The sequence below is a fragment of the Copidosoma floridanum genome, unplaced genomic scaffold (genome assembly GCF_036245765.1).
Source record: "Copidosoma floridanum isolate Cflo_tuat_1 unplaced genomic scaffold, Cflo_Japanese_pri ptg000001l, whole genome shotgun sequence".
NCBI lineage: Eukaryota > Metazoa > Arthropoda > Insecta > Hymenoptera > Encyrtidae > Copidosoma > Copidosoma floridanum.
This window is the reverse complement of record NW_028321878.1, coordinates 22,715,529-22,787,617: the sequence shown is the minus strand read 5'-3', so window position 1 is coordinate 22,787,617 and position 72,089 is coordinate 22,715,529. Positions and strand designations below refer to the sequence as shown.

Below are 72,089 nucleotides of genomic sequence, written 5' to 3'. Positions count from 1 at the left end.
TGCACCTCAAAAAGATATTTGTCCTCATGGTAATACGTAACCTAAAAAAGCTGTTATTATAGTAATTGAGAAAATAAAAATTCCTGAATTTCAAGTTTTGTATAAAGATAATGAATTATAATAAATTCCACGTCTAATATCAATAATCAAACAAATTAGAAATATTGAAGCCCCATTCATATGGCATGATCGGAAAAATCACCCATAATTTACATCTTGCGTAATATAAATAATTCTATTAAATGCTAATTAAATATCAGGGCAATAATGTAAAGATAGTAATAATCCTGTAATTAATTAAATAATTGAACAAATTTTAATAATGAACCAAAATTTTATATCATAGTAATATTTAAAGGAGTAGGTAAAATTACAATTATTGAATTCATTATTCTCAATAATTCATTTTATTATAAATTTGATTTTTTCATTTAATATATTTTACGTAAAGTAAATTTATTTAAAATAATTTATTTTACAATTAATTTTAAAACAATTAAAATATGAATAATAGAAATTAATGAATTTAAATTGATATTGTTTGTATATGTATTGAATTTATATCAATTAAATTGAATTTATTTAATATAAAAACTCTAAAAATTTCGTTAAAATTATTGTATTAAATTAAAAATTATTAACATTTAAAATCATAATGATGAAAAATAATAATATAATCATTAATTTAATAATAAAATTTTTAGAAAAATTTTTTTTTATTAAAGTATTTATATTATTAATAAATCTAGTAGAATATAAAAAAAAATTATTTTCTTCCTACAATAGTCAAAAATCTAATGTATGATCATCAATTATTTCTATTAAAAACTGATAAATGTGATAAACATATTATATTGTATAATAGAAAAATTGACCCTAAAATGACAGCATAAAATATTTTATAATAAGAAGGTAAGAAATCAATAATTAATAAAATCAAAGTTGATAAAAATAAATTTATCATAAATATATTGATTAGAAATTTTTTTGTTCAATTGTATAAAATTTAATTTTATTAATTCAATTTACAAAATTAATATTTTACTTAAATTAATAATTATTCAAAAATAGTTTAATCTTAAAATATCAATTTTGAAGATTAATGATAAATTTTGTTATTTTAAATATTTTTTTAAATTATCATTTAAATATTTTTGTATTTATTATTCTATTGTTACTATTTTCTTGCTTATATAAAAATTCAATTTTAAATTTAATGAGATTAGAATTTTTAATATTAAGATTAATAATATTTTTAATATTAATAGTAAACACAATAAATCTTTCAAAATTAATGTTATTTTATTAAATTTTTGTTGTTTGTTAAAGAGTTTAAGGTCTAACTTTAATATTATTATAAATTTAAAATAAAGGAAGAGACAGATTTAAATTCTTATTAATAAATTTATAATAGCGTTTCTAATTTATTCAATTATATTAATTTTAACTTATAATTTTTTTTATATTGGCATATATTTATTTTCAAAAATTTAAATTTTTACGCTTTAATTTCTTATAATTTTATTATTTAATTATAATAATTATTTTATGAAAATTTTTTTCTAATTTTATAATTAATAAAATTAAATTGATGATAAATATATTGACATTACTATTAATAAAATTAGTAATTATAGTAAGAAAAAATAATTTTAATATATTAATTTATTCATTTTTGATAATTATTTTAATGTTAGTTTTATTAATAAGATTTACATTAATTGATTTATTTATATTCGTTTTATATCTAAATTCAGTCTTATTCCTACTTTTTTATTAATTATAGGATAAGGATACCAACCTGAACGACTTAAAGCATCTTTATATATATTATTTTATACATAATTTTTTTCTCTTGCTTTATTAATTTTGTTATTAATTTTTTAAAAAATATTTAATTCAATAAGATTTTTTATATTTTTAGAAATTATTTTATTAAATAAATTTTGAATAATAATTTTTTTTTCAATATTTAGAGCATTTTTAGTAAAATTACCTATATTTTTATTCTATAATTAATTACCTAAGGCTCATGTAGAAGCTCCTGTTATTGGTTCTATAATTTTAGCAGGAATTATATCAAAATAAGGAGGATACGGATTGTATCGAATAATTGTAATAATGATTATTGATTTTTTAATTTTTAATGATTGAATTAAAATTTTAAAATTTTTTGGAATGAAATTTTCAAGATTTTTATGTCTTTAACATTATGTTATAAAAATTATTGTTGCTTATTTATCTGTCGTCCATATAAAAATAATATTAATTGGATTATTTTTAATAAAAATTTAAGGGTCTTACGGTGGATTAATAATAGTCGCTCATTGGTTATGTTCATCAAAAATATTTGTTTTAGTAAATTATTTTTATTAATGATCTAAAAGTCGAAATATAATAATAAATTAGGGAATAGTGTATTATATACCATCAATAATAGTATTTCGATTTTCATTATGTATAAATAATATAGCTTTACCAATTTTTTTGAATTTATTAAGAGAAATCATAATCGTTATAATTATTTTGAGATGAAAAAAAATAATGATAATAATTTTAATTTAAAGAATATTTTTTAGAGCATGTTATAACATTTATTCATTTTGATACTGTTTTCATAAAATATGAAATAGTAAATCAATAAAATTTAATTCTAACAATATAGTTATTCTAACAGTATAAATTATTTTAATTGTAATGATACTGAAATTATAAATTTTTTTATGATAATTTTAATAATTTGTTCAATTGTATTTAAAAAATATTTTTTTATTATAATTTTTATAAATATTGAATAAAATTTATTTATTAAAATTTAAGAAAATTAAACTTTTGTCTTTATGTCTTATTAAAATTATTCTAAGATTCGATTTATTTAAATTTAAACATGTCAAAAATAATTTTACAATATTTTTTTTTTTAAAAATATATTTTTAAATTTTTTTATTTTTTATTTAAATTTTTTTTTATTTAAAATAATAGAAAAATATTATTTCTAAATTGATAAAGAAAAGATTAATTTTATCTTTTAAAATTTAATAATTAAAATTTTAAAATTTATTAATTTTTAAATTTATTCTAATAGTTAAATAACAAATTAAATAATGATAATTAGATTATTCATTTTATTAATAATAATAATTTAAATTCGAATAGTTCATTTTAAAATTCAATAATTGTAATATTGAGAAAATATTTTTATTTTTAAATATTTATAAAAATTAATTTTATTTTCATTTTAAAAATATAATGTTTTCAAAATTTTAACTATATAAATAAATTAAAACATGAATATTTTCTACTAATCATAAAATTATTGGAATATTTTATTTTATCTTTGAAATATAATCTGGAATTGAAGGTTTAAGACTAAGAATTTTAGTTCAATTAGAATTGGACAATCCTGGATCTTTAATTGAAAATGATAAAATTTTTAATTCTTTAGTTACAGCTCATGCATTTATTATAATTTTTTTTTTTGTTATACCTGTTATAATAGGAGGATTTGGAAATTATTTAATTCCTATGATTATAGGAATTCCTGATATAGTTCTTTCTCGAATAAATAATATAAGATTTTGATTACTTTCTTCAAGAATTATACTATAAATTTCTAGAGTATTTGTTGGATCTGGAACAGGAACAGGTTGAACTGTTTATCCTTCTTCATCTCCTAATTTATTACATATAGGTCCATCAGTAAATTTATCAATCTTTTCTTTACATATTGCAGGAGCTTCATCTATTATAGGATCTATTAATTTTATTTTAACAATTTTGAATATAAAAATTTTTAAATTAAAAATATCACCTTTATTTGCTTGAGCAGTATTATTAACAGCAATTTTATTATTGTTATTTCTTCCTGTTTTAGCAGGAGCAATTACTATATTATTATTTGATTGTAATCCTAATACTCATATTTTTGATCCAGTTGGAGGGGGTAATCCAGTATTATATCAACATTTATTTTGATTTTTTGGTCATCCAGAAGTTCATATTTTAATTTTACCAGGATTTGGTTTAATTTCTCATATAGTTTGTAACGCAAGAAAAAAAAAAGAAGTATTTGGTACTATAGGAATAATTTATGCTATAATCTCTATGGGACTATTAGGTTTTATTGTTTGAGCTCATCATATATTTAATATTGGGCTAGATTTAGATACACAAGCATATTTTACGTCTGCAACAATAATTATTGCTATTCCTGCTGGAATTAAAATTTTTAGATGATTGGCATCATTAAATAAAATAAAACTTAAATTAAATATTGCAAATGTATGATTAATAGGATTTATTTTTTTATTCACTTTAGGAGGATTAACAGGAATTATACTTTCTCATTCTTCTATTAATATTGTTCTACATGATGCTTATTATGAAGTAGCTCATTTTCATTATGTTCTATCTATAGGAGCAGTATTTGCAATTTTTGAAAGATTTTCTTATTGATATCCATTGATTTTTGGAGTTTTAATGAATAAAATAATATTCAAAATTCAATTTTTTTTAATATTCTTAGAAGTAAGTATAACTTTTTTTCCCCAACATTTTTTAGGCTTAAGTGGAATACCACGACGAAATAGAGACTATCCTAATTCAAATGTATGTTGAAATATAATTTCCTCAATTGGATCTTTAATTTCATTGATTAGAACATTGATATTTTTTTACATTATCTTATAAAGATTTATAAGAATACTTTTAATTTTATTTATAAAAATTTCTAATAATTCAATTGATTGAATATTTTCTTATTCTCCTAGATCTCATTCTATTTATGAAATCCCAAAAATTTCCGTTTAATTAAATTAAATTCCTAATATGGCAGATAAGTGCAATAAATTCAAGATTTATTCTCATGAATAATTTTATTTTTAGAAGTTATAGAATTTTTTATAAATTTTTAATTGATTTTTTCATGAGCAAACATTATATTTCAAGATTCCAATTTTTTTATTATAGAAAATTTAATTATATTCTATGATCATGCAATGATTATTATTGTAATAATTATAATTTTAATTATGTATATATTAATTTTAATATAATTGAATAAATTTTTAAATAAATTTATATTCGAAGGTCATTAAATTGAAATTATTTGAACTATCGTTCCAATTTTTTTTTTTTTTTTTCTTAGCTATTCCATCTTCAAAAATTTTATATTCAAGAGACGAAATTTTCAATTCATACTTATCAATTAAAATTTTAGGTCATCAATAATATTGATCATATGAGTACTCAGATTTCAAAGATTAAATATTTGATTCTTTTATAATTTCTGATTGAGAAAATTTTAATTTTTGATTATCAGATGTTGATAATTTATTAATTGTTTTAATAAACTTAAATTTACGATTTAAAATTAGATCGATAAATGTAATTCATTCATTTACTGTTCCGAGATAAGAGAAAAAAGTAGATGCAATCCCAGGACGATTAAATCAAATTAGAATAAATTTAAATCGTCCTGGATTATTTTACGGTCAATGTTCAGAAATTTGTAGAGTTAATCATAGATTTATCAATTGAACTAGAATTAAATACATTTAAAAATTTTATAAATTAAATCAATAATAATTTGTATTCTATTTAAAGTAATATTTACTATCTGTAATTTAAAAAATCAGTTCTTTAAAATGAAGATACCAAAAAAAATAAAAATTTAGTTAATCTCATAACATAAATTTGTCAAATTTAAATAATTATTTAATTAAATAATTTTCAATTCCTTAAATAAGACCAATAATATAATTATTATTAAATTTATACTTTTCAATTTTATTTGCTATAATAATAATTATTATTTTTTATATTATTAATTTTAATACTATTAATAATAACAATAGGAAAAAACATTCTAAAATTATTTTTTTGAATAAATAATAAATAATTTATTCCTAATTTTTGATCGTTCTTCATCTTTAAATTACTCATTAAATTGAATAAGAAGAATTAATATTTTTCTATTTATCCCTATGATTTATTGATTCAACCCTTCTCGAATAAATTGAGCACTGAATAATGTAATTAATATTTTCAATATTTAATTTAAAATCTTATTAAATAAGAAATTGAATTTTATCAATTTATTAATTTTAATGAGATTATTTATTATAATTTTATTAAATAACTTTATAGGAATATTTTCTTATATTTTGACTAGATCAAGACACTTAGTAATAAGAATATCATTATCATTAGGATTATGATTATCTTTTATATTCATTGGATGAGTTAAAAATACTAATTATATATTTATTTATTTAGTTCCTTAAGAAACTCCAAATATTTTAATACCTTTTATAGTAATTGTAGAATCCTTAAGAAATATTATTCGATTCAGAACATTAAGAGTACGGCTATCAGCTAATATAATTGCTGGACATTTATTAATAACCTTAATTTTTTCAACTGAATCTTCATTAAGAATAATTTTATTAATCATTATATTAATAAGATGAAGATTATTAATTATTCTAGAATAAAGTGTTTTAATAATCCAAGCTTATGTATTTTTAGTATTAAGAGTTTAATACAGAAGATAATCAAATTATAAAAAAAATATTATTCCAACCTTTCCACTCAGTCACTTTAAGGCCTTAACCTATTTTAATATCATTTTTAATTTTTAATTTAATAATTAAAAATGTATATAAATTTAATTTTATTAAATATAAATTAATTTTTTTAAGTTTAATTTTATCTATTATTATTTCATACCAGTGATGACGAGATGTAGTTCAAGAAAGAATATATTAAGGTCATCATACATTCAAAGTATTAAAAGTATTAAAATTACGAATAATTTTATTCATTATTTCTGAGATTTTTTTCTTTATTAGAATTTTTTGATGTTATTTTCATTTATTTTCATCTCTAAGAATTGAGATTAGAGAAAATTGACCTCCTCGAAATATTATAATATTTAATCCTTACAGAATCCCTTTGTTAAATACAATTATTCTTTTATCTTCAGGGATTTCTATTACATGATGCCATCATTTATTAATAAATATAAATTTTAAGCAAAGAAAATTAAGATTATTTGTGACTATTTTTCTAGGAGTGATTTTTTCTTTATATCAATTAAAAGAGTACTTATCTGCTTATTTTACTTCTAGAGATGTAGTATACGGATCAATTTCTTACATATCTACAGGATTTAATGGATTTCATGTAATAATTGAAACAATTTTTTTATTAGTTAATTTTTTTCGATTAAATATAAAAATTTTTTCAAGAATCTATCATTTTGGATTTGAGGCTGCTGCATGATTCGGACATTTTGTTGATGTAGTTTGATTATTTAGATATATTTTAGCTCATTTTTTATCTTATTGATTTAATTTAGATACTATAAATAAGTATATTTAATTTCTAATTCAAAAGTTTAAAATTAAATGTAAATAATAATAAAAATAATTTTATTTTCATTTTTTAATATTCTAACTATCATAATGATATTAAGATTAAATTTTATTTTATCAAAAAAAATATTCAAAGAGCGTGAAAAAATATTAAAATTTCAATGTGGCTTTGATTGATTTAATTTTAAATAATCGACTTCCCTTTTCTTTACAATTTTATTTAATTTTAATTATTTTCTTAATTTTTGATATTGAAATTGCAATTGTACTCCCATTTTTATTTATAAATTATTCAAATTATTATCATTTAATTTTTTGAGTTAATTTTGATTTTTTTTATTTTAATTTTAGGATTATACATAGAATGATTTAAAGGGGCTCCACTTTAACTCAAATAAATAAATAAATTTAAAGAATTGGATTTTAATTTTGACTTAAAATTTTGATAAATATTATCCATTTATTTTAAAATATTTAATAATTTATTTAAAATATTAAATTGTAAATTTAAAATAATTATTTTTATAATAATTATAATTTAAAGATATAAATAATTTTATATTTATATAATAAATAAGAAATTTAAATATCTTATTATCTTAATTGATATATAAAATAAAATAAATTATTTTCTTAAATTTCAAAAATTTTAATGTATAAAATAAATTTTAGGTAAAATTATAATGAAATAAACTTAATCAATACATTTACAATTTATATGCTTTAATTAGCTACATTATTAATTGGGAATAAAATTTTAATAATATTATTCACAATAATTTACCTCCATTTGGGTTTTAATTATAGATAAAATTAATTAAATAATGATTAAATATGTTATTTTATCAAAATAATCTTTTATTCAGGCTTTCCATTAAATTTTTAGATGGTTTTATTTTTCTCTTTCTATATTTTTTGTTTTCTAATTTTTTAATTTTTTTTGCTAAATCATCTTTTTTTATATAAATAGTAATAAAATTAAATTTATATTGTTTTATTCTTTCTATTTATATGTTTAATCAAATAAATATGGAAATTTTAATAATTTATTTTTTTAATTAAACATTCAATTCTTATTTATTTTTATTTTTATCATTGTTTATAATCAATTTAAATTTTTTTTATAAAGAAATATTATTACTCTTAATAAAGAAAATAATAATTAAAATAGGTCTCCCTCCTTTTCATATGTAATATATTAAAAAAAAAAAATATTTAAATTAAATTTTTATTTTTTTTATTCTTTAGAACAAGAATTTATTCCTCTGATGATTTTATTTATTTATATAAGAAAAATTTACTTTTCAATAATTATAAATATCATTTAATTTAAATTTCTTTAATAAGAATTAATGAATATTCTTTAAAAATTATTATTTTTTTTTTTTTCAGTAATTCAAGTATTTTAAATTTTAATATTAATATTTTTATATGAAAAAATTTGAATAATTTTCTTTTTATTTTATATTTTTATTTCATACCAGTGATGACAAGATGTAGTTCCAAAAAGAATATATCAAGGTTATCATACATTCAAAGTATTAAGAGGATTCAAATTAGGAATAATTTTATTTATTATTTCTGAAATTTTTTACTTTATTAGAACTATTGGATGTTATTTCCATATATTCATATCTCCAAGAATTGAGATTAGAGAAAATTGACCTCCTCAAAATATTATAATATCCAATCCTTATAGAATCCCTTTGTTAAATACAATTATTCTTTTATCTTCAGGGATTTCTATTACATGATGCTATCATTCATTAATTAATATAAAATTTAAGTAAAGAAAATTAAAATTAATTATTACTATTTTTCTAGGGGTGATTTTTTTTTATTCCAATTAAAAGAGTACTTCTCTGCTTATTTTACTTTTAGAGATTCAGTATACGGATCAATTTTTTTCATATCTACAGGATTTCATGAAGTTTATGTATTAATTGGAACAATTTTTTTATTAAATAATTTTTTTCGATTAAATATAAAAAATTTTTTTAATATCCATCATTTTGGATTTGAGGCTGCTGCTTAATACTGACATTTTGTTGATGTAGTTTGATTAATTTGATGTATTTTAGTTTATTTTTTATTTTATTAATTTAATTTAGAAGATAGAAATAAAAATATTTGATTTCCAATTAAAAAGTGTGAACTTTAATGTAAACAATAATAAGAATAATTTTATTTTTATTTTTAATTATTCTAATTATCATAATAATATTAAGATTAAGTTTTATTTCATCAAAAAAAATATTTAAAGAACGTGAAAAAATATTGAAATTTAAATGTGGCTTTGATTTAATTTTAAGTAATCGACTTCCCTTTTCTTTACAATTTTATTTAATTTCAATTATTTTTTTAATTTTTGATATTGAAATTGCAATTGTACTCCTATTTTTATTTATAAATTTTTTAAATTTTAATTATTTAATTTCAATAGTAAGTTTTGTTTTTTTTATTCAATTTTAGGATTATATATAAATTGACTTAAAGGGGCTCTACTTTGATTTAAATAAAAAAATGAATCTAAAGAATTGGTATTAATTTTGACTTTAAATTTTAATTAATATTATCCATTTATTTAAAAATATCTAATAATTTATTTAAAATATTAATTTGCAAATTTAAATAAATTATTTTTATAATAATTCAATTTTTAAGATATGAATAATTTGATATTTATATAATAAATGAGAAATTCAAATATCTTAATACCTTAATTAATATATAAAATAAAATAAATTATTTTTTCAAATTTAAAAAATTTAAATGTATAGAACAAATTTTATATAAAATTATAATAAAATAAAATTTATTAATAAATTGACAATTTATTTACTTGAATGAGCTACATTATTAATTAGAAATAAAATTTTAATAATATTATTAACAATAATTTACCTCTATTTTGGTTTCAATTATAGATAAAATTAATTAATTAATGATTAAATATGTTATTCTATCAAAATAATCTTTTATTCAGGCTTTTCATTTTATTTTTAGATAGTATTATTTTTTTCTTTCTATATTTTTTTTTTCTAATTTTTTAATTTTTTTTTGCTAAATCATCTTTTTTAATATAAATAGTAATAGAATTAAATTTATAATGTTTTATTCTTTTTATTTATATGTTTATTTAAATTAATATGGTAATTTTAATAAATAATTTTTTTAATTAAACATTTAATTCTTATTTATCTTTATTTTTATCGTTGTTTACAATCAATTTAAATTTTTTTTTAAGATAAATATTATTACTTTTAGTAAAGAAAATAAAAATCGAAATAGGCCTCCCTCCTTTTCATATGTAATATATTAAAAAAAATAAATATTTTATTGAAACTTTTTTTTTTGAATTCTACAGAACAAGAATTTATTTCTTTGATGATTTTATTTATTTATATAAGAAAAATTTACTTTTCAATAATTATATGTATCATTTAATTCAAATTCCTTTAATAAGAATTGACAAATATTCTTTAAAAATTATTATATTTTTTATTTTCAGTAATTAAAGTATTTTAAATTTTAATATAAATATTTTTATAAAAAAAAGTTTGAATAATTTTCTTTTTATTTAATATTTTTATTACTTTAAATATATATATATATTTTAATATTTTTAATTTAAATTTTACTTTTAAAATAAAAAATGTGAAATTTTCTAATTCCATATTTTATTTATCATTATTAAAAATTTTATTATTAGCAATAATTCCTTATTCAACTGGATTCATTAATTAATAGTTATTTACAAATCATAACTTTAATATAAGATCAATTTATTTACTAATATTTATAATAATAATTTCTTAATTTATTTTTTCACAGACGAATCATTTATTATTTTTTTATGATATATTCTTATTTAATAAATTTAAATTTTTAATTTATTAATTTTTAAATATTTAATATCAATAATCTAAATATAATATTTTTATTAATATCATTATTTATTTTAATTTATAAGATTGTATAAAAATTTTAAGTTAAATTAAACTTCAAATCTTTAGAGTTTTAAATATACTCATTAAATATTAATTTTATATATTAATAGATAAATTTAATTAAATAAATAATAAAATTTATTTTTTCTATATTATTTGAAATTAATAAAATTTCATTACATTATTGACATACCTTGGAAGAGGAATGATCAATATTTTGCAGTATACACTTTAAAATTTCTTCGTTTAATGATATTTTTTAGATAGAATCCTGCCTCAACGGTACCTACCTTAGAATATTATATACAGGTACATTGATGACATACCTTGTTAAGAAGATTTCTGATTTATTATTAATTTATTTAATAAATAAGTTCTATTTCTGAATTAAAAAATATTTATGTAACATAATAATAAATATCTACTTTTAAAAAAAAATTATAAAAAATAAATTTAATTTAAATGATATAATTATTTCAATATATTCATTAAATATCATTAAATCAACTTCGAAAATCAAATTTGACTCATTTTAACTATTTTAGTTAAATTACTATTAATTTTTTTTTCTTTAAATCTAAATTTATGTTCTTACCTTGAATAGTATATATATATATATATAAATTCATTTATTATAAAATATTCATTCATTAAGAACACATATATAATTAAAAATGAATAATTGAAAAATTTATTATAATAATGATTAAATATCCATTTGTTTAAAAAAAAAATATTAGTATAAAAAATTTATGATATATAAAAATCTTAAATTTTATATATGATTATTTTTTATATTTTAATTATTTCATTAATATAAATAAATTTGTTATTATTTTTATAATCATTATTAATATTATTACTATTATTATTATTATTATCATTATTATTAATTATTATTATTATAATTTATTTATATATATATAAAATACTTATCATTCCTCTTACAAGGTATGTCATCAATGTACCCGTATAAAATATTCTAGGGTAGGTACCGTTGGTGCAGAGATTCTATTTAAAAAATATCATTAAACGAAGACATTTTAAAGTGTATACTGCAAAATATTGATCATCCCTCTTACAAGGTATGTCATCAATGTACCCGTATGAAATATTTTAAGGTAGGTACCGTTGGGGCAGAATTCTATCTAAAAAATATCATTAAACGAAGACATTTTGAAGTGTATACTGCAAAATATTGATCATCCCTCTTACAACGTATGTCATTAATGTACCTGTATGAAATATTCTAAGGTAGGTACCGTTGGGGCAGGATTCTATCTAAAAAATATTATTAAACGCAGAAATTTAGGAGTGTATACTGCAAAATATTGATCATTCCTCTTACAAGGTATGTCATCAATGTATCCGTATAATATATTCTAAGGTAGGTACCGTTGAGGCAGGATTCTATCTAAAAAATATTATTAAACGAAAAAATATTAAAGTGTATACTGCAAAATATTGATTATTCCTCTTACAAGGTATGTCATCAATGTACCCGTATAAAATATTCTAAGGTAGGTACCGTTAAGGCAGGATTCTATTTAAAAAATTTTAATGTTATTGAATTTTTAATTAGTTAAATAATAAAATTTTAAGAAATAGACTTATTTTTCAGTCTTTATATGTATAATTAAAAAATAAAAATATATTTCTTCCTTAAATATAAATTTTAGTTCTTAAAAAATTTTATTTTTACTTAAGAAAGAAAATTATTAAAATTGAATTTAATAGATTTTGATTCAGTTGAAAATTTATTGTTTACAATTTGTATGTAAGAAATTTAATGATATAAGTAAATTTAAATAATTTATATTGTACTTTATATATAGAATTATTGATTATTAATAAATTAATGAATACATATAAAATTAATATGGAATTACTTTGTGCCAGCATTTGCGGTTACACACAGTATATAAATAAATAAATTTATAACAATATAATTTATGAATATTAATAATTATAAATAATTTGAATAAAAATTTTAAGATAAAATTTTTAATTTTTATAAAAAATTATTTTAATTCAATTAAATAAAGATAATTATTAAAATATAACAAAAACTAAAATTATATACCCTTCTATTTTATTTGAAAACAATTATATAAATTATTAATTTAAAAAAATTGAAAATTAAAAATTATGACGGTATTTTAAGTTATTAGGGAATTTTGTTATTTAATTTAATATTTGACAATGAAATAAACTCATATTATAAAATTTATGTATGTTTGTAATAAAATTATTTTTTTTGAATTTAATAATTAAAATATTTATTAAATAAAATAATCAATTAATATGTCATCATATATAAGAATATAAATGAAATACAATAAAATAAATTTATTTAAAATATTTAAATTATTATTTCAAAATTAGATTAAAAAGTAAGAAAAAAAAATTATTTTTCTTGAATTTAATTTAAAATATGTACAAAATAGCCTGTCACTTTAAAAAACAATTTAGAATAAGTCAAATTAGAGTAAATATACTGAAAAATGTTTTTAGTAATAGAAATATACTTAAATTTATAACATTTATTTTGCTAATCAAAATTATTTTATTACATTATTTTAAAGTAACACAGTTAATAAATTTAAAAGATTCTTAATTTTAATTTTTTTTAAATTAATAATAAATATGTAGGTAATTTGTTTTTTTAAAATTGAATAATTTAATATTTTAAGAATTGAGACAGAAAATAAATTAAATTAAACAAATTATAAATTTATTATTTTATCTTTTGTATCAGGGTTAATTAAAATTAAATAATTAAATTTATTCTTTCGAAAATAATTAAATAAGTAAATGTAAAAATTACTGAGATAATTATTTAATTATTTTTATTAAAATCATATGTTATTTATAATCATTGATATCTTATTATTTTAAATTAGATTTTATTTCGTTTAAATTTATTATTTAAATTAATTAAAAATCTTAAATATATTTTTTTTTTCAAAATTTTTAGGGATAAGCTTAAAAATTATTTTAATATTAAAAAAAATAATTTAATTTTAAAAATATAATTAAAAATTCTTATTTTCTTATAATTTATAATAATAAATTTATTACATTAAAATTATTCAAATTATATTTTAATATTTATGAAATTATTTAATTTAATAAGAAAATCAAATTAATAATGATTAAATTAGTGAAAATTAAATTAAAAAATTTTAAAATTTAAAAATTAATTTAATAAATTCGGCAATAATTATGATTTATCTGTTTAATAAAACATAGTTTATTGTATTAATAATAATCAATAATTTCTGCTTCATGAAAATTTTTTTAAATAGCTGCATTTTTGTACTGAGATAGCATAATCACTTGGCTTTTTAAAAAGTCTAGAATGGAAAACTTAATGAAATAAAATCTTTATAAAATTGAATAATTAAATCTTATATTTAAGTAAAAAACCTTAAATATTTATGAGACGAGAAGACCCGATAGAATTTTATATTATTAATTTATAATCAATAAATAAAAATTTTTATAAATTAAAAATATTGTATTGGATGTATAAAAAAATTCAAATAAATTTTTTATTAATTTATTATAAATAAAATATATTTAAAAATTTAATAATAATAATTAAAATAAATTACCTTGGGGATAACAGCGTTATTTTTTATATAAGTTCATTTTCGTTAAAAAGATTGCGACCTCGATGTTGAATTAAGATAAAATATTAATAAAGAAATTAATTAATTAAGTCTGTTCGACTTTTAAAATCTTACATGATTTGAGTTTAAATCGGTGTGAGCCAGATTGGATTCTATCTTTATAATTTTAGAAAATATTCGTACGAAAGGACTTTATATTTTTAATAATTAATTTATTAAAAAATAAAAATAATTATTTTAACAGATAAGTGTGATAAATTAGGAATTTATTAATACAAATTTTATTTTTCATTATATTAATATATATATATATGTATATATATATATATATATATATATATATATATATATAAATTTTTTTATTGGAAGATTAAATATAATATGAATAGGTTTAATCGGAGTAGCTTTTATTACATTATTAAAATGTAAAATCTTAGGATATATTTAAATTCAAAAAGGTCCAAATAAAGTTGGTAAAATAGGGTTATTCCAACCTTTTAGTGATGCAATTAAATTATTAAATAAAGAATTTTCATTAATTTTTAAATCTAATAGTTAATTTTATTTAATTAGTCCTTTATTGAGAATATTTTTGAAATTAGTTTCATAAAATTTAATTCCTTACTTAAATATAATGATTTTAAGTGAAATAAATTTTATATTTATTTTATGTTTTATATGTTTAAGAGTCTATACTTAAATAATGGGAGAATGATCATCAAATAGAATTTATTCATTCTTAGAAGGGTTCCGAAGAATTGCTCAAACTATATCTTATATAGTAAGAATAATGTTAATAATTTTATCAATTTTATTATTAAGGAAAACAATTTATTTATTTAATTTGATAAATTAACAAAAATATTCCTGATTTTTTTTTAATTTTTCAATAATTATTAATTTTTTTTGTTAGACTATTAGCAGAAATGAATCGAACACTTTTTGATTTTTCTGAAGAAGAATCAGAATTAGTATCAGAATTTAACATTGAATATACAAGAGGAAGATTTGCATTAATTTTTATTGCAGAATACGGGATAGATATATTTATAATAGTATTATTTATATTTATATTTATAGAAGGAAATTGATTTAAATTAAAATTTTATTTAATTTGTTCAATAATTTCAATTTTAGTAATTTGAATTCAAGTAACATTTCCGATTCGAGTAACAATTTCGATATGAAAATTTAATATATTAAACTTGAATAAGTTATTTACCTGTAAAAATAAATTATTTAATATTAATTTCATTATTTAAAATTTTAAATTATTAGAAAAATTAATTTCTTGCATATGTATTCAAAACATATAGTTTAAAAAACTAAATAGATATTTATTTAAATATAAATCAGATTTTTAAGAAATATGAAAATATATAAAAAAATATAAAAAATAAAAAATTAATGAAATTTGTCCAATAAAAATATATAGATTTTCAACTGGACGAGCTCCAATTCAAGTGATGATAATAAATAATCCAACAAAATTTCGAAATAAAATTTGATTAAAAAAATAAAATTTAAATAATTTTATTTTATATTTAAAATTTAATGGTATAATTATTGAAATTAAAATTGATAATAATAAGGCAATAACTCCTCCTAATTTGTTAGGAATAAAACGGAGAATTTCATGAGCAAATAAAAAATATCATTCAGGTTGGATATGAATGGGAGTAATTTTAGGGTTAGCTTTATTGTAATTTTTAGGATCTGATAATCTATAAGGTATTGATAAACAAAGTAATAAAAGAATAATAAAAAATAAAATCAATGCTCCAATATCTTCAACTACAAAATAAGGATTAAAAGGAATTTTATAAAAATTTTTATTTAATCCTAAAGGATTAGAAGAACAAGTTTCATTAAAAAATATTAAATGGAGAATAACTAAAGCTAACACTACAAATGGTATGATAAAATAAAATGAATAAAATCGATTTAATGTAGCATTTTTAATTGAAAACCCTTCTCATAATCATAAAACTAAAGAATTTCCAATGTAAGAGATAGCTGGAAGTAAATTTGTAATTACTGTTGCTCCTTAAAAAGATATTTGTCCTTATTGTAAAACGGAACCTAAAAAAGCTGTTATTATAGTAATTAAAAAAATGAAAATTCCTGAATTTCAAGTTTTATATAAAGAAAATAAATTATAATAAATTTTACGTCCAATGTCAAAAAACAAACAAATAAAAAATATTAAAGCCCCATTTATATGGCATAATCGAAAAAATCACCCATAATTTACATCTTGCATAATATGAATAATTCTATTAAATGCTCATCTAATATTAGGGCAATAATGTAATAATAGTTATAATCCTGTGATTAATTGAATGATAAAACTAATTCCTAATAATGAACTAAAATTTCACATCATAGAAACATTTAAAGGAGTAGGTAAAATTACAATTATTAGATTAATAATTCTTGATAATTCATTTAATTCTAAATTTGATTTTTTCATCGAATTTATCTTACGTAAAGTAAATTCATTTAGAATAATTAATTTTACAATTAATCTTAAAACAATTAAAATAAAAATAATAGAAATTAATAGATTTTAATTAATTTTGTATATATATATATAATAGTATTGGATTTATATCAATTAAATTTAATTTATTTAATATGAATACTCTGAAAATTTCGTTAAAATTATTGTACCAATTTAAAAATTTATTAACGTTTAAAATTATAGTAATAAAAAACAATAATATAATTATTGATTTAAAAAAAGAATTTTTTAAAAATATTTCTTTTATTGTGGTATTTATATTATTGAACAAATTTAGTAAAATATAAATATAAAATTATTATTTCCTCTACAGTGATTAAAATTTTAATGTGTGATCATTAATTATTTGCATTAAAAATTGATAAATCAAATAAACATTTTATATCGTATTATAGAAGAATTGACCCTAAAATTACAGGATAAAATATTTTATAATGAATAGGTGAAGAATTAATAATTAATAGAATCAAAGTTGATAAGAATAAATTAATTATAAATATATTGATTAGAAATTTTGTTGTTATTTAATTATTTTAAATTAAAATTTATCAATTTAATTTACAAAATTATTTTACTTAACTTAATAATTATTTAAAAATAGTTTAATCTTAAAATATTAATTTTGGAGATTATTAATTAATTTGTTTTTTTTAAATTATTTTTTTGAATTATCATTTATATATTTTTATATTTATTATTTCATTGTTTCTATACTCTTGCTTATATAAAAATTTAATATTAAATTTAATAAGATTAAAATTTTTATTATTAAGATTATTAATATTTTTAATATTAATAGTAAACACAATAAATCTTTTAAATTAAACATTATTTTATTTAATTTTTGTTGTTTGTGAAAAAGTTTGAGGTTTAACTTCATTATTATTATTAATTTGAAATAAAGAAAGAGACATTCAAATTTTTATTAATAAATTCATGATGGAATTTTCAATGTATTTATCTATATTAATTTTAACTTATAATTTTTTTCATAATGATATATATTTATTTTTAAGAATTTTAATTTTTATATTTTAATTCAATAATATTTTATTATTTATTTATAACTATTTTATAATAATTTATTTTGATTTTATATATAATAAAATTAGATTTATAATAATTAACGTAACATTACTATTATTTAAATTAGTAATTATAAAGAGAAAAAAAAATTTTAATATATCAATTTATTTATTTCTGTTAATTATTTAAATGTTACTTTTATTAATAAGATTTACATTTATTAATTTATATATATTTTATTTTATATCTAAATTTAGTCTTATTCCTACTTTTTTATTAATTATAGAATGAGGATACAACCTGAACGACTTAAAGCATCCTTATATATATTATTATATACATAATTCATTTTTCTTCCTTTATTAATTTTATTATTAATTTTGTTCAAAATATTTGATTCAATAAGATTTTTTATATTTTTAGAAATTATTTTATTAAATAAATTTTAAATAGTTATTTTTTATTTCTCGAAATTTTAAGCATTTTTAGTAAAATTACCAATATTTTTATTCTATAATTGATCACCTAAAGATCATGTAAAAGCTCCTGTTATTGGTTCTATAATTTAAGCAGGAATTATATTAAAATTAAAAGGATACGGATTGTATCGATTAATTGTAATAATAAATATTAATTTTCTAATTTTTAATGATTAAATTATACTTTTAAGATTTCTTGGAATAATATTTTCAAGATTCTTATGTCTTCAACATTATGATATGAAAATTATTGTTGCTTATTTATCTGTTGTCTATATAAGAATAATATCAATTGGATTATTTTTAATTAAAATTTGAGGGTATTATGGTGGATTAATAATTATAATTGCTCATGGGTTATGTTCATCAAAAATATTTGTTTCAGTTAATTATTTTTATTTAAAATCTGAAAGTCGAAATATAATAATAAATAAAAGAATAGTGTATTTTATACCATCATTAATAATATTTTGATTATTATTATGTATAAATAATATAGCTTTACCAATATTTTTGAATTTATTAAGAGAAATCGTAATCGTTATAATTATTTTAAGATGAAGAAAAATAATAATAACAATTTTAATTATAAGAATATTTTTTAGAGCATGTTATAATATTTATTTATTTTTATACTGTTTTCATCAAATATGAAATAATAAATTGATAAAATTTAATTCTAACAATATATATAAATATTCAATAATAATTTTCCATTTTTTAACTTTAAATTTATCAATTTTAGAAACTAATTTTTTTTATTAATTTAAATAATTTAATTAGAAATATTGATTTGTGGAATCAAACTTTTTAAACTTGTTTTAAATACATTATTTCATACTATTTAAGAAGAATTTATTTTTTAATAATAAGATTATTAATATTAAATTTCGGTCACATATTTATATTTATAAAATAAAACTCATTTATTAAATGAAATTAAGGAATTATAAATTTTTTAACAATTAATATATTAATTTATATAAATTAAATTACTATATTTTTTTTATTTACTGTATTCTTAATTTCTTTAATAATTATTCTTTATTGTTGTGAATATATAAATCATGATTTATACAATATTTCCTTTTTTTATTTAGTATTTTTTTTTTATTTCTTTATTAATAATAATTATTGGACCAACTATAATTTTTTTAATTTCAGGATGAGACGGTTTAGGTTTAGTTTTTTATTGTCTAGTAATTTATTATCAAAATTTTTATTCTCATAATTCTAAAATATTACCAACTTTAATAAATTAAATTGGAGATATTATGATTATATTATCTATAAGATTGATAATTATTTGTGGTTCTTAAAATTTTATAAATTTAAATTTCAATAATAAAATATTATTAATTTTAGTTATAATTAGAGCTTTTACTAAAAGAGCACAATTTTCTATTTCTTCTTGACTTCCAGCAGCTGCAGCTGCCCCAACTCCAGTATCATCATTAGTTTGTTCATCTACTTTAGTAACGGCAGAAATTATTATTTTAATTGGATTTTATTATTTAATATATAAAAATAGAATATTATCATTTTATATCACTATTACTAGGATAATAACGATATAAATAGCTGGTTTATCAGCAAATTTTAAATATGATTTAAAAAAAATTATTGCATATTCTACTCTATCACAATTTGGATTAATACTAGTAATTTATGGAATAAAATTTCATCTTTTAGTTTATTATCACTTAATTATTTATGCTATATCTAAATCAATGATATTTATATGTTCAGGAATTATTATATATTCAATAAATAATTATCAAGATATTCCTATTATAGAAAATTTGATAAATTCAATGCCAATAACTTTAATTATAATAATGATTTCTAATTATTCTTTATGTGGTATGCTATTTTTTTTTTAATTTAATTCTAAAGATTTAATTTTAAAAAAAATTTTTATAAATTATTTTTTTTTAATTTTATATTTTATATTAATTATTAGAACAATATCAACAGTTATATATTTTGTTCGATTAATTTATTATTTAATAAATAAAAAAATCAATTTTATTAATTATTTTCATTGTAATGATACTAAAATTATAAATCATTCTATGATAATTTTAATAATTATATCAATTATATTTAAAAATAATTTTTTATAATAATTTTTATGAATATTAAAGAAATTTATTTATTAAAATTTAAAAAAATTAATAATTTATTTTTATGTCTGATTTTAATTATTTTATGATTCGATTCATTTAAATTTAAACATGTTAAAAATAATTTTATAATATTTTTTTTTTTGAAAAATTTATGTTTTATATTATTTTAATTTTTATTTAAACTTTTTTCTATTAAAAACAATAAAAAAAAATTATTTTCAAATTGATAAAGGAATAATTAATTTTATCTCTGAAAATTCAATTATTAAAATTTTAGAATTTATAAAATTTTAAAATTCATTCTTATAGTTAAATAATAAATTTAATAATGATAATTAGATTATTCATTTCATTAATAATAATAATTTAAAGTTAAATAGTTCATTTTAAAATTTGATAAAGAAATTATTAAGAAAATGTTTATATTTTTAAATATTTATAAGGATTAATTTTATTTTTAAATTAAAAATATAATTTTTGAAAAATTTGAACTATAAAATAAAATGAAAACATAAATATTTTCTACTTATTATAAGAACATTGGAATATTATATTTTATCTTCGAAATATGATCTAGAATGGTAGGTTTCAGACTAAGAATTTTAGTTCGATTAAGATTGGGGAATCCTGGATCTTTAATTGGAAATGATCAAATTTACAATTCTTTAGTTACAGCTTGTGCATTTATTATAATTTTTTTTTTTGTTATACCTGTTATAATAGGAGGATTTGGAAATTATTTAATTCCTATGATTATAGGAATTCCTGATATAGTTCTTTCTCGAATAAATAATATAAGATTTTGATTACTTTCTTCAAGAATTATACTATAAATTTCTAGAGTATTTGTTGGATCTGGAACAGGAACAGGTTGAACTGTTTATCCTTCTTCATCTCCTAATTTATTACATATAGGTCCATCAGTAAATTTATCAATCTTTTCTTTACATATTGCAGGAGCTTCATCTATTATAGGATCTATTAATTTTATTTTAACAATTTTGAATATAAAAATTTTTAAATTAAAAATATCACCTTTATTTGCTTGAGCAGTATTATTAACAGCAATTTTATTATTGTTATTTCTTCCTGTTTTAGCAGGAGCAATTACTATATTATTATTTGATCGTAATCCTAATACTTATATTTTTGATCCAGTTGGAGGGGGTAATCCAGTATAATATCAACATTTATTTTGATTTTTTGGTCATCCAGAAGTTCATATTTTAATTTTACCAGGATTTGGTTTAATTTCTCATATAATTTGTAACGCAAGAAAAAAAAAAGAAGTATTTGGTACTATAGGAATAATTTATGCTATAATCTCTATGGGACTATTAGGTTTTATTGTTTGAGCTCATCATATATTTAATATTGGGCTAGATGTAGATACACAAGCATATTTTACGTCTGCAACAATAATTATTGCTATTCCTGCTGGAATTAAAATTTTTAGATGATTGGCATCATTAAATGAAATAAAACTTAAATTAAATATTGCAAATGTATGATTAATAGGATTTATTTTTTTATTCACTTTAGGAGGATTAACAGGAATTATACTTTCTCATTCTTCTATTAATATTGTTCTACATGATGCTTATTATGAAGTAGCTCATTTTCATTATGTTCTATCTATAGGAGCAGTATTTGCAATTTTTGAAAGATTTTCTTATTGATATCCATTGATTTTTGGAGTTTTAATGAATAAAATAATATTCAAAATTCAATTTTTTTTAATATTCTTAGAAGTAAGTATAACTTTTTTTCCCCAACATTTTTTAGGCTTAAGTGGAATACCACGACGAAATAGAGACTATCCTAATTCAAATGTATGTTGAAATATAATTTCCTCAATTGGATCTTTAATTTCATTGATTAGAACATTGATATTTTTTTACATTATCTTATAAAGATTTATAAGAATACGTTTAATTTTATTTATAAAAATTTCTAATAATTCAATTGATTGAATATTTTCTTATTCTCCTAGATCTCATTCTTTTTATGAAATCCCAAAAATTTCCGTTTAATTAAATTAAATTCCTAATATGGCAGATAAGTGCAATAAATTCAAGATTTATTCTCATAAATAATTTTATTTTTAGAAGTTATAGAATTTTTTATAAATTTTTAATTGATTTTTTCATGAGCAAACATTATATTTCAAGATTCCAATTTTTTTATTATAGAAAATTTAATTATATTCTATGATCATGCAATGATTATTATTGTAATAATTATAATTTTAATTATGTATATATTAATTTTAATATAATTGAATAAATTTTTAAATAAATTTATATTCGAAGGTCATTAAATTGAAATTATTTGAACTATCGTTCCAATTTTTTTTTTTTTTTCTTAGCTATTCCATCTTCAAAAATTTTATATTCAAGAGACGAAATTTTCAATTCATACTTATCAATTAAAATTTTAGGTCATCAAGAATATTGATCATATGAGTACTCAGATTTCAAAGATTAAATATTTGATTCTTTTATAATTTCTGATTGAGAAAATTTTAATTTTTGATTATCAGATGTTGATAATTTATTAATTGTTTTAATAAACTTAAATTTACGATTTAAAATTAGATCGATAAATGTAATTCATTCATTTACTGTTTCGAGATAAGAGAAAAAAGTAGATGCAATCCCAGGACGATTAAATCAAATTAGAATAAATTTAAATCGTCCTGGATTATTTTACGGTCAATGTTCAGAAATTTGTAGAGTTAATCATAGATTTATCAATTGAACTAGAATTAAATACATTTAAAAATTTTATAAATTAAATCAATAATAATTTGTATTTTATTTAAAGTAATATTTACTATCTGTGATTTAAAAAATCAGTTCTTTAAAATGAAGATACCAAAAAAAATAAAAATTTAGTTAATCTCATAACATAAATTTGTCAAATTTAAATAATTATTTAATTAAATAATTTTCAATTCCTTAAATAAGACCAATAATATAATTATTATTAAATTTATACTTTTCAATTTTATTTGCTATAATAATAATTATTATTTTTTATATTATTAATTTTAATACTATTAATAATAACAATAGGAAAAAACATTCTAAAATTATTTTTTTGAATAAATAATAAATAATTTATTTCTAATTTTTGATCGTTCTTCATCTTTAAATTACTCATTAAATTGAATAAGAAGAATTAATATTTTTCTATTTATCCCTATGATTTATTGATTCAACCCTTCTCGAATAAATTGAGCACTGAATAATGTAATTAATATTTTCAATATTTAATTTAAAATCTTATTAAATAAGAAATTGAATTTTATCAATTTATTTATTTTAATGAGATTATTTATAATAATTTTATTAAATAACTTTATAGGAATATTTTCTTATATTTTGACTAGATCAAGACACTTAGTAATAAGAATATCATTATCATTAGGATTATGATTATCTTTTATATTCATTGGATGAGTTAAAAATACTAATTATATATTTATTTATTTAGTTCCTTAAGAAACTCCAAATATTTTAATACCTTTTATAGTAATTGTAGAATCCTTAAGAAATATTATTCGATTCAGAACATTAAGAGTACGGCTATCAGCTAATATAATTGCTGGACATTTATTAATAACCTTAATTTTTTCAACTGAATCTTCATTAAGAATAATTTTATTAATCATTATATTAATAAGATGAAGATTATTAATTATTCTAGAATAAAGTGTTTTAATAATCCAAGCTTATGTATTTTTAGTATTAAGAGTTTAATACAGAAGATAATCAAATTATAAAAAAAATATTATTCCAACCTTTCCACTCAGTCACTTTAAGGCCTTGACCTATTTTAATATCATTTTTAATTTTTAATTTAATAATTAAAAATGTATATAAATTTAATTTTATTAAATATAAATTAATTTTTTTAAGTTTAATTTTATCTATTATTATTTCATACCAGTAATGACGAGATGTAGTTCAAGAAAGAATATATTAAGGTCATCATACATTCAAAGTATTAAGAGTATTAAAATTACGAATAATTTTATTCATTATTTCTGAGATTTTTTTCTTTATTAGAATTTTTTGATGTTATTTTCATTTATTTTCATCTCTAAGAATTGAGATTAGAGAAAATTGACCTCCTCGAAATATTATAATATTTAATCCTTACAGAATCCCTTTGTTAAATACAATTATTCTTTTATCTTCAGGGATTTCTATTACATGATGCCATCATTTATTAATAAATATAAATTTTAAGCAAAGAAAATTAAGATTATTTGTGACTATTTTTCTAGGAGTGATTTTTTCTTTATATCAATTAAAAGAGTACTTATCTGCTTATTTTACTTCTAGAGATGTAGTATACGGATCAATTTCTTACATATCTACAGGATTTAATGGATTTCATGTATTAATTGAAACAATTTTTTTATTAGTTAATTTTTTTCGATTAAATATAAAAATTTTTTCAAGAATCTATCATTTTGGATTTGAGGCTGCTGCATGATTCGGACATTTTGTTGATGTAGTTTGATTATTTAGATATATTTTAGCTCATTTTTTATCTTATTGATTTAATTTAGATACTATAAATAAGTATATTCAATTTCTAATTCAAAAGTTTAAAATTAAATGTAAATAATAATAAAAATAATTTTATTTTCATTTTTAATTATTCTAACTATCATAATGATATTAAGATTAAATTTTATTTTATCAAAAAAAATATTCAAAGAGCGTGAAAAAATATTAAAATTTCAATGTGGCTTTGATTGATTTAATTTTAAATAATCGACTTCCCTTTTCTTTACAATTTTATTTAATTTTAATTATTTTCTTAATTTTTGATATTGAAATTGCAATTGTACTCCCATTTTTATTTATAAATTATTCAAATTATTATCATTTAATTTTTTGAGTTAATTTTGTTTTTTTTTATTTTAATTTTAGGATTATATATAGAATGATTTAAAGGGGCTCCACTTTAACTCAAATAAATAAATAAATTTGAAGAATTGGATTTTAATTTTGACTTGAAATTTTGATAAATATTATCCATTTATTTTAAAATATTTAATAATTTATTTAAAATATTAAATTGTAAATTTAAAATAATTATTTTTATAATAATCATAATTTAAAGATATAAATAATTTTCTATTTATATAATAAATAAGAAATTTAAATATCTTATTATCTTAATTGATATATAAAATAAAATAAATTATTTTCTTAAATTTCAAAAATTTTAATGTATAAAATAAATTTTAGGTAAAATTATAATGAAATAAACTTAATCAATACATTTACAATTTATATGCTTCAATTAGCTACATTATTAATTGGAAATTAAATATAAATAAAATTATTAACAATAATTTACCTCTATTTTCGTTCAAATTATTATTGAAATTAATTAATTGATAATTAAATATGTTATTCTATCAAGATAATCCTTTATTCAGGCTTTCTATTAAATTTTTAGATATGATTATTTTTCTCTTTCTATAATTTTTTTTTCTAATTTTCTAATTTTTTTTCCTAAATTATCTTTTTTTATATAAATAGTAATAAAATTAAATTTATAATTTTTTATTGTTTTTATTTATATATTACATAAAATAAATATGGAAATTTCAATAAATTATTTTTTAATTCAATCATTTTATTCCTTTTTATTTTTATTTATATCATTGTTTATAATTAATTCCAATTAAAAAAAAAAAAACATTACTATTTTTAATAATCAGAAAAATTATTAAAATAGGCCTTCCTCCTTTTTATATGTAATATACCAAAATAAATAAATATTTAAATTAAATTTTTTTAATTTAAATTTTTTAAAACAAAAATTTATTCCTTTGATAATTTTGTTTATTTATATTAGAAAATTCTACTTTTTAATAATTATAAATAATTTTATTCGAATTCCTTTAATAAGAATTAAAAGATGTCTTTTAAAAATTATTATATCTTTTTCTTTAGTTATTCAAGTATTTTGAATTTTAATATTAATATTTTTAAATAAAAAAATTTAAATAATTTTTTTTTATCTTATTATTTTATTACTTTGAATATATATATATATATTTTTATATTTTTAATTTAAATTTTACTTTTAAAATAAGGAATATAAAATTTTCTAATTCTATATTTTATTTTTTATTATTAATAATTTTATCATTAGCAATAATTCCTTCTTTCACTAAATTTATTAATAAATAATTATTTTATAAATAATTACTTCAATATAGAATCAATTTATTCACTAATATTTATAATAATAATTTCTTTACTTAATTAATTTTTTACAGACGAAACATTTTTTTTTTTCTATATTATATTTTTAATCAATAAATTGAAATTTTAAATTTATTAATTTAAAAATATTCAATATCAATAATTTAAATCTAATATTTTTTTTTATAGTTATATTTAATTTGCTTTATAACATTGTATGAAAATTTTAAGTTAAATTAAACTCAAAACCTTTAAAGTTTAAAATATATTTATTAAATATTAATTTTATAAATTATTTAATAAATTTGATTGAATAAATAATAAAATCAATTTTTTCTATATTTATTAAAATTAATAAAATTCAATTACATTATTGACATACCTCGTAAGAAGTAAGATTAATATTTTGCAGTGTACACTTCAAAATTTTTCCGTTTAATAATATTTTTCAGATAGAATCCTGCCCCAACGGTACCTACCTTAGATTATTTAATACGGGTACATTGATGACATACCGTGAAAGAGGAATGATCAATATTTTGCAGTATACACTCTAAAATTTGTTAGTTTAATAATATTTTTTAGATAAAATCCTGCCTCATCGGTACCTACCTTAGAATGTTTTATACGGGTACATTGATGACATACCTTGTTAAAGAGATTTATAATTAATTATTTATTTATTTATTTGATAAATTTTATTTATAAATTCTAAAATATTTATATAATATAATAAAAAATATCTATTTTTTTTTAAAAAATTATAAAAAATAAATTTAATTTAAATAATATCATTGTTTTTTTTAATTTATTTAATACTATTAAATCAACTTTTAAAATGAAATTTTTCTAATTTAGACTATTTTGGTTAAATAACTTTTAATTTTTTTTTTTAAATTTAAATCTATGTTCTTACGTTGAATAGTACATATATATATGAATTTTATTAATTATAAAATATTTATTCATCAAGAACACATATATAATTGAAAATAAATAATTTGAATATTCAATATAATAATAATTAAATATTTGTTGGTTGAAAAAAAAAAAATATTAGTGTTAAAAATGTACAATACATAAAAATATTAAATTTTATATATTATTATTTTTTATATTTTAATTATTCAATTAAAATCAAAAGATTTACTATTATTATTATCATTATTATTATTATTATTTTTATTATCATTATTATTAATTATTATCATTATGATATATATATATATATATAAAATATTGATCATTCCTCTTACAAGGTATGTTATTGATGTACCCGTATAAATCATTCTAAGGTAGGTACCGTTGGGGCAGGATTCACTCTAAAAAATATTATTAGACGAACAAATTTTGAAGTGTTTACTGCAAAATATTGATCATTCCTTTTACAAGGTACGTCATCAATGTACCCGTATAAAATATTCTAAGGTAGGTAACGTTAGGGCAGGATTCTATCTAAAAAATATTATGAAACGAAGAAATTTTTAAGTGACTACTGCAAAAAATTGATTATTCCTCTTACAAGGTATGTCATTAATGAACCCGTCTAAAACAATCTAAGGTAGGTATCGTTGGGGCAGGATTCTATCAAAAAAATATCATTGAACGAAGAAGTTTTTAAATGTATACTGCAAAATATTGATCATTCCTATTACAAGGTATGTCATCAATGTACCCGTATAAAATATTTTAAGGTAGGTACCGTTAGGGCAGGATTCTATCTAAAAAATATTAATAAACAAAGAAATTTTAAAGTATATACTGCAAAATATTGATCATTCCTCTTAGACGGTATGTCATCAATGTATCCGTATAGAATATTCTAAGGTAGGTACCGTTGGCGCAGGATTTTATCTAAAAAATATTATTAAACAAAGAAATTTGGAAGTGTATATTGCAAAATATTGAATATTTCTCTTACAAGGTATGTTATTAATGTAATTAAATTTTGATAATTTTAATAAATATAGAAAAAATAAATTTTATTATTTATTTCATTAATTTTATTAATGAATTTACTAAATTTATATTTAATAATTGTATCCAAAACTTTAAAGGTTTAAAGTTTATTTCAACCTTACATTTTTATACAATCTTATAAATGAAAATAAATATTGATATAAATAAAAATATTAAATTTAAATTTTTGATATTGAATACTTTGAAATTAATAAATTTAAAATTCAAATTTATTACATAAGAAAATATTATAAAAAATAATAAAAGATTTGTTTGTAAAAAAATTAATTAAGTAAAGAAATCATTATTATAAATATCAGTAAATAAATTAATTTTATATTAAAGTTTTTATTTATAAATATTCATTTTATAATAAATCCAGTGAAAGGAGGAATTATTGCTAATAATGAAATTATTAATAATAAAAAATAAAATATAGAAGTAGAAAATTTCATATTTCTTATTTCAAAAGTAAAATTTAAATTAAAAATATAAATCAATATATATATATATATCTGAAGTAATAGAACTATTAAATAAAAAAAAAATTATTTAAATTTTTTCATTAAAAAATATTGATATTAAAATTCAAAATACTTGAATGATCGAAGGAAAAGATAAAATAATTCTCAAAGGATATCTATTAATTCTTATTAAAGAAATTAAAATAAAATTAATTATTATTATTGAAAAGTAAATTTATCTAATACAAATAAATAAAATCATAAAACGAATAAATTTTTGTACTGAAGAATTTAAATAGAAAAAAATTTAATTTAAAAATTCACTTATTTTGATACATCACATATAAAAAGCAGGAAGGCCTTTTTTAATTATCAGTCTTATTATTAAAAATAATAATATTTTTTAATTAAAAAAATTTAAATTTATTTTAAACAATGATAAAAATAAAAATAAATAAGAATTGAATAATTAAATTAAAAAATAATTTATTAAAATTTTTATATTTTTCTGATTAAATTTATAAATAAAAAAAATAAAACATCATAAATTCCATTCCATTACTATTTATATAAAAAAAGATGATTTAGAAAAAAAAATTAGAAAATCAGAAAAAAAAAAAATCGAAATAGAAAAATAATAATATCTTAAAATTTAAAGGAAAGCCTAAATAAAGGATTATTTTAATAGAAGAACATAGTTTATTATCAATTTATTAATTTCATTAATAATTGGAACCAAAAAATAGGTAGATTATTGTTAATAATTTTATTAATATTTAATTTCCAATTAATAATAAAGCTAATAAGAGCAAATAAATTGTCAATTTATTAATGAATTTTTTTTCATTATTATTCTATATAAATTTGTTTCATACATTTGAATTTTTTAAATGTAAGAAAACAATTTATTTTATTTTATATATTGATTAGGATATTTAAATATTTGAATTTCTTATTTATTATATAAATATAAAATTATTTATATTTTAAAATCTTAATTATCATAAAAATAATTTATTTAAATTTACAGCTTAAAATTTTGAATAAATTATTAGATATTTTGAAATAAATGGATAATATTTATTAAAATTTCAAGTCAAAATTGAAATCTTATTTCTTAGATTTATTTATTTATTTAAATCAAAGTAAAGCCACTTCAAATCATTCTATATATAATTCTAAAATTAAAAAAAAAAAAAACAAAATTAACTGATAAAGTTAAAAAATAATAATTTAAAAAATTTATAAATAAAAATGGGACATCAATTGCAATTTCAATATTTAAAATTAAAAAAATAATTAAAATTAAATAAAATTGTAATGAAAAGGGTAGTCGATTATTTGAAATTAAATCAAAGCCACATTCAAATTTTAATATTTTTTCACGTTCTTTGAATATTTTTTTTTATAAAAAAAATTTACTCTTACTATTATTATGATAATTAGAATGATTAAAAATGAAAATAAAGTTATTTTTATTATTGTTTACATTAAATTTTAATCTTTTGAATTTGAAAGTGAATATACTCATTTATATTATTCAAATTAAATTAATAAGATTAAAAATAAACTAAAATATATAAAAATAATTAAACTACATCAACAAAATGTCAGTATCAAGCAGCAGCCTTAAATCCAAAATAATGGATTCATGAAAAATTTTTTATATTTAATAGAAAAAAATTAACTAATAAAAAAATTATTCCAATTAATACATGAAATCTATGAAATCCTGTGGATATGAAAAAATTTGATCCGTATACTGAATCTCTAAAAGTAAAATAAGCAGATAAGTACTCTTTTAATTGGAATAAAGAAAAAATCACCCCTAAAAAAATAGTAACAAATAATCTTAATTTTCTTTGCTAAAAATTTACATTTATTAATGAATGATGGCATCATGTAATAGAAATCCCTGAAAATAAAAGAATAATTGTATTTAACAAAGAGATTTTATAAGGATTAAATATTGTAATATTTTGAGGAGGTTAATTTTCTCCAATCTCGATTCTTGGAGATAAATATATGAAAATAACATTAAAAAATTCTTATAAAGAAAAAAATTTCAGAAATACTAAATAAAATTATTCCTAATTTTAATCCTCTTAATACTTCGAATGTATGATAACCTTGATATATTCTTTCTCAAACTACATCTCGTCATCACTAGTATGAAATAATAATAGATAAAATTAAACTTAAGAAAATTAATTTATATTTTATAAAATTAAATTTATATACATATCTAATTAATAAATTAAAAATGGAAAATGATATCAAAATAGGTCAAGGCCTTAAAGTGACTAAGTGAAAAGATCTTCTATATTAAACTCTTAATACTGAAAATACATAAGCTTTGATTATTGAAACACTTAATTCCAAAATAATTAATAATCTTTGTCTTATTAATATAATATTCAATAATATTATTCTTAATGAAGATTAAGTTAAAGAAATTGAGGTTATTAATAAATGTCCAGCAATTATATTAGCTGATAGCCGTGCTCTTAATGTTCTAAATCGAATAATATTTCTTAAGGATTCTACAATTACTATAAAAGGTATTAAAGTATTCGGAGTTTTTCGAGGAACTAAATAAATAAATATATGATTAGTATTTTTAACTCATCCAATTAATATAAAAGATGATCATAATCTTAATAATAATGATATTCTTATTACTAAGTGTCTTGATGTAATAAAAATATAAGGAAATATTCCTATAAAGTTATGTAATAAAATTATTATAAATAATGTAGATAAAATTATTAAATTTGTATAATTTAATTTTTTATTTAATAATATTTTAAATTAAATATTTAAAATATTAATTACATTATTCCGTGCTCAATTTATTCGAGAAGGGATAAATCAATGAATCATAGGGATAGATAATAAAATATAAATTCTTCTTATTCAATTTAATGAGTAATTTATAGATGAAGAAGATTAAAAAATTGAAAATGAATTATTTATCATATATTTAAAAAATTAATTTTAGAATGTTTTTTTCTATTATTATTATTAATAGTATTAAAATTAATAATATAAAAAATAATAATTATTATTATAGCAAATAAGATTGGAAAGTATAAATTTAATGATAAACATATTATTGGTCATATTTAAGGAATTAAAAAATATTAAATTAAATAACTATTCAAATTTGACAAATTCATGTTATGAGATTAATTAAATTTTTATTTCATTTGGTATCTTAATTTTAAAGAACTGATATTTAAATCACAGATAGTAAATATTTCTTCAAATGAAATATTAATTATTATTAATTCAATTTATAAAATTTTGAAATGTATTTGATTCTTATACAATTAGTATAAATTTATGATTGACTCCGCAAATTTCTGAACATTGACCGTAAAATAATCCTGGACGATTTAAATTTATTCTAATTTGATTTAATCGTCCTGGGATTTTATCTACTTTTATCTCTAATCTCGGAACAGTAAATGAACGAATTACATCTATAGATCTAATTATAAATCGTAAAAATAAATTTATTAGAACAATTAATAAATTATCAACATCTAATAATCAAAAATTAAAATTTTCTATATCAGGAATTATAAAAGAATCAAATATTAAATCTTTGAAATCTGAGTATTCATATGATCAATATCATTGATGACCTTAAATTTAAATTGATAAGTATGGATTAAAAATTTTATCTCTTAAAAATAAAATTTTTAAAGATGAAATAGCTAAGAAAAAATTGCATAATCATAAAAATAATAAAATTTTCTATAATAAAAGAATTCGAATCTTGAAATATAATGTTTGCTCAGGAAGAAATCAATTAAAAATTAATTAAAAATTTTTTAACTTCTAAAAATAAAATAATTTATGTGAATAAATCTTGAATTTATTGCACTTATCTGCCATTTTATAAATTTAATTTAATTAAACAGAAATTTTTGAGATTTTATAAAAAGAATGAGATCTAGGAGGATAAAAAAATATTCAATTAATTGAATTATTAGAAATTTTTATAAATAAAATTAAACGTATTCTAATAAATCTTTCTAAGATAATGTAAAAAAATATCAATGTTTTCATCAATAAAATTAAAGATCCAATTGAGGAAATTATATTTCAACATACATGTGAATCAGGATAGTCTCTATATCGTCGTGGTATTTCACTTAAGCCTAAAAAATGTTGGGGAAAAATAGTTATATTTACTCCTAAGAATATTATAAAAAATTAAATTTTTAATATTATTTTATTCATTAAAACTCCAAAAATCAATGAATATCAATTAAAAAATCCTCCAAAAATTGCAAATACTGCTTCTATAGATATAACATAATGAAAATGAGCTACTTCATAATAAGTATCATGTAGAACAATATCAATAGAAGAATTAGAAAGTATAATTCCTGTTAATCCTTCTAAAGTAAATAAAAAAATTAATCCTAATAATCATAAATTTGTAATATTTAATTTATGTTTTATTCTTTTTAATGATGCCAATCATCTAAAAATTTTAATTCCAGTAGGAATAGCAATAATTATTGTTGCAGAAGTAAAATATGCTTGTGTATCTACATCTATCCCAATAGTAAATATATGATGAGCTCAAACAATAAAACTCAATAGTCCAATAGAGATTATAGCATAAATTATTCCTATAATACCAAATATTTTTTTTTTAATTCTTTTATTACAAATTATATGAAAAATTAAACCAAATCCTGGTAAAATTAAAATATTAACTTCTGGATGACCAAAAAATCAAAATAAATGTTGATATAATACTGGATCTCCCCCTCCAACTGGATCAAAAAAAGAAGTATTAAGATTACGATCAAATAATAATATAGTAATTGCTTCTGCTAAAACAGGAAGAGATAATAATAATAAAATTGCTGTTAATAATATTGCTCAAGCAAATAAAGGTGATATTTCTAATTTAAAAATTTTTATATTTTAAATTGTTGAAATAAAGTTAATAGATCCTACAATAGATAAAGCTCCTGCAATATGTAAAGAAAAATTTAATAAATCTACTGATGTACCTGTATGTAATAAATTAGAAGTTTAAGGAGGATAAACAGTTCAACCTGTTTCTGTTTCAGATGCAACAAATATTCTAGAAATTAATAGTATAATTCTTGGAGTAAGTAATCAAAATCTTATATTATTTATTTGAGGAAAAGCTATATGAGGAATTCCTATAATTATAGAAATTAAATAATTTTCAAATCCTCGTGTTATAACGGGTATAACAAAAAAAAAAAATTATAAAAAATGCATGAGCTGTATGTAAAGAATTATAAATTTGATTATCTTCAATTAAAGATCCAGGATTTCCCAATTCTGATCGAACTAAAATTCTTAGTCTTAAACCTACAATTCTAGATCATATTCCAAAAATAAACTATAATATTTTAATATTTTTATGATTAGTAAAAATTATTCATGTTTTTATTTCTTTCTATAGTTTAAACTTTTAAAACGTTATATTTTTAATATAAAAATAAAATTAAATTTGATAAATATTTAGAAATATAAATATTTTCCTAATATTTTTATCATTAAATTTCAAAATAAACTATTTAAATTAAAATTATTATTATTAATAAGATAAATAATCTAATTATGATTATTAAATTTATTATCAAACTATAAGAATGAATTTTAAAATTTATAAATTTTTAAAATTTTAATAATTAAATTTTAAGAGATAAAATAAATTATTCCTTTATTAATTAAAAATTATATTTCTTTATTATTTTTAATGAAAAAAAATTTAAATAAAAATTTAAATAATTAAAAAAATATATTTTACCAAAAAAAATATTGTAAAATTATTTTTTAAATGTTTAAATTCAAATAAATTAAATCTTAGAATAATTTAAATCAGACATAAGAATAAAATTTTAATTTTTTTAAATTTTAATAAATAAATTTTTTCAATATTCATAAAAATTATTATAAAAAATTATTTTCCAAATATAATTAAATTAATTATTAAAATTATTATAAAAAAATTTATAATTTTAGTATCATTACATTAAAAATAATTTATAAAATTTATTTTTTCATTTATGAAATAATAAATTAATCGAATAGAATATTAAACTGTTAATATTGTTCTAATAATAAAGATGAAATATAAGATAAAAAAAAAACAAAATTTTTTCTGAAATTAAATCATTAGAATTAAATCCAGAAAAAAATGGCAAATCACATAAAGAAAAATTAAAAATTATTATTATTATTATAGTTATTGGCATTAAATTTATTAAATTTCCTATAAAACGAATATCGTGATAATTATTTATTGAATGAATAATAATTTCTGAACATATAAATATCATTGATTTAGATATAGCATGAACAATTAAGTAAAAATAAGCTTAAAGATGGAATTTTATTCTATAAATTACTAGTATCAATTCTAATTGTGATAGAGTAGAATATGCAATAATTTTTTTTTAAATCATATTCAAAATTTGCTGATAAACCAGCTAATAATGTCGTAATTATTCCAGTAATAGTAATATAAAATAATATACTATTTTTATATATCAAATTATAAAATCGAATTAAAATATAAATTCCTGCCGTTACTAAAGTAGATGAAATAACTAATGATGATACTGAAGTTGGGGCAGCTTTAGCTGCTGGAAGTCAAGAAGGAAAAAAGAATTGTGCTCTTTTAGTAAAAGCTCTAATTATAACTAAAATTAATAAAATTTTATTATTGAAATTTAAATTTATAAAATTTAAAAAACCATAAATTATTATTAATCTAATAGATAATATAATTATAATATTTCCAATTCGATTTATTGAAATTGTTAATATTCTAGAATTAAAAAAATAAAAATTTTAATAATAAATTACTAGACAGTAAAGAACTTTATTCAAACCGTCTTATTCTAAAATTGAAGAAATTATATTTCGTCTATTAATTATTAATAATATAGAAATAATAAAAAAAATACTTAATAAAAAATCGAATATTGTATAAATCATTATTTATATATTCACAACAATAAAATATAATTATTGAAGAAATTAAAAATACAGTAAAGAAAAAAAACATAGTAATTCAATCTATATAAATTAATATATTTATTGACAAAGAATTTATAATTATTGAGTTTTATTTGATAAATAAGTTTAATTTTATAAATATAAATATGTGACCAAAAATAAATATTGATAATCTTATTTTAAAAAAAATAAAATTTTTTTAAATAGTATAAAATAATGTATTTAAAACAAATTTTGTAAGTTCAATTTCACAAATCAATATTTTTTTAAAACTCGTTTAAATCAATAAAAAAAATTAGCTTTTGAAATTAATAAATTTAAAGGTAAGAAATGAAAAATTAATATCAAATATTTAACTATATTGTTAGAATTAAATTTTATTAATTTATTATTTTATATTCCATGAAAACAATATGAAAATAAATAAATATTATAACATGCTCTTAAAGATATTCTTAAAATTAAAATTAATATAATTATTTTTCTTTATCTTTAAATAATAATAACGATTATGATTTCTCTTAATAAATTTAAAGAAATTGGTGAAGCTATATTATTTATACATAATAAAAATTAAAATATTATTAATGATTGTATAAAATACACTATTTCCTTATTTATTATCATATTTTGACTTTTAGATCGTAAATAAAAATAATTTACTAAAGCAAATATTCTTGATGAACATAACCCATGAGCAATTATTATTAATCCACCATAATACCCTTAAATTTTTATTGAAAATAATCCAATTAATATTATTATCATGTGGACGACAGATAAATAAGCAACAATAATTTTTATTTCATAATGTCGAAGACATAAGAATCTTGAAATCGTTATTCCGAGCAATCTTAAAATTATAATTAAAACATTAAAAATTGAAAAATTAATATTTATTATTACAATTATTCGATACAATCTATATCCTCCTAATTATAATATAATTCCTGCTAAAATGATAGAACCAATAACAGGAGCTTTTACATAAGCTTTAGGTAATCAATTATAAAATAAAAATATAGGTTATTTTACTAAAAATGCTTCAAATATTAAAAATAAAAAATAACTATTTAAAATTTATTAAATGAAAAAATTTCCAAAAATGTAAAAAATCTCATTTAATTAAATATTAAAAAAAAAAATAAAGAAATAATAAAGGAAGAGAAAAAAATAATGTCTAAAATAACATATATAAAGATGCTTTAAGTCGTTCAGGTTGAATCCCTCATCCTACAATTAATAAAAAAGTAGGAATAAAACTCAATTCGAATATAAAATAAAATATCCATAAATAATAAATATAAATCTTATTAATAAAACTAACACTAAAATAATTAACAAAAATAAATAAATTGATATGTTAAAATTTTTTTTTCTTAGTATAATTACTAATCTAAATAATAGTTATGTTAATATAATTGTTATTGATCTAATTTCATTAGTTATAAAATTAAAATAAATTATTATAAAATAATTGTTATAATTAAATGATAAAATATTGATTATGAAAATTTAAAAATTGAAATTCCAAAAAACAAATATATATCAATATCAAAAAAATTATAAGTTGAAATTATTATAATTAAATAAATTAAAAATTTGTCATGAATTCAAAAATAAAAGTTTAAATCTGTCTCTTTCTTTATTTTGAAATAATAATAATAATAAAGTTTAACCTAAAACTCTTTCACAAACAACAAAAATTGAATAAAATAATATTAAATTTTAAAGATTTATTGTGTTTACTATTAATATTAAAAATATTAATAATCTCAATATTAAAAATTCTAATGTTATTAAATTTAATAATAAATTTTTATAAAAGCAAGAATATAGACACAATGAAATAATAAATATAAAAATATACAGATAATAATTTAAAAAAATTATTTAAACAAAAACAAATATATTATTAATCTTCAATATTAATATTTAAAGATTAATCTATTATTTAATTATTATTAACCTAAGTAAAATATTAATTTTTTCAATTAAATTTATGACCTTTTATTTTATATATTTAAACAATAATATTTCTAATCCATATATTAATGAAAAAAATTATTTTTATGAACTTTGAATTTATTAATTATTAATTCTTTACCTTCTTATTACAAAATATTTTATCCTATAATTTTAGGGTCAATTTTTTTATCATACAATATTATATATTTATTAAATTTGTCAATTTTTAATAGAAATAATTGATGATAATACATTAGATTTTTAATTATTATAAGGGGCATAATAATTTTATTTTTATATTTCAATAGAATAATTAAAAATATAATTACTTCAATGAAAAAAATATTTTTTTAAAATTTTTATTATTAAATCAATAATCATATTATTATTTTTTATTATTATGATTTTAAATGTTAATAAATTATAAATTTGGTACAATAATTTTAACAAAATTTTCAGAGTATTCATATTAAATAAATTAAGTTAAATTGATATGAATTCAATTTTATTATATATATATATACAATATAAATTTAAATATATTAATTTCTATTATTTATATTTTAATTAATTCAAGATTCATTGTAAAATTTATTATTTTCAATAAATTTACTTTACGTAAAATAAATTAAATGAAAAAATCAATTTTAAAATCTAATGAATTATCAAGAATTATTAATCTAATAATTGTAATTTTACCTACTCCTTTAAATGTTTCTATGATATGAAATTTTAGTTCATTATGAGGAATTTGTTTTATTATTCAATTAATCACAGGATTATAACTATCTTTAGAGTATTGCCCTAATATTGAATGAGCATTAAATAGAATTATTCATATTATGCAAGATGTTTATTATGGGTGATTTTTCCGATTATGCCATATAAATGGGGCTTCAATATTTTTTATTTGTTTGTTTATTTACGTTGGACGTGGAATTTATTATAATTAATTTTTTTTATATAAAACTTAAAATTCAGGAATTTTTATTTTTTCAATTACTATAATAACAGCTTTTTTAGGTTACGTATAACCATAAGGACAAATATCTTTTTGAGGAGCAACAGTAATTACAAATTTACTTCCAGCTTTCTCTTACATTAAAAATTCTTTAGTTTTATGATTATGAGGAGGGTTTTTAATTAATAATGCTACATTAAATCGATTTTATTTTATTATACCATTTGTAGTGTTAGCTTTAGTTATTCTCCATTTAATATTTCTTAATGAAACTTGTTTTTTTAAACCTTTAGGATTAAATAGAAATTTTTATAAAATTCCTTTTAATCCTTATTTTTCAGTTAAAGATATTTGAGGATTTATTTGATTTTTTATTATTCTTTTATTACTTTGTTTATCAATACCTTATGGATTATCAGATCCTGAAAATTACATTAAAGCTAACCCTATAATTACTCCCATTCATATCCAACCTGAATGATATTTTTTATTTGCTTATGCAATTCTTCGTTCTATTCCTAACAAATTAGGAGTTATTGCTTTATTATTCTCAATTTTAATTTTAATAATTATATCATTAAATTTTAAATTTAAAATAAAATCATTCAAACTTTATTTTTTAAATCAAATTTTATTTTGAAATTTTGTTGGATTATTTATTATCTTAACTTGAATTGGAGCTCGTCCAGTTGAAAATCCATATATTTTCATTGGACAAATTACATCAATTTTTTATTTTTTATATTTTTTTATATATTCTAATATTTTTTAGAAATCTGATTTATATTTTAATAAATAATAATTTAGTTTTTTAAACTATATGTTTTGAATACATATGCAAGAAATTAAATTTTCTAATTAACTTAAAATTTTAATTAATGAAATAAATATTAAATAATTAATTCTTACAGGTAAATAACTTATTCATGTTAAATATATTAAATTATCATATTGAAATCGAGGAAATGTTACTCGAATTCAAATTACTAAAATTAAAATTATTGGACAAATTAAATAAAATTTTAATTTAAATAAATTTCCTACTATAAATATAAATATAAATAATACTATTATAAATATAATTGTTTTGTATTCTGCAATAATAATTAATGCAAATCTTGCTCTTATATATTCAATGTTAAATCCTGATACTAATTCTGATTCTCCTCCAGAAAAATTAAAAAGTGTTCGATTCATTTCTGCTAATAGTCTAACAAAAAAAATTAAATTTAATGGAAAATTGAAAAAAATAAATCAAGAATATTTTTGTTAATTTATTAAATTAAATAATTAAATTATTTCCCTTAGTAATAAAATTGATAGAATTATTAAAATTATTCTTACTTCATAAGAAATAGTTTGAGCAATTCTTTGCAACCCTTCTAGCAATGAATAAATTCTATTAGATGATCTTCCTCTAATTATTAAAGAATAGACTTTTAAACATATAAAACATAAAATTAATATTAAATTTATTTCAATTAAAATTATTATATTTAAGTAAGGAATTAAATTTCATAAAACTTATATCAAAAATATTCTTAACAAAGGACTAATTAAATAAAATAAATAATGAGATTTATAAATAAACGAGATTTTTTCATTAAATAATTCAATTGCATCACTAAAAGGTTGGAATAACCCTATTATACCAACTTCATTTGGACCTTTCTGAATATAAATATATCCTAAAACTTTAGGTTCTAATAATGCAATAAAAGCTACTCCAATTAAAACTATTAAAATTATATTTAATCTTCTAATAAAAAAATTTAAATATATATATATATATATACATATATATATATATATATAATTATTATTTAAAAAAAAATTTTCATTAATAAATTCTAAATTTATCACACTTATCTGTCAAAATAATTATTTTTATTTTTAAATAAATTAATTACTAAAAAAATAAAGTCCTTTCGTACAAATATTTTTTAAAATTATAAAGATAGAATTCAATTTGGCTCACACCGATTTAAACTCAAATCATGTTAGATTTTAAAAGTCGAACAAAATTAATTTATTAATCTTTTTATTTATAATCTATCTTAATTCAACATCAAGGTCGCAATCTTCTTTACCAATATGAACTTATATAAAGAATAACGCTGTTATCCCCAAGGTAATTTTTTTCATTATTATAATTAAATTTTTACATATAATTTATTTACAATAACAAATTAAATTAAATTTTTTTCATATCCACAATTTAGTATTTAAAATTTATAAAAATTTTTATTTATTAATTATAAATGAATAATATAAAATTTTATGGGGTCTTTTCGTCTTTTATAAATATTTAAGATTTTTTACTTAAATATAGAATTTAATTATCTAATTTTATAAAGATTTTATTTTATTAATTTTTTCATTCTAGACTTTATTAGGAAGCCAAGTGATTATGCTTCGTTAGTACAAAAATGCAGCTATTTAAAAAAATTTCCATAAAGCAGGAATTATTTATTATTATTAATACAAAAACTTTGTTTTTATTAAACAGATCAATAATAATTATTGCCGAATTCATTAAATTAATTTTTAAATTTTAAAATTTTATAATTTAATTTTTACTAATTAAATTATGATTAATTTAATTTTTTTATTAAATTAAATAATTTTGTAGATTTTTAAATATAACTTAAATCATTTTAATGTAATAAATTTATTACTCTAAATTATAAAAAAATGAAAATTTTTAGTTATACTTGTAAAATTAATATATTTTTATAATTATTGAAATAGTTTTCAAGCTCATCTCTAAAAATTTTTTAAAAAAAATATATTTAAAATTTTTAATTAATTTAAATATTAATTTTAAACTTAATAAAATTTAATTATAAAATAATTAGATATCAATAATTATGAATAACATATGATTTTAATAAAAATATTTAAAATATTAATTTTCAATAATTTTTATATTTATTTGATTCAATTATTTTCGAAAAAATAAAATTAATTATTTAAGTTTAATTAATCCTGATACAAAAGGTAAAAAATAATAAATTTATAATTTATTTAATTAAATTTATTTTTTTTCTCAATACTTAAAAAATTAAATTATTCAATTTAAAGAAAATAAATTACCAACATATTCATTATTAATTTAAAAAAAGGTTAAAATTAAAATCTTTAAAATATATTTAATTTATTATTTAAAAACAATATCTTAAAATAATTTTTATTAGCAAAATAAATGTTATAAATTTAACTATATTTCTATTACTAAATACACTTTCCAGTATATTTACTTTGTTTCGACTTATTCTAAATAATTTTTAAAAGTGACGGGCAATTTGTACATATTTTAAATTAAATTCAAAAAAATTACTTTTTTTTTTTACTTCTAAATCCTATTTCAAAATTATAATTTTAATAATTTAAATAAATTTAATGTATTGTATTTTATTTATATTCTTATTTATAATAACATATTAATTTATGATTTTGATTTATAAATATTTTATTTATTAAATTTAAAAAAAATAATTTTATAACAAAAATAAATGAATTTTTTTAATATAAGTTTATTTTATTGTGGACTATCAAATTAAATAACAAAATCTTCTAATAAATTAAAATACCGTCATAATTTTTAATTTTCATTTTTTAAAAATTAATAATTTATATAATTGTTTTTAAATAAAATAGTAGGGTATCTAATCCTAGTTCTTATAATATTTAAATAATTATCTTTGTTTAGTTTATTAAAAATAATTTTTAATAAAAATTTTAAATTTTATTTTAAAATTTTTATTTAAATTATTCATATCAATTAACATTCATAAATTTATTTATATAAATTTTTTCATTTATATGCTTTGTATAACCGCAAATGCTGGCACAAAGTAATTTCATATTAACTTTATATCTATTCATTGATTTATTTATAATTAATAATTTTGTATATTAGGTTTAATATGAATTATTGAAATTTACTTATATCAAAAAAATTTTATATATACAAATTAAAAACAATAAATTTTTAACTAAATTAAAATTTATAAAATTTAATTTAAATAATTTTTTTTTTTTGTAAAAAAAAAATTTTTAATGAACTATAATTTTTATTCAAGAAAAAAATATATTTATTTTTAAGTAATGAATTTAAGAATTTAAAATTAGTCTATTTCTCAAAATTTTTTTATTTAACTAATCGAAAATTCAATAACATTAAATAATCAATATTTTGCAGTATACACTTCAAAATTTCTTCGTTTAATAATATTTTTTAGATAGAATCTTGCCCCAACGGTACCTACCTTAGAATATTTTATACGGGTACATTAATGACATACCTTGTAAGAGGAATGATCAATATTCCGCAGTATACACTTCAAAATTTCTTGGTTTAATAATTTTTTTTAGATAGAATCCTGCCTCAACGGTACCTAACTTAGAATATTTTATACGGGTACATTAATGACATACCTTGTAAGAGAAATGATCAATATTTTGCAGTTTACATTTTAAAACTTCTTCGTTCAATAATATTTTTAAGATAGAATCCAGCCTCAACGGTACCCACCTTAGAATATTTTATACTGGTACATTGATGACATACCTTGTGAGAGGAATGATCAATATTTTGCCGTATAGACTTCAAAATTTCTTCGTTTAATAATATTTTTTAGATAGAATCCTGCCCCAACGGTACCTACCTTAGAATATTTTATACGGGTACATTAATGACATACCTTGTAAGAGGAATGATCAATATTCCGCAGTATACACTTCAAAATTTCTTCGTTTAATAATATTTTTTAGATAGAATCTTGCCCCAACGGTACCTACCTTAGAATATTTTATACGGGTACATTAATGACATACCTTGTAAGAGGAATGATCAATATTCCGCAGTATACACTTCAAAATTTCTTGGTTTAATAATTTTTTTTAGATAGAATCCTGCCTCATCGGTACCTAACGTAGAATATTTTATACGGGTACATTAATGACATACCTTGTAAGAGAAATGATCAATATTTTGCAGTTTACATTTTAAAACTTCTTCGTTCAATAATATTTTTAAGATAGAATCCGGCCTCAACGGTACCCACCTTAGAATATTTTATACTGGTACATTGATGACATACCTTGTGAGAGGAATGATCAATATTTTGCCGTATAGACTTCAAAATTTCTTCGTTTAATAATATTTTTTAGATAGAATCCTGCCCCAACGGTACCTACCTTAGAATATTTTATACGGGTACATTAATGACATACCTTGTAAGAGGAATGATCAATATTCCGCAGTATACACTTCAAAATTTCTTGGTTTAATAATATTTTTTAGATAGAATCCTGCCTCAACGGTACCTAACTTAGAATATTTTATACGGGTACATTAATGACATACCTTGTTAGAGAAATGATCAATATTTTGCAGTTTACATTTTAAAACTTCCTCGTTCAATAATATTTTTAAGATAGAATCCGGCCTCAACGGTACCCACCTTAGAATATTTTATACTGGTACATTGATGACATACCTTGTGAGAGGAATGATCAATATTTTGCCGTATGGACTTCAAAATTTCTTCGTTTAATAATATTTTTTAGATAGAATCCTGCCCCAACGGTACCTACCTTAGAATATTTTATACTGGTACATTGACGACATACCTTGTGAGAGGAATGATCAATATTTTGCCGTATAGACTTCAAAATTTCTTCGTTTAATAATATTTTTTAGATAGAATCCTGCCCCAACGGTACCTACCTTAGAATATTTCATACGGGTACATTGACGACATACCTTGTAAGAGGAATAATCAATATTTTGTAGTATACACTTTAAAATTTCTTCGTTTAATAATATTTTTTAGATAAAATCCTGCCCCAACGGTACCTACCTCAGAATATTTTATACGAGTACATTGATGACATACCTTGTAAGAGGAATGATCAATATTTTGCAGTACACACTTTAAAATTTCTTTGTTTAATAATATTTTTAGATAGAATCCTGCCCCAACGGTACCTACCTTAGAATATTTTATACGGGTACATTAAAGACATACCTTGTTTAAAATATTTATAATTTATTATTCATTTATTTATTGAATAAATTCTATTTATAAATTAAAAAAATATTTATATATTATAATAATAAATATTTATTTTTTAAAGAAAAAATTATAGATAATAAATTTAATTTAAATAATATTATTATTTTCATAAATTTTTTAAATATTATTAAATTAATTTCTTAAATAAAATTTTATTAATTTTAACTATTTGAGTTGAATTACTATTAATTTTTTTTCTGAAATCTGAATTTATGTTCTCACGTTAAATAGTATATATATATATAAATTTATTAATTATAAATTATTTATTTGTTAATAACACAAGTATAATTAAAAATAAATAATTTAAAAATTTAATATAATAATTATTATTAAATATCTATTTGTTTAAAAAAAAATTAATATAAATAATTCATAATATACAAAAATCTTAAATTTTATACAATAGTATTTTTTATACTTTAATTATTTAATCAACATCAATAAATTTATTTATTATAATAATAATAATAATATTAATAATAATAAATAATATTAATTATATATATATATATATATATATATATATATATACATATATACGCATGAGACAATAAACGAACAAACATAAATCAAAAAGGATGGTGATTTATGTATTAAGGTATACCTATCCATACACTCGACAGGGGGGAATATAATGGTTAAGAGCCTTGGTATTTACTTGACTAGTGCCATAACGAGAATACTACCTGAACTGACGAAATCAGTTGATATATCCTTGATCTAATGTTATTCGATAATATCCTAATATCCTACATAGTATCAGTGAGTATTAGTTATTTGCATTTGAATCAAAGGTTGTGTAAAAAAATGTTTTTTTGTAGGACCTAGACAAGGAAAAGATCGATAGATCGAAGAACACAGAGATTTGGGTTAATGATAGTATAACAATATGTGAAAAACCTTCCATATGTAATGCACTATTCTCCCGTCCCACGTTAAAGTGCCTGAGTGGTACTATTATTTAAAAATACCGGTTATTGAATGTGTTAGCTTCTAAGAACTCAGAAGGAGCTACGTCAGATATAGGTACAAAATCAGAAGAGTCTACATCACATATAAATAATACTAAGGCAACAGACACAATGGGAGATGACGATGACATTCTTACCGCAATCGAAAATGTGGACATGGGTAAGTGTTTTTATTTTTGAATATTGTAAAGAGTTCTTTCTGCTTCTCTACAAATAACTGTAACTTGGTACTTGAAAGAAAACCTACAAAATTTTCTGTATGTTGAGATACATATTGTAAAATCACTAGCCGGTAAACCAGGCAAATAATCAGCCAAAAATTGTTGCCCGTATAATATGAAACCTGCAGTTATTTATGCCTCAAGTAGTAAAATATTTAAAACGGTCCACACTCAGCTTTAAATGAAAGCTTGAGTTAAGGTCTATTAATAAAATTTTTTTGCTGAATTTAGTATTACCAGTCGAAAGTTAAAGTGGTTTAAAAGGAAATAGTTAATTTCCGATTATAATCAACAATATTTCTCTCTTGTAGGGATTTTTATTTATTTTCTATCATCCTCTGTAACTGATCGCTGGCCACAAATCGAAAAATTTTTTTCTCAATCGATAGGGATTAATCACAGCTCTCGTTTCGGCCAGATTTTATATACACCAGAAACAGACGTGTTTTTTCGAAAATTGATTAAAATTTGCTCCTACAAAATGTCATATATTGTTTGTTTGGAGAAATTGGTAGTTAAATTGCTAATACATACAGTTGTGGATGACGTGACTATACCATAAAAATACTGTAAAAAAAATATTTTTGTAATCAACTGTTTTTTCAACTAGAAGCTAAGATAGTTACGGAAGATTTATCTACATATATATCTACGTATCTAATATACCTAACATGTGAAAGAAATATAATAATCGAAATATGCAGAGACACGAATGCAACTTGGATAAATTTTTTTTTAATAGCTAAATAACTGCTGCACGCCCAAATTTTAAATAATATATTATTTCATAAATTTTCACTCTCTAAATGTTTTTGTTGTATTGTTATAAAGTACTAACATCCATTTAATATGAACATTGTATCGACTGTTCAATCAAAGTTTGTCATAGAAGTTGTACTATTCTAACGTGAAAAATTATATTTTTAGAAGATTTTTTTGACTTGGAATCGTTAATGAAGTTAAGCGTTGATGAATCGTGAGTTGCCATTCAACAATATTACAATAATGTAATATATAATGCAATAAACGAAAGGGTTGTAATTACAGATCTATTTGCTTATCACAAATTTTATCGACTGCATTCCTATCGAGTAAACCGTGCAGTCCGATAAGTGAGCTAGCATCGAATGCGCCTTCGCAAAGTACAACATCAAGAGATATAAGAAAAATAACGGTAACTTAATGCTGAATCTTACCAACATTACGAGTTAATCATGTGTCCTGCCGATTTTAATAAAATCGTATTTATTATTTATAAATAGACTATAAATCAAAAATCACACAACTTTGATAATAAACAACTCCACTCAGAACAAATTTCAAAAACGCTGATGACAGATGAAAACGACAAGACAAAAAATAAATCTCATGGACTGATGAAAAGGATATCGGTAGAAAAAAAAGCAAATGATGTGTATGTTTTTTCAAAAACCTTTCTGATTACATGACTATTGTAAGATAAGATGTCGATAATAAATGTTTAATAGTCACGCTAACTCACACAATTGTATCTACATTTGCGCTGTATAGATGTCCAAATGTACCAACTATTGTTATCCATCCCACTCCACCAGCGACAGGAGGAATATTGATTTATGCCGAGAATATAGATTGTCTTCGTACAAATGCCTTTTTAAACGATGTTATCAATTATTTCTATCTTAACTATATATTTCACGAAAAATTACATAAGAATGATAGAGAAAGATCTTATTTTTTCGATTTTTTTTTTTATAAACATTTAGTACAAAGTTCAGAGAATTATAGTATGGGAAAAAGAAATAATTTAAACATTTTTAAGAAAGATTTTTTAGTTTTTTCGATCAATGAAAGGTAAGAAAACCATTATGTGCATATACCTAAAATAAATACTAAACAACTTCGTATAATCAAACGCTAAAAACGATTTTTTTATAAAAGTCATGTAAATATTATAGTTATTGTAGCTCCGATTGGTATTAAGTTATTGTCTGTTTTTTAAATTTACTCATTAAAGAGATTAAAGAGACACGTGCTGATAATGTAGTCAACGAGCATTCTGAATTAAATACACGCACAAGAAATAATAATGAAGTAAAGAGGTACGTTTGAAATTTTGTATTGCGTGTATATGTTTGTTTCCTCATATTTTTTTGTATAAGTCTATAATGACTTTGAAAATACAACGATCGAAACTTTATCTTGCGCACGCTAAGAGTAACATGTATATGCAGCTTCAATCGTCATCATGCATAGTTTCAATTTCGAAGTACAAAAGATGCTATGAATCTAAGTTACCATAAAAAACAAAGAAATAGAAACAAAGAAGCATTGAATACAACTTTTTTTTTAGTAATTGCGCATATCTATTATGTACTAGAATAAATTTCTTGGTCCTTGTACTGTGAATAACTTACCAGATGACATAAAAAATAGAACGTTGAATTCAGTGGATTGCATGAAAATTAAAATCCTATTTACTATCGACTTCATACTTAAAAGAGTATAAATGGCCAAAAACCATCATGAAAAACACGATTCAGATTTACTTGATTAAAATTCTAATGTAGCACCCAATTCAACGCAATGAATACCAAAATACGTACGAAAACAATGATGGAATTTGAACCTTAGAAATTACACTAGTAGTATGTATCCTAAACCCAATTGCATATTACAGTAAAATTTCTGTTTCAATCCGTGTATATTAATTTTCAACTCAATTAACAACCATGGAACCCAATTTGTTGAACAAGCTTTAAGTACTTTTATTAATGCGGAGCTTCAGAAAAAGAAAACATGTTATTACTTATGTGATAGTAATGATTTAAAAGTAATTCATGTTAAGGTTCCACAACAACAAAATTTCAGTGACTGTGGCCTGTATACATTGCAATACGCTGAAAAATTTTACTTGGTATGATTATACAGTTTTCAAAATTATAATTGGTATAAATACTCATTTCGTAATACTGTGTGTGATAATATGTTTTACAGGATCCGATATTAAATTATTCTCAAATTCCGCTGTTAACTGATTAACTGATTAGTTCGATGAGCAGATAATATCAGTGAAAAGACAGGAAATAAGAAATGTAATCTTGGAAAAATCAATCAAATATTTAATACTTAACGATACTGTTTGAAAAAAAATTTGAATTTTTATGCATTAATCAGAAATTTATTTAACAAATGTGAGTGGTCTCAATGGTGCACAATAATGCATAAGATCAGTTGATGTAGATAAAATTCCTATGTAACATATTAAAACTATTATTAAGGACGTTCGGTAGAGATAACAGGGGGTAAACACTTGCGGGGCAAGGGGGAAGTAGCGATGAGTGAAGACTTGGTATCGCCGCACGGGTCCCCATTGTGTGAGTGTTCATGTACACACATATATACACACATCAGGTGGTGTGCAGTGTGCACTCTGCAGTGTCTCAAGTGTCTGCAGATTCTGCTGCGTCGGTTACGGCAGCGTATGTGTACATTTGTAATGTATTTGTATTAAAGATGTAAGTATTTAATTTTTATTCGTTATAACAATGTAATAAGAATGAGTAAATAATTAGAAAGACTTGTGACAGATATATGTACATATAATTATATTCGTAGCTCTCATTCGTAAAGTAGATTTTAACGTAATTGTTGATGAATTAATGGAAGGTGACGCTAGTTTGAGATCGTTTTATTAAATGAACAAAATCTTTTTATCAAAAGAGAAGCTAATGTAAATAAAACTCTTGAATTTTTATGTGACTTGAAAAGTCTCATTGAAAGTGATATGTTAAATAATTAGGACAGACTCTAGTCTCTGCGATTACTACAAGCATGTGATTTTGTTATTTTGTGTAAAAAAATTGTATTGTTTAAGAATTAGAAATTAAAAATTTTATTAAGAAAAATAAATTTGTGTTTATTGTAATACATTGTTTTGTTATGGGTACGGGTGGAACCTATGTACATACACTTATAGGAAATAGACGATAGTAAATCAATACAAATAACTTATGCTTCCTATTTTAAAGTATCAATATTTATTATCAGAACATTCATACGTTTGATACAAGAGCGATTGACAGACTGTGTACAAATTCATTAAAATATTATTCATCACACATTCGCGTTGCTAGGCAATTTACACATTTTAACGCGATGTTCGAATGTATGAATCGCCACACTACCCTCCCTCGGCAGAGAATTTGGTTATAAATTCAACACGTCTCTGAATCTAACTTTCTGCCGGAACGTGTTGTGCGTTCAACAACTGGTGGGAGCACTGTAGGCACATCGTCAGTATTAAAAATAGAAACAGGAACTGACGTAGAAACAGGAACAGGTATAAAAACTTCATCTTGAACAACAAAAGCTGGTTTAACACGGTCGATTGAATTTTTTATCGAATTGCCACGAATTCTCAAAGTAACCGTTTTTTGATCTCGTTCAACTATTTCATAAGGCCCAGTGTACGGTGGTTGTAAAGCTTTGAGAATCGGCCCTTCTTTCAAAAACGCATGGCTGCAATCTAATAATTCCTTGAATACAAACACCCCAGGTTGACAATGCCTTGATGCTGGAGCTGGTCGTAAGCGTGACATGAATTCTCGTAAGTTTGAAAGGAAACTTTTTGGATCATCAAAACTCTTGTTCTCAGGACTTGAAACAAAAAGCTCATGAGGCAGGCGAAGAGTTTCTCCGTATACCATCTCAGCTGAAGTAGCCTTGATGTCTTCTTTAAAAGCTGAGCGAATACCGAGAAGTACAAAAGGTAATGCACGAACCCAATCGATATCGGAGTGAGCCATGATTGCAGCTTTGAATTGGCGATGTAAACGTTCAACTAAACCATTTGAAGCAGGATGCCAGCTTGTAATTAGCTTATGCTGTATTCCGAAAAGTTTCCAAAATCTTTAAAAAGATGCGAAGTAAATTGAGCTCCGCGATCTGAAGTTATCGTTTGAGGAAAACCAAAACGTGAAATCCAACAGTCCAACAATGCATGAATCACTGAATCTGCAGTAATATCTTGCAAAGGGTAAACCTCTGACCATCGAGTAAAACAATCGATAACGCTCAAACAATATCTAAAAGAACGTGCAGGTGGAAGCGGACCAATCAAATCAATGTGAATGTGCAAAAACCTTTGTGTCGGAGTTTTGAACGATCCAATAGGAGCACGAACATGACGAGAAATTTTTGATCGCTGACATTCATTGCAAGCACGAACCCAATTCTTGCAATCCTTATTCATAGAAGGCCAAACTAAACGGTCGCTAATTAACTAAAGTAAAGCGTTGGCACCTAGATGGCTCAAGTTATGAAGTTGATCGAAAACACCACGACGAAATTTAGGCGTGATAAAGGGCCGAGGTTTTCCTGTTGATGTATCACAGAACACAGTTAGTGAAGATCCAGGAATTGGGACTCGTTCGATGTGCAAAGAAGATTTTTCATCAATTATTTTCTTAAGCTCTTTATCTTCTTTTTAAGACTCGACCAACAACCTGTAATCACATGGTGCAGAAACAGCTTCGATTCGTGAAAGAGTATCAGCTACGACATTGTCAATACCTTTATATATTGAACGTCAGTTGAAAATTCCGATATAAAAGACAGTTGGTTAAACTGCACTGGTGAAAGTTTTTTACGCTTTTGTTGAAAAGCATAAATTAACGGCTTGTGATCCGAGTATATCGTGAAAAAATGCCCTTCTAATAAATGTCGAAAATGCTGTATTGCAGCATAAACTGCTAGAAGTTCACGATAATAAGCAGGCCAAGAACTTTCCTTCAAAGACATTTTCTTAGAAAAGAATGCAAAGGGTTGCCAAACATTATCAACAAGCTGTTGTAAACAAGCTCCAACAGAATGGTTTGAAGCATCTGTAAACAAACCAAGTGATGCACCAATCCGAGGATGAAAAAGAAGTGAAGCAGTAGTAATGCAGTTTTTGCAGGTTTGAAATGCTTCTTCTAACTCAGGTGTCCAAGTGATTGGTTGAGAACTTTTTAAAATCGGTTTGCTGATTGCATCATGTAAAGGAGCCTCGTATTCAGAGGCATGAGGTAAAAATCTGCGATAAAAATTTAGTATACCTAGAAAATGGTGGAGGCCTTGAGCTGTTTTCGGCAAAGGGTAGTTCATAATTATTTGGACACGTTCCTCAGGCGTTTGGATACCAGCAGCAGATATAGTGTAACCTACAAAGTCAACCACAGAAGCTCCAAAAAATACATTTCTTCAAATTTATTACCATCCCGTATTTTGCAAGTCGTTCGAAAATGGTTTTAAGATGTCGTTCATGCTCTGTCTTTGAATGAGAGAAAACGAGAATATCATCTATATATACAAAACAAAAATCCAATCCATGTAAAACCTCGTCCATGAACCTTTGAAAGGTTTGACCAGCATTTCGAAGGCCGAACGTCATAAACGGAAATTCAAAAAGGCCAAATGGAGTTATTATAGCAGTTTTACAAATATCTCCTTCAGCGACTGGAATTTGTTGATAAGCTTTTACAAGGTCAATTTTCGAAAATTCCGTACAACTATCGATGAAGTAAGTAACATCGTGAATGTGGCGAACAGGGTAACGATCCGGAATAGTTCAAGCATTTAACGCGCAAAAATCTCCACAAGGACGCAAAGTCGAATCACTCTTCAGTGCTAGATGCAAAGGCGATGACCAAGAGCTTTCGGATGGTCGAGTTGTACCAGCTTGCAACATGTTGTCGAATTCTTTTTAGCAATTTTCAACTTTTCAGGACCTAAGTGGCGCACTTTGCTTGTAACATGTGGTCCAGGAGTAGTTCGAATATGATGAACCGTTTGATGCTTGATTTCTCGTGGTAAACCAGGTGGACGAGTAATTTCAGGAAACTTAGAAACAAGAGCCGAAAAAGTGGAATAATCCTGAACAGCTTTAACGCTGCACTGTGCAGAACGTTGAAATGAACCTTGAGCTTGAAGTCCAGTGGAAACATCAACAATGCGCTTCGTACGATAATCAGGCAAAAGGTGGTAATGTGCGAGAAAATCCGATCCAATAATTGGTAAATCCACATCGGCAACGATGAATCTCCACAAGAAACAACGTTGGAGTCCTAAGTTGAGATTTAAGGTTAGAAAACCGTATGTCTTTATTTTGCTTCCATTTGTGGTGCATAAATAATAATTGACAGGAGCACGACGATCTCGTAATAGACCACGAGGAAAGCAACAATCTGAACCAGTATCAACAAGAAATCTTTGTTTTGAATATTTATCAACCACAAAGAGACGGCTATTAGATAAACTGCAGTCAGATGCCGCCCTTACAGACTGCTTTGATCGTTTTCCGAAAAATCGCACGGATGAATGCACTTTAAGCTTTCTGCTGAAAGTTCGCATGATACCAGCACAAACGATTTGTTCTTTGCTGCGAGTCTGCTCTTGTACGTGACTGACTCCTCTGCCTAAAATTCCTGTTAGGACTGCGAGAACGCGAACAAAAGTTAATAACTCAGCGACTTGCTTTTGTAAATCAGCAGTCGCATTTAACAAGTTGTTTTCGGTACCTTTGTCTCTAAGTGCAGCGTTGTCAGCAAAAGTTGGTGTGCTCGGTGAAACTTCAACAATTTTGTCAGCGAGCTCTGCAAGCTTATCAAGCGTCAATTTGGACTGTGTCACAAGTATAGCTCAAACATTTGACGGTAGCCGATGAAGCCAAAGTTGTCGCAAAAGGTTGTCTTGCACGACAGTTGAGCCAGCAAGAGAACGAAGGTGATGGAGAAACTGCGATGGTTTGCGATCGCCAAGCTCTTCCTCGCTGATAAGTTAACGAACACGTTGTTCCTCAAATGCAGATAAACGTTCAATTAATTTCGTGCGCAAAAATGTATATGGATTTATTTGAGGGGGATTCGTTATGACATCCTCGATTTCCAGTGCGACACGTGCGTCTAATTGCGAGACAACGTAGTGGAATTTTGTAACCTCATTTGTTATTTCAGAAAGTACAAACTGAGAATCAGCTTGTGCGAACCATAAGCTTGGTTTGTCTGTCCAAAAAGGCGGAAATTTTACAGCGACTCGGTGAACTGAAGGTCGAAGATCAGCGACGTGAGCGGCGAGGCTTTGATTCTGCGGTGGTTATTGTTGTTGCTGTTGTTGTTGTTCTTGTTATTGTTGTTGTTGTTGTTCTTGTTGTTCCTCATTCTGGCAAAGTTCTTCAATCTGTCGAAGAAGTTGCTCGTTTTCTTCGCGTAAAACGACAAGTTGATCCGCGTTACGTAACATTTCGCGATTATTTTGCGATGCGTTCTTTGTCGGGGTCACCAATATAGGAAATAGACGACAGTAAATCAATACAAATAACTTATGCTTTCTATTTTAAAGTATCAATATTTATTATCAGAATATTCATCCGTTTGATACAAGAGCGGTTGACAGACTGTGTACAAATTCATTAAAATATTATTCATCACACATTCGCGTTGCTAGGCAATGTACACATTCTACCGCGATGTTCGAATATTTGAATCGCCACACACTCCCACACATATATAAGCTTATGTTTTATACTGAAATACATAAATATCTACAATAATATTTAAATATTTACTGATTTACGTCCTGGAATATTTTAAATTTCCTGCTTCTTGCGACGTTGCCGTTGCGCTTTTGTCGAACTATTATTTAATTTTTTTATTTATAAACTAATCAGACAATCGTCGCAAAACTTTCTGTACATATAGTTAATGACATTATCTGTGACATATAAAAAAATTTGAGACATTCATTGCGCCAATTTATTTAAAACTGAGTTTTTACAAGTTTTCCCTAAAGCGAACGTGTTAAAATGACTGAACTTTGAAATTCAATATCTCGGAAACGAAACAGACAATTGTCTTGAAATTTCAACAGCTTCATTGTAACAACAATAAGAATGTCTGGTTGAAATTTCAAAAAGATTTGTCACGGGGTTCTATCTCTACCGAACGTCTTTTATTTTCCTTAGCTACACGTACCCACTTTGTTTACATCATTAGCAAGTGTGGCGTTCTAAACAATTTTTATAAAAGATTAACTAAAGCACCGAAGGAAACCGCTGGCTTGCATTATTCTCCATCCAAATAACTCGCGTCTTGGCGGCAAGGTCAGTGTAACTAAGCTGGAATGAAAAGCCAATACAATGGAACCTGAAAGTAACACACAAGTTATTATTAAAGTTTTTACTAATGTATAGTTTCAGTTCATATAAAGCAAATAAAACTATAAATTCTAAGTTTGCCATTTTTATTATCCAAAAGCTCTAAAAAATTAGCCCAAGTTTCAGATGCTCTACTCTGCAAAAGTATATATCCATCATAGTTAAAAATTGTGTGTAGAAAACACTTGAGCATGTTTGGAGTCATTATTTTTTGGTTATGCTAAGTGATAGTTGCATCAAAGACAATGAAATTTGACAAACTGCTAAACTTTATAAATTAATTAAATGTCAAAGATTCCATCATGAGCACAGCGAAGTGCGAAAAAAATCATACAATCTTAAGTTCAAAAGCCATTGAAAAGATCCCGTTAATTTTTCATTTCCAATATCCAGTGATGATGTTGGAGCTGCTTGATATTCATGATAGCCTTGAAATATAAAATGGGTAGAAAAAAATTAGTTAGCAAAGATAAAAAAACAAGACTATAAACTGACATATGTTTAAATTGATCATCCCTAGATACTTCAGCCTGAATAAAACATAACATGATAGCATTGACACATGGATGTAGTATCTCGCAAGCAGGATATTTCTTATTCAAATACCTACTAAGAAGAATTTTATGAATATTTTTATGCAAAGCAAGTCCAATTCATACATTTAACTATAACCTCCTCTTTCTTTGTTTTATTTTTTATAAAGGACGTTCTCCATTGAGCGGTCTTCTGCTTTGAAGTATCGTATATATAGTTTGAAAACATATACATAATATTTAGGTGTGACTCGTATTTCAATGCTGCCAACGCTACAACACAAAAAACTGCAATTAAAATTGTTTTACAATACAAATCATAAAAAGTTTATTGAAATAATTTCTCTTACCTTAATATGTCACTTAAATCAGTTTTGAACATTTAAGATACTATAATTATTATTCCTAAAAAATCCAAGCGACGTTAATGAATAATTACACAATGTTACCGTTGTTCATACTAAAAATTGTTATTCAATGCATGTTTAAAAAATAATACTTATACTAAATACAATTTATCTAAATATTTTCATAACTTTAATAACGTTTTTCGCTTAATTTTTGGGTGTACATTAAATATGCAGTTTTCTAATATTTTGAATTTCGCGCATGTGAATATGCTACATACATTCGAGAGCACTGGTGCCCATGTGTTAAAATACAAGGTGTGGCCAGTGGTGGGTAAACGACGTAATAGAGAGGTTTCATACTCTACATGTAAATTACTTGTAATATACCTCAAAATGTCAAATTGTCAGAAACCTATGCGCAAGCGTCTGGTGTGCATCAGTTAGCTTGTAACTAGAGCAGTAAATTTTTATTTAAAAACACAGATGTTTGTATTGATATTATTTGAATTGAATTATTAATATTATTTAAATTATAATTAATCTTACGTGAATGTTTGTACAAATAAAGACCATTGGCTTTTTTTAACGTAAAACGGTAGTGCTAAGCTTATTCTCAAGGTACTTTTAGAAAAATGGAAGGTAAGAATTTTATCAGTATTTTTTAAACAAAAGTTAAAATTCTTAATCTAATTCAACTTCAAATCTTGCAAGAAATGATATTTGGTAATTGAATTGAAATCCTAATTCTAATTTTCAGGTAACAGGGTCGATTCTAGGCTACTCGACCAATTGCTAGGTGATATGTTTTTTGGATGCACAATTGCGTTTTAAACAGTTGAAAACGAATATTCTTTACGTTTTGTGAATGCTTTAAGCCCTAACTACACACCTCCTACTAGAAAAACGTTGTTGAATACCATTCTCAATGAACGTTTTAAACATTTTTTAGAGGCTATTCGAAAAACAAATTCAAGGAGAGGTGCTTTTTTAATGGATGCATGGAAAAATAAATCAGCGAACACACAAAATGTTGTGTGTATGTGAAAGCTAGATTCGATAGAAAATAATAAATATATTTATCTCCACTCATACAATTTTAGTATTGAAAGAGAAACTGGCGAAGCTTTTAGGGATATTTACAATGGATGTAAACTAATTGCTTTAGAAAATTATGATTCTGACGTCTACGTATCTGTGACAGACAGCGCGTCAAACGTTGTTAGAATGGGAAGACTACATGGTGATTGTCATATCGTTTGTAGTAGCCACAGTGCTAATTTACTGAGTAAAGCAATTGTTGATATTGCATTCGCTTACTTAGTAAACAATTTATTAATACAGTTCAAACACCCAGCACTAGAACAACAAGTAGTCGCAAACGAAGGTACGCGAATAGTTCTCATTCCTGATACAAAATTTGCCAGCCACCGAGATGCATATAGAAGATGCTTTCGAAATCTACTATTTATGCGTAACGTTGCCAGAGATCAGCAAGAAAGAAATATTCTAGCGGACAAAGTTATAATCTTTTATTTAGATCAGATTTTGAAGCGAGGCTTTGAGACAATATATTGATTTTAGATCCAGTTCGTAGATTAATTAATTAATACCTGTCAAAAAGCTAACTGTGATGTAGCTACAGGAGTTGAGTATTGGCTGCGGTTGGATATTCCAGCCCTCAATCCTCGATATGAAGAGCTTGTTGCGGCCCGAACTGAAAGGGCTGTAAATAAATATGGGTGTGCTGCAAATTTTTTGCATCCAAGATTTCGAGGGTTAAGATTACAGGCGAGACATATGGCTTTAGTCAATGAGTTTTTCCTGGAAAACTTAGATGAAGTTAGCAGTCAGGAGCTTGAATTGTACAGAACTGGAGGTGGAATGTTTGAAATGATACTGAGGAAAAATTGTGCTTCACCATTACTTTTCTGGAAAATTGCGAACGATTTTTATCCAACATGAAGTATTTTAGCGCTTAAATTTCATATCATTCCTGCGTCTTCTGGCCAGTTAGAACGGTTATTCTCTGAATTACGTTCATTTGCCAAAACGTAATCAATTAACTGAAGGAAGATCTGCTAAATTGATTGCTTTGTATTATGACATAAAATTAAGAGGTAATGGTGTACTACGATGGATCGGGATTAATGATGATGATGGGGATGAAAATGAAGATGAAGAAAATGATGAAAATAAGTAATTATAATCATTTAAATAGATAAAATCAAAATTTTAAATTCTTTCTAAACTGTTATAATACAAATTTAAATAAGTAAAAGAAATAAGCAGCGATTTCGACAGAACATTTCGTATTTATTTACTCTTCATTTATTATAAAATAATATGTTCATTTTTTAAATCTGACTATTGAACGTTAATGTTTAACGTACAACATTTAGCTTTTTAGTTTCATAAATTTTGAGTAACGATTTATATTATTTATTTATCTCAACAATATCTAGTTTCAAATTAAACTACATTTAAATCATGGTATTAATTAAAATACTTATTTACTGTTTTAAATTGGTATTTAAATACTTTTTAATTTATTACTTCCTAATTTATAGTTGCTTCAACGTACAGTGATATTCACTAGATTTTGTATACTTAATTGATTTTAGTATAAATTAAAAATTAGTATTTATTTTAATACTTTTAGATTGCGCTTTTTTACTTGCAACTTGCAACTAAATTTGTTTATATTTTTTCATTTTTAAATAAAAACTATATTAATTACTTAATGTTTAGTGTAATTGAGAGCTTACTAAAACAAAAAGCATCCTATTAAGAAAAAGTGTAAAACACCTTAAAATGTCAAATGTTATACTGTGTATAGAAGTAAAAAGTTACTTAATAGATTATTTACTAAGACGCTTTTTGTACTGGTTAGCTCTCAATTAGCGTCATCACATTCATTTTGTTATAATATTCAGTTAAATAAAATATAATTATAATATAAAATACAGTTTCAGTTTTCTACGTTTCTAGATTCATTATACTATAAAATACAAAATAGTTTAATAATTAATTTTTGTTGTTTTTTATTCAAATTAGACATTCTTACTATGAGATTTTGATGGTTTGTAAAAGCAGGTATATTACTAAGTTTCAAACAAAATTTGGCAAATTCTGGATAGAGGTTCGAATGACTTATATAACATTTGTGCCATTTCGTACGATTTTTCAAATAAATTTTGAAAAACACCATCTTTTTTTCGAAGTCTCAACAAACCAGACATTTCTTTTTCATTAAAAAATGGAATAAAAAATATTGTTAATTTTTTAATAGGGTCCTCTATAATAAGGTTTAAGTATTTCCTCTGATTTGTAGGGTGCAAATAATGAGATGCTACAGAAAGCATATTAACAGCTCTATAAATTTTATTTTTAACATATTTAATTTTATATTCTTGCTCGTCGCTCAAATCTTTACATTTTAATAAAATATGTAAAAAGCTTTCAACGCCATAAGCAATTGTGTACTTTTCTTGTCATTTTGTATATAGTATTTCGTATACATGTTTTAAAATATTTGTAATTTTGTTCAATTCAATTTCATATTTGTTTTGAATCAACATTACAAGGACATCAGTCGGAAAGATATGGTCATTATGTATGTCAGTTGCAATTTGTTGCATCAGTTTTATAGTAAAATTGCAAGGTACAATTATTTAAAAAAATATGTATTCTATGGCAGACTTTACGTTCATATCCAAATTTTCCATTTTTTTGTCACCCAGATCCAGTAATTTTTCTCTATACCTTCAGCTTTGAATTCTATTATTAATTTAGAAATGTCACTTTGTAGTTTTTCATCAACAACGATATAAAATAAGTTTTAAAAGATTTTTAATAAACAAGAAAAATACCAGTAATTACGATTTTTATCAACTGTTGTTAGAATGTGATCGGTGTTTGAAACAATACTATGTAAACATATATTTTTATCATTAAGTTTTTCAAGTGACTTAGTAATAATTGCTTCTATTGAGTACAGATCTAAATCGTAACAGTTTACATATAAATAGTTACTGGCTGTAAAAATCATACAAACTAACGTATCATTACTCTGCTTATTTATTAACATAACGCCTAAACATTTTTGCAGTTCAATTTTTTTTTTTCAGATTATTATACACTTTTGGTACCGTTTCATTTAATAGATACGTTGGCAAACTTGGTTTTTATAAGCAGAACATAGTTTTTTACAAAACTGTTGAAAGTAATGGTTTTCAACAATATTAAAATTTATATTATTCACTACTAGTAGGTAAACCATGGCGGTTCTGGCACCCCCCAGCTCCCCCCTGAGGTGGTGGTGGGGGGAGAGGCTCTAGCTATAGCTGAGGGTGGAGGAGAGTCGGTGGTGGGGGGGAGAGGCTGATCGGGTGGTTGGAGGAGGGGCACGGGTGGTATAGGAGAGGTAGTAGGGGTGGTGGGTGATGCGGACTACTCGGGCGATAACGTCAGGGGAAGGGGCCTCTTCCAGATCCTGTGACGTCGGATGGTACTGACGGCTCCCTTCCTTTCCGACCGCGAATTGAGCTCCGACGTCATCAGGATGGATCCGAAAGGTGTAGGTGACAAGCCCAACGTACAGCGCGAGAAGAATATGATCAAGCATGAACGTGTATTTCTTATCAGTGGATGTAGCGGATCGCGTATCCCGTTAAGCTGTGACCAACGTTGGCTTACTCGACGCAGTACCTTGCCAAGTAATGGAGCTATTATTTCTTATCCATACGGATGTGTTAGCCATGGCTGATGACTTTTCGCTTCTTATTTAGGCGTAAATGTACCAGTGTAATATTCTTTTCTTAGCAAGAGGGGGTGCATCGAGTCACGCTAGGATACATGTATGTGTAAGCCGTGGCTGATAACTTTTCAGTTCTTATTTAGGCGTATAATGTACCAGCGTCATATTTTTTTCTCGAGAGTGGGCGTATCGAGTGATGCGTGCTGTCAGAGAAAACATATATACTATTTCATTACCAAAAGTAAATCGCATCTTCCTTTTAATTTCTCAACGCTTGCTCACTCATTTTTTTTTTGACGTAGTACCTTAACAATGAACATAGCTATCATTTCTTATATATATGCATGCATTAGCCGCGACCGATGATTCACCGCTTCTCACTTAGGCATATAATGCACTAACGTAATATTTTTTTAGCAAGAGCGGGCGTATTGAGTGATACGAGTTGCCAGAGAGAACATGTATACCATTTTATAACCGAAAGCGTATCCCAACATTGCTAGGCTTACTCCTCTTTACCGCAGTACCTCACCAATGAATAGAGTCAGTTAATACGATAAAGTAATTTGAATCGGCGCAGTAATAAGGAGGCATGAATGAAAAAAATCGAAATAGATTCATGAAAAACTAATTTATTGCATAAGTATTGTGTATCAGGTGTACATTGATTAAAAAATATCGTTTTGTCGTTGCTGCTCTTTTAAAATCCATTTTTTTTAAAGCTGTAGCATTCTTCACAGCACAATGAGCTAAATTAAATTGGTGATTCATGCATTCGATATTATCCGTACTAATTTTTTTAAAGCTGGACATTGCTTAATATCATAAATGTACCTATAAAAATAATTATATTATGCAAATATTTAGTAAAGCGTAGAATCACACTATGAGTAATGTACCTATTAAATAGCACATGGCACAACCATTCGATTTTTTCAAGACCTTTTACATAACATCATCTTCTTTAATAATGGCTCGAAAGGTTGTAGCTAGATCCTCGTAGGGAACTTCTTCCAAGCTCCAACGAAGACCGTGGTAAGTAAACTCCAACCATCGATTTTCACATTTGTTTTTAGGTAAGAGCTGTGCCCAAGAATATGGGGGCTTAAAGACAAAAACTGACGGTGTAGCATTTTCTTGTAGAGGTATAATAGCGACCATTTTAAAAATAAATTCGTTGTGCATGGTTTTAAAGCCTTGAACATCAACCACGTACTTTGTCATCATAACGTTGTGACGATTATTAGTTAACTAACCCCTCTATCGATGTGTCATCTCTTTATATACAACTGCTAGTCACCGCTAGTTATCACTCGTATCGCTTTCGCAGAGGCAAATCAGTATAAAAGAAAAGTTCAAGCAGCTTGTCATTCATTTGAGTACGTTAACGCGAGCTGTAAGTATAATGGAGCAACTCCGCGAGAATTTTGCTAACGCCAACGCCGTGGAGCGTTACGTGATTTTCTGTGAAATAGCGCGAATAGAATATCAACGCTTGCTGCATAGTGATAATATGACCGAGATACGAGGTTTTATTGATAATAGTGAAATAGTGTTTAAAAGTATTTCCGACTATAAGCTGTCGGAAAAATCGTCTGTAAAATTGTCATCGCCAGTGGAAAATAAGTTGTTGAATATTGAGTGTCTTTTATCAACGTTTTTAGCAGCATTTCATAAAATTCTAGAAGTGCAAGGGTCAGGGCTCGATGAAAAATTAGAAAATCAAGATAATTATAATTTTGTGACATGGAAACATCTTAATAGTGCTTTTAAAAATTGCATAAGAACGGCTGTTATAACAAATAGTAGGCATTTAGATATAATACAATTTCTTTAGTCTGCGGAAAAAATATTCATTTTAAAAGTGCGAGAAATTCTTGACGAGCAAAATGCTTTAAAAATTAATACAGTATTAGCAGCAGAGTTTTTGACAGTAAAAAATGATACAGAGACTGAAAAAGGCATACTAGGTGGAATAAGCCAGTGCTGTAACAGATATGCAGAAGCTAACAATCAGTATATGGAAAATTATAAAAAAGATGATACTGAAAGATATATAGCATATTTTAACGTTAATAATTTATATGGTTGAGCAATGACTAAAAAACTTCGTGATGGTGGATTTCAGTGGGTCGAAAATGTTGAGCAACAGCCTCATGATTTTTATAATATAAGAAATGAAAGTGCTTACGGATATATTTTAGAAGTGGATTTGGAGTATCCAGAGGAGCTCCACGATTCTCATAAAGATTTGCCATTTTGTTCCGAACACATTTCAGCACCAGGTTCAAAGCAGCCTAAATTAATGACAACATTAAGTAACAAGCATAAATATGTACTTCATTATGAAACCCGCAAGCAAGCCACAAATCATGGATTACGACTGACAAAAATATATCGAGCCTTAAAATTATGGCAAAGTGCATGGCTTAAAGAATATATTGATCTCAATAGCATTGAGAGGAAAAAGGCTAAGAATGAGTTTGGAAGAATGCTTTTCAAACTATTCAATAATGCTATTTTTGGAAAAACGATGGAAAATGAGAGAAAGCGTATCGATGTCAAACTTCTCAACCATGGGATGGACGCTATGGTGCGGCATGGTACATCGCAAAGCCAAATTTTCACAGCTGTGATATTTTTTATGAGAATTTTGTAGCCATATAGCTACAACGTGCAGAAGTGATAATGAAAAAGCCAATATACATTGGGCTTAATAAAGATAGATAAATCTAAGACACTTGTGTATCGTTTTCACTACGATTATATGCTCTCCAAACTCAAAAATGATTATAAACTCTTATACACTGATACAGACAGTCTGATATATGAGGTAACAAATCATGATATTTATAAAATGATGAAATTGGATATTAATGAATTTGACACATCAGATTATCCAGAAAATAATAAATTTACGATGCCGTTGAAAAAAAAAAAATTGTTGGGCTCATGAAAGATGAGTGCAATGGAAATATTGTATTGAAATTTGTTGGGCTCAGAAGTAAGATGTATAGTATTCTTCTTGAAAATAAAAATGTGATTAAAAAAGCAAAGGGTGTTAAGAGTAACGTCGTAAAGGCAACTATCAATTTCAACGACTATACTGAGTGCCTACGTGACTAAATTATAAACATTAATCGAGAGCAAATTAATGTAAGATCACGTTATCATAAGCTTTACACTAAGAGGAAAAATAAAATTGCTCTTAGTTCCCGAGATGATAAGCGATATATTTTATAAAACACTACAAATACACTGCCTTGGGGCCATTATAGGATTAAAATAAAAGAAGAACGAAGAGCTGGAGAGTGTGTAGAAAATCATAGCAGATCAGCAGCCAATGAAAAAGCAGCCAATGTAGAGGGGGAGATTTTTCCAGTAGTGGGAGAGTCCCTATATCATCGGCAGCATTAACCAGCAGAGCTTGGTCAGAGCTGTAGTGAGCAGATAAAAGTATCGACTGCTTCATCATCCAATGCAAGCAGCTCAGGTCAACAAGCTCTCAAAAGAACAGGTTTAAAGTTAAAAAATTTCTAGAGAGATAAGCAGATCTGTTTGGAACAGCAAAGCTCAGAAATAAAGGTTTGTAACGTGTTTTCTTATTCATATATATTTTTTTTACTATTTATAAAACTCATATAATTTTCTTATATTTCAGATGGCTGATTTAGCAGCACTTAATCGGCTAGCCTGTGAAAGATTCTTTCCAACAAAGAAGATCAACGAAATGGTCAAGGGGCAAAGTCATGTAGTGTCGAAGCTGAGAAAAGCTAACACTAAATTTGGCACGAAAGCTATCGCTGAACTAGACGACCACTTCCAGATATTTTTTCCTAACCAAGTATCTGAGTATCTTGTGAGTAACGAACTATCATTTAATAGTTTGTTGGAATCTATTGATAGAAAAAAAGCTGTTAGTTCGCTATAATGGTGATAGTGTTAAATTTTTTAACCAATAAATGTTTAATTATACAAATACAACAAAAAGAAAATTATTTTTGTGAAACTAGTTTAACGTGGGAAAAAATAAATAATACAATATTTTACATGTTTAGAGTTTTTATTTGTCTCAATGAATCTTATGTAAGATATAACATTACCATGTATGGTAAAAAAATTTCATTTGCACACATAATTGATAACATTAAAAGACCACAACAAATTTTATGCAAATTTTTTTACTACTTCTGGATTTTAATAATTTTTAAAGTACATATCACTTTAATTCTTTGTTATTATCAATCCAACTGTTATGGGTATTTTCAAAGCCCAACCACTTGACGAATATTTGATTTCCTCGTCGACGAAGAATTTTTTCAACAAGATAAGTATCAGGATACTTGGTTTTCTGCAGTTCCTGCTCGTAGAAGCCTCCAGAAATTGACTGATTTTAATAATCTTTCAAATGGTAAGTTGGTGTATTGGTTAGAGCTACTCGTGTTATAGTGAATACCTCAGTCGACCAGTTAGGTGTGTATCCTTTTTCAAATACTTGCTTAGCATTACTTATTCGCACTTTATCTCCCACTTTAAATTTCGGTTGTTTTCTCATCCGCATTGTTCTGAATGAAATTTTTTTCAAAATTTCATTTTCAGTAGCAGCTGACACATCCTTTGGTTTCAAAGCTATATGAAAATTCACATTGTATAACTCTTTGCCATGATCTGTTTGCAAATTAGTCGGAACTCTTCCCTCTGTTAATATCGACTTCATAGCTGTAGTCTCATCATTACCGGTTTTATTCTTTACGGGCACAGCCCATGCATACTTGGAGAATACATCTATAACTGTAAGCAAATACCTATAACCTTTATTTTCATGAGCATAAGGTATTATCTCCACAAGATCAGCTTGCCATGTTTCATCCAAGCCTCGAATATCAAACTTACGGCGAAGGTAGTTGCGTCGCGCAGGTTTATAAAACGCTTCCACTACTGATTCCATCTCTCTTAACTGTCTTCTGGAGTTATACTAGATATATGTGCTACAATCTTCTTAACTGTATTTATTTCACGCTGCAAATTTAGTATTGTTTCTAAGAATACATCACTTAAACTGCTCAATAGTAGATTTGTTTTCTCTTGTTCATCCACAATGAAACTTTTTTCTTTCTGTTAAGTAGTGAGATTTACAGCATCGTAAGGTTGAATAGCTGGTGCAATTGCACAACCTTTTATTTTCCAATAAAACTTTGCCTTCTATTGAATCAGGCAGAATAAATTTGGTCGATTTTGCATCCAAACTGAAAAATTCAGTGATCGCGATTAAATCGTTAGATCATTTAGGTTACCTACACAGTCCAGATTTGGTAAAAGGAATTTTATGTAAAATTCCAAAAATAATGTTACAAGATTACGCAAGATTTTCAGCAGCCGAAGAGGGTAAAAAATCGCAATTAGAAATTTTGAGTGCATTTTTGTATAGTGAAGCAGAGTTGAGTTTGTCTGCCGGAATACTTGATTTGCATAGTGTTGGTAGTTCAGATAAAGTTCTGAAAGAATCAAGTTTTCATACGCGCGCATCAAATCAAAAGGCTGTTCTTTCGGTTTGTGTACAAAAATCACATTCAAGTGCAAGCTTGCAAAAGTTGTGTGCTTTATGCATGCGAAATAATTATTCAACAGCAGCGTGCAAAGAATGGTCTCAAAAATCAGTAAAACAACGATGGAGGACCGCCAAAAAGATCGGTGTTTGTTTCAATTGCTTGGAAAAAGGTCATTCGCATCCTGAATGTTAAATTGAAAATCGTTGTACGCATTGTAAACTAAGGCACAACACTCTTTTACACAACTTTAATAAGGAAAATGAAGAACGAGAACTTAATCGCTCTTCGGCCAATGTAATCGAGCGTAATCTTTCCCCAAGACCGAATTTGTTATCAAACAAAGAACTCGCATGACTAGGAAGTGAAACTTTGTTAAAAATAGTTCCTATTAGGGTAATAGGGTCAAAATCTTTCAAAAACGTATATGCTCTCTTGGATGAGGGATCAACTATTTCTATAATTAACAAAACAATTGTCAAACAAATCGGAGCTGTTGAAAGTTCAACCAATATTGCTTTACGTGTCGTGGGACATCAAAATCCGATTACTTTCGCAAACATGAAAGTCTGTCTCACGATCCAAGTTCCTAACTCTTCTTTTCAACTAAATCATGTACTTGTTGTCGAAAATATGGCTTTACCTAAACAAACGTTGTCAAAAGATTTGTCAGATTATTGCAGGTTGAGAACCGGTATAGAAATCTCTCCTTTTTCAATTGTTCCGGAAATTTTGATCGGTCAAGATCACTGCAATTTAATTATTACTCAAAAATATTTTGAAATCAAAAAATACTCGTTGTTTATCTCTAATTGTTTACTTGGTTGGTCTTTACACGGTCAAATTATAAATAAAGATTCTAATTTCGAAAATCTTCGAGCTAATTTTTGTGAAATCGAAACAGTAAATACCGATCTCAATTTGAATAATCTTGTCAAACAAAATTTCGATTTGGATGCATTAGAAATAAGTACAATTCCGCGAGAAAATTTAGGCGTTAAACGAGCCATAGAAATATTGGAAAAAACAAGTAAAAAATACAACAATCAATGGGAAGTCGGTTTACTTTGGAAAGACCAAATATACGAGATTCCAAATAGTCGCATAAACGCCTTAAACCGATTACACCTCTTAGAAAAAAAATTAGATCGGGATCCAGAATATGCAGCTTTGTATTACAAAGAAATGGAGCGCCTTTTTGAGTTAGGATACGCAGAAAAGGCTCGTTCAGAACCCAATGAAAAACTCTGGTACTTACCACATTTTGGAGTTCAAAATGTGAATAAGCCAGGTAGAGTACGTTTGGTTTTTGATGCAGCGGCAAAGTCTTGTAAAGTTAGCTTCAACGATTTTTTGTTAACCGGTCCCGACTTATTACAAAATTTAATTGGAGTAGTCATGCGATTTCGCCAATACTTTATAGCCTTCAAAGGGGACATGAGAGACATGTTTTTAAAAATAAAGATTCGCGAAAAAGATCGTGATGCTCAGCGATTTCTGTGGTGGGGGAAAGACAGATCTTCCATTCCTAAAGAATTCGTGATGTCCTCTCTTCTTTTTGGTGCCAAATCCTCTCCAGCTACAGCCTTATTAATTAAGAATAAGAATGCTGAGCTATATAAACATTTATATCCAGAATCTTCGAAGAGCGTGATTCAAAATTTTTACATGGATGACTATCTTGATTCTTGTGAATCCGCGGAGAAAGCTGAAGAAAGAATTTCTGAAGTGATAAAAATAAACAAAGGCGCAAATTGGGAAATGCATAGTTGGGCTTCTAATGAACAAAAGGTTCTAAAAAATATAAACAAAAAAGAAGGAAATTCAGTTCTATTGGAAAATTTTGACGGAAAAACAGAACGCATTTTGGGTTTACAATGGTCAACTATTTCTGATACCTTGTTTTTTATATTAAGCGGAAAAAATATCTCTGCAGAATTTGTATCCGGCGCAAGGAAACCCACTAAAAGGAAATTTCTCAGCGTAATTATGTCTATTTACGATCCATTAGGTTTTTTAGCTCCCTTTTCGATTCAATCGCGTATCTTAATGCGGAAAATTTGGCAAAGCGGAATCGAATGGGAAGATGAACTAAGAGAAAAAGAATTTATTCTTTGGAAACGTTGGCTTAAAGATTTAGTTTCGATAGAGGCTTGCGAGATTCCGCGTTGTTATCAACTTCGGGGTCATTCCGTTAAATCAATATCTTTACATACTTTTTGCGATGCAAGCCAAGAAGCTTATGCCGCGGTATCATACTTTAGATTTTTGTTATCAAATGATGAAATTCACGTTTCTTTTTCAGTTTCAAAAAGTCGAGTGTCTCCTTTAAAACCGTCCACAATTCCACGTCTAGAACTTCAGGCTGCAGTTTTAGGAGTAAGAATCGCGGATTTAGTTGTAAAGGAGCATACTTTTAAAATTGATCAGCGCGTATTTTGGTCTGATTCAGAGACAGTCTTAAAATGGATTTTTTCCGAGCCTCTCTCTTTCAAATCCTTTGTCATGAATCGTTTGGGGGAAATTTCGGAAAAAAGCAAACCATCGGAATGGAAGTGGGTTTCCTCGCATAATAATCCCGCAGATGACGCGACCAGGCACGCTCCTGAAGCTATTTACAAAAATAGTAGATGGTTTCTAGGACCTGCGTTTCTTCACGAAAACGAAAATTCATGGCCATTAAAAACCTTCGGAGAAAAGGTAAAGTCAACCATCACGCAAGTGTTTTCAACAACAGAAGCTAATATTTTGGCTCCCTATCTTCCCGATAACGAAAGATTTTCGTCGTGGTATAAATTAATTCGTGCAACCTCATGCGTCTTTAAAGCTTCAGATATTTTTTTAAACACTATTTTAGAACAAAATACGAATTTATTAGAGATTGAACGTCAAAATTACGCAGAAAAGCTTTGGATCCAAGAAATTCAAATTTCGTCGTTCAAAAAAGAAATTTCAGCCCTTAAAAATTCGAAAGCGCCAGCGCGGGAGAGCCGAATTTTAATTTTAAGTCCTGTATTGGACAATCAAGGGCCTTTACGTGTAAGCGGTCGAGTCAAATCTATTCTTGGGAGTTCCTTAAAATTTCAACAATTTATTTTAGACGGAAGACATCCAGTCACGCGGCTTTTGATAAAACATTTTCACGAACGATTTTTTCATTGGGGAACAGAAACAGTTTTAAATGAATTAAAACAGTTGTACTGGATATTGGGTGCACGCGGTGTATTAAAAAATATAGTACGCAATTGTGGAATTTGTAAAATTTTACGAGCTCGACCTCCCAATCCTATAATGGCAGATCTTCCGTCTTCACGTTTGGGTTATGGTTACCGTCCTTTTACTTTCTGTGGAATCGACTACTTCGGTCCTATGTTAATTAAGATAGGTCGAAGACGAGAAAAACGCTGGGGTTTGATTTTTACATGTCTCTCTACAAGAGCGATTCGACTCGATCTAGCTCACAGTTTGACTACGGACTCAGCAATTATGGCAGTTCAAAGATTAGCAGCTGAACACGGTTTTCCTCAGGTCATTCATTCCGATAACGGCACAAATTTTAAAGGAGCTAGTACTGAATTAAGAGAGGCCATCATGAATTTCAATAAAAAATCTCAAGCAGATTTTGCCTTAAAAAACAATTTTACCTGGAAATTTAATCCTCCTACAGCATCTCACATGGGGGGAGCGTGGGAAAGAATGATTAGAATTGTCAGGGAAACTTTAGAAGTTATTTTAAAAGAAAGAGTCACAACTGAAGAAATCCTTAAAACCTTACTTACCGAAGTTCAACATTCAATTAACTCAAGGCCTTTAACTCATGTTTCTGTCGATCCTTGTGATAAAGAAGCCCTTACGCCCAACCACTTTCTTTTTGGTGCATCTTCCGGTACATTACGTTTTCAGAAATTTGAATATCAAAATACTTGTCCTAGAAAACAATAGCGGTACACTCAATTCTTAACGGATTGTTTTTGGCGTCGTTGGTTGCACGAATATTTGCCATCATTAATACCAAAAAAAAAGTGGTTAAGGACAGATTTTCACTTAAAAACTGGCGATCTAGTTTCAATTTTAGATAATCAAACACCACGAAATACTTGGAAAAAAGGCGTAATTTTAAAAACTTTTCTAGGAAAAGATAAGGAGGTTCGTGTGGCAGAAGTCAAAACTGCTAACGGACTTCTTACTCGACCAACGCGTAAACTGATTAAATTCGGTGAATCATTATAATGCGACTTTTTGTTTGAGAGGGGAGAATGTTACCGACGTACATTTTTAAATATTACCTTCTTTCTTTGTTAACTCTGCACTGTTCGTTTTTCAATATTAAAACGTATTTATTTTGCCTTTTAATTGCTAGTGTTCTATTTTCACCGGTCAAAGGGCATACAGGACCTCGAGACCTAGGCTACGTGCACGAATACGGATGCCGTATTTGGGGCCGTTTTACCTCTCTTCGGTGATTTGAATCACTATGAAGAGCCACGACATAATGATGGTCATTATGGGCGTTTTGCCATTTGAAAATAGAATAAGTAGTTGCATAGTTATGCCGTTGCCAGGCAACCTTTATTTTGTTGTTTGACTTCAGATCACGACACAGAGCAGAGCGCTTTGATTCTCCTGTTTTTTTGTGCTTTTGAAATCTTCTACTGAAACAAGAATATACTCTTTTAAAAATTAAATCGACGTTTCCTTATTTTCAAAATCAAGAAACA

The 72,089-nt window shown here is 23.0% G+C and overlaps 2 protein-coding genes across 2 annotated transcripts; one reads left to right on the top strand and one right to left on the bottom strand.

Annotated features, from left to right (window-relative positions):
* Positions 1-51,210: 51,210 nt before the first annotated feature.
* On the bottom strand, positions 51,211-51,801 carry LOC106638933 (uncharacterized). The gene has a single exon (XM_014352361.2). The coding sequence runs from the start codon at positions 51,799-51,801 to the stop codon at positions 51,211-51,213; it is 591 nt and encodes a 196-aa protein (XP_014207847.2).
* A 2,267-nt stretch (positions 51,802-54,068) lies between these two features.
* LOC149376095 (uncharacterized) lies at positions 54,069-71,313 on the top strand. The gene is made up of 6 exons (XM_089593297.1): positions 54,069-54,116; positions 54,673-54,777; positions 54,988-55,122; positions 65,487-65,688; positions 68,276-69,118; positions 69,677-71,313. The coding sequence occupies exons 1-6, from the start codon at positions 54,069-54,071 to the stop codon at positions 71,311-71,313; spliced, it is 2,970 nt and encodes a 989-aa protein (XP_089449423.1).
* Positions 71,314-72,089: the final 776 nt, after the last annotated feature.

Excerpts from the sequence above, each read along its gene's own strand:
- LOC106638933 (XM_014352361.2), bottom strand. The coding sequence starts at position 51,801 with ATGGCTCACTCCGATATCGATTGGGTTCGTGCATTACCTTTTGTACTT.
- LOC149376095 (XM_089593297.1), top strand. The coding sequence starts at position 54,069 with ATGAATCTCCACAAGAAACAACGTTGGAGTCCTAAGTTGAGATTTAAG. Across the intron at positions 54,778-54,987 it reads GTGATGGAGAAACTGCGATG|AAAGTACAAACTGAGAATCA; the intron begins GTTTGCGATCGC and ends TTGTTATTTCAG. Across the intron at positions 55,123-65,486 it reads GGCGAGGCTTTGATTCTGCG|ATGGCTGATTTAGCAGCACT; the intron begins GTGGTTATTGTT and ends CTTATATTTCAG.